The following is a 72089-nucleotide window of genomic DNA, read 5'->3' on the forward strand; positions in this document are numbered from 1 at the left end:
TAATTCAATTAAGCAATATTTTTCACACAAAATCATGTAACATTTTTAATATATTCTTTAAACATTTTATAATGTGTTTTAAAGTGTATTTATGGATAACGGCACATTATTGTTTGTCTTATTGCATGCAGGATGATATTATCCAAATATTTTCTATATGTACGGGCAAAAGAAATTAGCAAAATGTTGAAAGCTTACAGTAGTTACTGCATCTGGAAGTAGCAATGACTTGGATGAAGCTCTGTAGGAACTGATAAAGCAAATTTCAGATGTCAGATAGGCAGATTAATCTGTCCCTCTGTCATGTGTGCCTGATGTAATCATGTCCTCTGACAATGGTCCTCATGCACCAACTCCCTTGTGTGGAAGTACTTAAAACTACCATATGGTGGGACAATGCTTAGACAGTGTTAGGATTGTCATTTGCCTAATTTGCAATGCAGGTGGTCACCAAAATGACTTTACAAGCACCTGACTAACTTTTGTATTCCACATTCTGTTTTTGAGTCTCAGGATTCTTCATTCAATTGAAATTCACATTGTATGACATTAGGCTTTGTCTCCATATAAATTCTTTGTTCTGCTTTTCTTCCTTACCCTCCCTAATTACGTCATTACTGGAAGACTCTCAGGAGTTTCTAATGGTTGGGGATGTTGGGTATGTTAGTATTAAATCAAGCAATTTGTCACATGCCCCTACAAGTTCTTTTGGTTTTGTTGGATATTGCAAAAAAAACATCATTGTGCATCATTATATTATAATTTTGTGAACACTGTTACACAATTCCTAACTTCCTTCAGTGGTCTATTACCATGTCCACATTGCATCAGCTTCTATTACTTCCCCATAACCTTTTGTTTTAAATAGTTTCACCATCCTGCGGCCACATTTGCTGTTTCTTCTGCCTCTGCTATGTGACATTAAAGCCCTTCCTCTATCTATATGCAGCAGCACAATTCTACTTGCCCACGTGACTGCCCACAGATAATTCTTAATAAGTTTCTAAATTCCTTAATGCAACAGGATAGAGCAATATTAACAAAATGTCAGCTGATGGGACTATGTGGGGTATGTCATACTACATCTCTTAAGCTGGGTACACACTGAAGAATTTTTCCGACCAGCGTGTTATCTCATACGATTATACCTACAACTGAAGGTCCGATAAGTCAGGCGATTCATGCATACACACTGACACGATTTACCTTCAGATTTGTGTTCTTCATCTGGTCCTTTATCTGGTCCTCTAGTCTGGAGAATGACAGCACAATATTCATTCATTCATTTAGTACTGTTACATTGTCACACTGATTATAACCGCCTTGTTATAGCTATCCGCATGTCCTAATGAAATCTGTTAGCATATGTGACTCGAAATATTCTGTCTCAGAACGAACAAATGAATTATTCATTCTACAGCACTCTCTACATTTATTCACTCTGACATTCAGTGCTAACATAAGTTCTATGATATCAGCTAATTTAAAATATAAATAAATTGTTGTTCTGCAATATCAAATCAGAAAAGACAGCCGTAGGAAAAGACACAGGCCGGAAATAGGAGCTGTGTGTAAGGATATGCAAACTACCAACTGTATGTTATTAACATAGTTAATGTGTATGTTTTACATTAATACAGTAAGATAATTAAATATATTTTCTAAGTACTATGAAGGGTTTCGGACAAGTGATTTGTGGTATATTCAAATGGTAATACAGACATTTTTTTTAGATAATTTTTAACATTTGATCAAGGTTTACCTAAGGAAACAAAAACACAAAACAGGAGTCAGCATTATTCCTCTCTTACTATTAGAGGCTGTATAATAAGATACATTAACACACAAACAGCATTGTTTTACCCCAGATTACAGTCATTCTAAAAAATAGACATAATTATTAGTGTGAATGATGCCAGACCCTTACCTGCACACAGTTATCAGTTAGATTAAGCATGTGCAAAGTTGGGTACACACTACAGGATTTTGTCCAATAATTGGACAAATCAGCCAACATCCGACCTTTTGGTCAGATATCGTTTGAGTGTGTATAGTGACACGAAGATGTAAATTTGTCCCAAAGTGACGATCATCGTTTCATTTGGTTGGTCATACCGTTTAATTTTTTCTGATCAATCACCTAACGATCATGTAGTGTGTATGCACTAGAGATGGACGGGCTTGGTTCCCCGAGAATCGAACCCACCCGAACTTTGGCTATCCGAGTACCGAGCCGAGCAGGCTCGGTACTCTCCCGCCCGCTCGGAATCCAAATCGAGGCCGAACGTCATTGTGACGTCGTTGCATCTCGGGGCTCGGCTCTTGCGATACTTGAAGATTATAAATACACGCCTCCACAGCAATCCATCACCATTTGACAGAGGGAGAGAGCAGGGAATAGTCACAGGCTGATTAGAGCAGGGACAGAGAATACAATATTTTGATTCCAATTGTGCTAACAAAAATCGCTAGAGAAGAGAGGAGGATAAAGGGTTTTTGTTTTTTTTTCAATATTTGGCACTCAAAGTGCTTTTTGGGTGTGCCCCATTATTTTGCCTAAATATTTCTGGCTGTCAAAATTACTATCTGTCAGCAGTATCTACCAAATAATTTTTAGCACTCCCCAGTGCTTTTGGGGTGTCCCCCATAATTGTGCATAAATATTTCTGGCTGTCAAAATTACTATCTGTCAGCAGTATCTACCAAATAATTTTCAGCACTCCCCAGTGCTTTTGGGGTGTCCCCCATAATTGTGCATAAATATTTCTGGCTGTCAAAATTACTATCTGTCAGCAGTATCTACCAAATACGCAAAATGAGCAACCAGGTTCTGTCACCAGTCCTGATGGTAGTGTTCCCAGTACGTCATCTGGGAAAGGCGATGTCAAACTACACCGTCTTTTGAAATCATCCAAAAAAACACACACCCAAAAAATTTTGACGGTGTTGAAGCGAAAAAAAGTCTAACTGAGGAAAAGTTAAGTGGCGATAAAAAAAAAATTGCCAACATGCCATTCTACACACGCAGTGGCAAAGAGAGAATGAGGCCTTCGCCTTTCTCTATTAGTGGCAGATCCAAAAATGTTACAGAGCCTACAAGTGGTGCACAACTACTGTTACACGTCAAAACCGAGCTGCAAGATAACAGTAAGGCATTGGGGGATAATGTTTGCTCTGAATCAGAAATGACACCAATCCCTGTGGAGAGTCCATCCAACAGTGGTATGTCTAATCGTGAGCATTCTGTTAGTGTACCCATAAAGAAGGGCCCTTTCAGCAGTTCTGCTGATGTGTACCTGAACAGCCCGAGTGTAGCCGGTGATACACAAATTGAGGATGCCACTTTGGAAATAGAAGAGGATGAGGGGGAGATTTGTGGAGGTGACGAGGGCGCTAATGAGGATGTTGATGATTATGATGCAGACAGATACCAAATTGCCTTTCTCAATTTTCTATTTATATTCTAGATTATATAATGGCTGAATAGTTTTCTATTTTACTCCTAGTGGAGAGGGGATCTGATGCAGACAGATACCAAACTGCCTTTGTCCATTTCTTTTTATATTCAAATTTCTAGTTCTACAGTCTATGCAGGCTGCTTTTTTTTCTATTTTACTACAAGTGGATGGGGGGGGGGTTGATGCAGACAGATGCCAAACTGCCTTTGTCCATTTCTTTGTATATTCAAATTTCTTGTTCTACAGTCTATACAGGCTGCTTTTTTTATATTCAACTACAAGTGGAGGGTGTAATATACACCCAAAGACGGTGGCTACATTGCCAATTATCAAAGATGGAGGAGGTAGACAACCAGGTTCGTCTGTATAATTTGCAGACAAGTGTTCTAATTAAGGACGGCCTACCAGGGATTAAACTGTTTGTTTCATAATTTATTAGCTTTAGAATTACCTCACTTATCTAAGAAACTGGTGGAGCACTAAATTAGGTTATTTTAGACCAAAAAAATTGTATTTTTTTCAAAAATACCAAAACAAAACTAAACAAAACCAAAATCAAAACACGCAAGGGCGGTTTTGCAAAACCAAAACACGAAGGTAATCCAGATCCAAAAACAAAAACAAAAACAAAACACGGGGGTCAGTGAGCATCTCTAGTATGCATTCATGCTGACGATCTCCATAGAGTTTACAGAGTCGGGCTCTATTCAGCCGATGTTAGCACTGAATGTCAGAGTGAATAAATGTAGAGAGTGCTGTAGAATGAATAATTCATTTGTTCGTTCTGAGACAGAATATTTCGAGTCACATATGCTAACAGATTTCATTAGTACATGCGGATAGCTATAACAAGGCGGTTATAATCAGTGTGACAATGTAACAGTACTGAATGAATGAATGAATATTGTGCTGTCATTCTCCAGACTAGAGGACCAGATAAAGGACCAGATGAAGAACACAAATCTGAAGGTAAATCGTGTCAGTGTGTATGCATGAATCGCCTGACTTATCGGACCTTCAGTTGTAGGTATAATCGTATGAGATAACACGCTGGTCGGAAAAATTCTTCAGTGTGTACCCAGCTTAAGAGATGTAGTATGACAGACATACCCCACATAGTCCCATCAGCTGACATTTTGTTAATATTTGTTTTTAAAAAAAAGAGATAATTATCTGTTGATATATACTAATTTACATTGTCTACCCATTGTTTAATTAAGATGTCCATCCAGACACCGTAATTTTTAACCTCCTATACAGTTAAAAACATCACCACCCCAGTAGGGGATATCCCGCTGTAAGGCGATACCTTAGCCATGGTGCAAATTTCATGGCAATAACCTCTACTCCATACTGGTAATGTAATAAATACTCTACATTGTGTGCTCACTTGGTGATATTTATGATTAGTTCACACCAGCAGTTATATTGCAAGCATATCTGAAAAATTTGAAAAGATATAAATCTTTATTGGGATTTTTAAAACACAGTCTACAATTCAACATTTATTTTAATAAATGAGGTTGAAAAATTACTTGTATTCTCTGCTTCAAAGAAAAAAACCCTTAGTGACCCTTAGTAAATATTATTACTGTGTTATCCGAATCACAATTCAATGTTTATATTGTAAAAATAATAACTATACAACTAACATAAAGTGTATATATCTGATACTATAATGTTTGTATTTATCTGCTTAGTTGTCCAACGCATCAGCAAATCTTCCCCAATTAATGTTATCAAACACACAAATAATCTTAATTTGCAGAATCACTTACTGTATATTGGTATTAGAGTCATATATAATTGTGGCATTTTTCTCCCATTTCTCTGAGTTTGTTTCTCTTCTGAGATTGCCTGCAGATTTCAAAACAATCTACAGTATTTTAGTTACAGAAATTATGTTTGAATCCTACCTGGTATTGTGTTCTTTACGCACAGACAATTCATATAATTTTTAATAAAATGAAGGTAAATGCCATAGAGGTTTCCTTTTTATGATATTCTGGACCTCTAGGGAGTTTATCCTAAACAACCTAATTCAAGAGCACTTTATCATCTGGGAATTGTTTAGTTATTACTACTTATTATATGATAACATTTGTGTGCAGGAAAATAATAACTGCAATATGTTTATGTATGAATGTATGTGAATTTTAAAAGCATTATTTTTCCATCTCCCAAGAAGAAACATGTAAACAAAAATATTATACAAATAATGTGTCCTGTTATTAACCTGCAAGTTTGCCTCCATTATGGCTCTTTTCACTGATCCCTGCTCATCGCAGCATTTCTCTGAGAGTTTACTTAAGTCACAGCCCTGTTTTTAATTAGAATTTTTTTTAAAAAAACGCATACAGCCTTCGAGTGGGGCCCAAAATGTTTTTTGGGGCTCGTGTCTTTATCAGAGACCATGAAATGGAGTTCTGGGGCTATATTTACAACACTGCGGGTTTGAAAAAGTGGAGATTTTGCCTATAGCAACCAATCAGATTCTAGCTGTCATTTTGTACAATGAACTAAATAAATGATAACTAGAATCTGGTTGCTATAGGCAACATCTCCACTTTTTCAAAGCCGTAGTTTAGTAAATATACCCCCTGGTCTTCACTGCAGGTCACAACCCTCATTAGAGCATTAGAGTCATATTAGAAGGCAGAGTTTCCGAGTAAAAGAACAGGCTAGGACCAGGCAGGCAGATAACAAGCACATAGGAAAGAGCCAGACTGTATATGAGCTGTTATCTGAAGGACATCATGGAAAATGTGCCTGAAGGTGCAACTAGTACAGCAGACTAGAAACATATATGATTTGAACACATGATTGCACCTCCTGAGAGGAGCACAGAACTGAGTGCACAGGTGAGTGTGGGACTGGAAGGGAAACCCATCAACAAGGAGGAGGAACCATGGCTGACATGTAGCATTTTTAATTAAGTTAATGTTACATTGTTGTTTTATATTACATATGAGAAGCTGTTGTACAAATGTTTTGTTTAAACTAGAGAAGAAACCGCACCAGGTATCCCATACAGATCCTCAGGGTGTATGTATTAGTCTAGCTTCATAGCATTCACTATACCACCTGAGGCTAGGTGCACCCGATCATTGATTTACTCAGAACATATTTGGTGAAGGAAAAAAAGGGATGATCTAATGGGGCACTCTAATGGGCAAGAATATATTTTAGTGTTTGTTTATAGTTTGAATATCTGTATTCAAACTATAAACAAACACTAAAATATATTCTTGAGTACAAATGTTTTGTGCCTGACCTCAGGCAGCTTTCAAAATTGTGAAAAGTAGCATAAGTTATTTATTTATTTTTTAAAAACAAAAGCGTTTGCTCCCCACTCTATTTAGTCTTAACCCTAGTGCTGGCAGGCTATTGCTGTGTGTGTTAAAATCTTTGACATTTTTTGCGTAGGGCTCCCCCTATTTTAATTGAACCAGCACTAGGCAAACCAGCCAGGGTGATAGGCACTATAGCAGGGGGGGGGGAACGCAGTTTGGATCCCACTGCCATATTGACTAAACACTCACAGACTGTTCGGCGCTGGCCTGGATTCCCTAGGGAGTGTGGTCCCCTTGACAAATGTAAGCGGGCTACCCCCCTAGGGACACCCAGGCCAGTGGTGATAGCACTAGGGCTCTTCCTACTACTCCTGGGCTGTGGGTAGTAGGGTAATAAATGTGGATTTTGATTGGAAAAAACCCCCCAAAAAAACCATTTTGATTTGTGGAACTACATGTCCCAGCCAGCCATGTTTTCCTAAATAGTGTGGGCATGCTGCTACTTGTATAACTACAAGCACCAGCGTACCCATGGCACCCAAGGCATGTTGGCACTTTGCGAACCACAAGTGCAAACATGCCTTGACACTCACAGCAGGCTGAGACCTGTAGTTCCACAAAGCAAAATGTTAAATAAAATAAAACACCCTATTTCCAACCACAAATCTTTATTAAAAATAATAAAACCACAAGAAATACAGTAAACACCCTCATGTACACCAATGTTTTTTATTAAAAACAAAAAAAAACAAAATACTCAACCTTGGACGAAATCCTCTGTTTTCTGATGCTTTACCTACACACACTCATTTACGCAAAGTCCCACCAAATATTTGTACCTTCCAAATGTCCGGCTTGCCCACTGTCCCCCAAATATTTGTACCTTCCAAATGTCCGGCTTGCCCACTGTCCCACAAATATTTGGACCTTCCAAATGTCCGGCTTGCCCACTGTCCCACAAATATTTGGACCTTCCAAATGTCCGGCTTGCCCACTGTCCCACAAATATTTGGACCTTCCAAATGTCCGGCTTGCCCACTGTCCCACAAATATTTGGACCTTCCAAATGTCCGGCTTGCCCACTGTCCCACAAATATTTGGACTTTCCAAATGTCCGGCTTGCCCACTGTCCCACAGATTTTTGTACCTTCCAAATAATTAATTTTTAATACTGAAATGGCTGCCTTAACCACTCCTACATTTCAAACTCACTAGGACCAATAGTAGAGCGTGAGGGGGAGGATGCAAACTTAACATTTGAATTGAGCGAGTTTTTTTTTCAAAACGAGCGCTCGAACAGGAAAAAACGAGCGTGGGACTTTTTTTTTTCACGCGGTGGGGTCATTACGATCCCGCGAACAATTGAATACCCCCCCTAGTTTGTTTATCACACCAAATTTCATGTAAATAAACTGCTCCCTAAATCCTGCCAAAGAAAGGGGATCTTGATCTGGGGGTAAATGTATCAAAGTCCGTTTTTTTAATCTCTCAGGAGATCAGCGTCTTTGCAGCTAAAATTTAAAGGGGCGATGGCTTGTAAAGGCAAACTTGCCTTTACAAGCCATCGCCCCTTTAAATTTTAGCTGCAAAGACGCCGATCTCCCGCGAGATGAAAAAAACGGACTTTGATACATTTACCCCCTGGTTTCTGTGACAAGGTTTCCCTAAAGAAGGAAATCCTATATTGGATGTAGTATTGCTGCCTCTTTAGGGGGGGTCAGTGGTGTTTTGTTCATACACTTTGAAGATATAACGAAAAAAGCAAAAAATTAAAACTGGTGGTATAATTTCATCGATAAAGATAAAAATAAAAATAAATATTTGGTGAATGAACATAATCTTTTATCGTTGCTGTGTTACTGGATCATATAATCTCAATAAGTACTTTATCACATTGCAGTCTCTCTGGGCCAGTAAGCACTACGTGGCACTTAACCTTATGTATCAAACGGGTTGGGTATGGAATTCCGATGGAAGAAATACCGACGCTTATCCTGCCGACATGAAAATACTGAGCGGCTAAATGTCGGTATTTCAATTTCCCCGCCACAGTTAACATACCGACATTGTGGTTGCTGACAATTAAAATGTCGACTAAACAGCCCTGGACCCGCCGGCAGTAAACAGTGAGAAAAATAAATAAATATGTATATTCAGCAATATATTCAGCATTTTTTTTTGTATTTCTTTCAATGTTATTTCTACCAAGACCAAGGGCTAGATTTACTAAGCTGCGGGTTTGAAAAAGTGGGGATGTTGCCTATAGCAACCAATCAGAATCTAGCTATCATTTTGTAGAAGGTACTAAATAAATGAAAGCTAGAATCTGATTGGTTGCTATAGGCAACATCCCCACTTTTTCAAACCCGCAGCTTAGTAAATCTAGCCCCAAGTCAGCTATAAACAGCTATCAATGAACAGAATACATTTATAAATAATATGCACAGCAAATATAAGTCAGTGACTGCCACTGTGAGCAAGAGTAACATACTTATTAATGGTAGAGATTTTTCTATCAATTCACACAGACTTTCAAATGTCTTATTTCATTCAAAAAGTGCAGTAAAATGGTGCTGCTAAATTAGAGAAACTAGAGATGGAGCAGAAGTAGGAGAAGATAAGATCATGAGAGAGCCCATCACAGTGAGTGGGAAATGAGGTCCACTGGGAAAGACCAAACGAGGAAGTAAGTGAAAGAAGTTTATTGGCAGAAGATACAATCGATTCCATTATCAACAGAATTGACTAGTATGAGAGTAGGCAGGTCAAAAGATAGGAAAGAAGAGAGCAAGGCAGCACATTTGTCAAGGACTTTGGAAGCGGGACCTGGGGGGCAGCAACACAAACATGGAGAGGTTAAAATAGATGGATAGTGTTGCCTTCTAAAGGATAAAATGAGATTGAGGGTTCAGAGGGTATGACTTTGAAGGTGTAGCTTTGAGAAAGTAGAATTCTTACTCCACCACCTTGTCTGTTTCTGGGCCTGGGAGCGTGGCTGAGGGTGAGTCTCCCATAGGAGTGAGCTGCAGGGGATGTAGTGTCAGAGGAGGTGAGTCAGATTTATGTAATAGCAAGAAATCGAGTGATTTAGCAATGAATAGAATGGATGCAAGCAAAACATCTGGCATGCCATAGTGCACAGGAGAAAGGAAGAGAGTGTAATGGAAATATATGGATAAGGTTGATGGGATTGGAAATATGGGGTGGATGGAAAGTTTTGGGGTGGATCGAGGAGTGTGAGCACATAGAGGAGATTGTTTGGGGTCCAGTGTTAGGTGAGATGTCACCAGCAGCCTTGAGAAGGAGCAGTGTGAGAAAGAGGACATGCGAGAATGATATATGGAGGTTTATGTCTGTTTATGTAGGGTGGAGAGTTTGGGAGTTGCAGGAAACAAAAGCGTTTATGTGTGCAGTCTCGGGAGGAGGGATGTAGTGAAGGGGAAATAATAATAGGGGAAGGAGAAATAGGATGATTGAGAGAGAAGAGGAGTTTGGAGAGATGGTTGTGGAGAATTGTGGTTAAAGTGAATAAAGGACCTTATGACCTTATGACACCCCTCTGTGTGACTGTTAGGAATCCCTCAGCCATTACAGCAAAACCCGGAGTCTGCTCTGAACGTCTGGTGTTCACTGTTGCCCCTAGTGGTGGGGACAGACTTGGCTGCAGACAAACAGAGGGTTGTGAGATGTGCACTGGCTGGGGAGAACCCAGGAATAGCGTTACCGAGGCCATAGAGTAGGAAGTGCATGAGGGAGTCCGGTGAGACACCAAGTGGATGGTGTCAAGACTGATATATCACTTGTGGCCACTGGAATAAATAAGGAACAGTTGATAGAGAAGTCCCCTGATACACAGCGACTTCTCTACCGGTGCTTGTCCAGAAAGGAACGGAACTTGCAGTGATAGGTAAAGATGAGAAACTGAACATAGGCAGTAGCCAAGGGTAACTACAACTCACAGTACCGGTGAGAGTCCAGAGATTTTAGGGAAATAGTTCTTAGGCGGTTGCCAGGGGTAACTGCAACTCACAGTACCGGTGAGAGTATGGATATTTGTGAGAGACAGTTCTTAGGTGGTTGCCAGGGGTGACTGCAACCCACAGTACCGGTGAGAGTCCAGAGATTTAGGGATAACAGTTTTTGGGCAATAGTCAGGGGTCACTACAACCCACAATACCAGTGAGAGTCCGGAGATTGTAGGAAAACAGTTCCTAGGCAGTTGCCAGGGGTAACTACAAAAAAGACACACGGTGATCTAAGTAAACAGTCAATAGTACTTGTGGAAAGGTTGAGTCCGGAGCCAAAGGAAGATTGTAGAATCGTCAAGGGAATTGCAGGGTCCGTACATGGGGAATCCAATAGAGAATAGTCAGGAACTGAAACAGGTCTGGCACACGGGTAATCACATAGGAGAGGAGTCAAAGCAAAGCCGAGTCGGTACACAGGGAAATCCAATGAAGAGTTGACAGGAACGGAACTGTCTAGTACACAGGGATACCACAGGCTGGCAGGAAACAACAGGAACAGGTAACAGGGAAAACACAAGGAGGCAGGAACACTAAGGTAAACATATTATCGGCAATCCTGTAGAGGATTAGCCGGATATTTAAGGAGAGCAGAACCAATAGGCTACAGGTGATAATGAGGAAGCCAGGTGGGAGAGCTAGGAGAAACAGGCTGGCCATGTGAGGCATAATAGAGAAATGACAGCATGAATTGAGGGCAGATTCTGACAGAGAACAGACCTAACTGACCCTATCTAATTCATATCTAATCTATCTAGCTAATTTATCTGCCTATCTGATCTACCTAAACTAATCAATCTAATCTAAGAACTAAACTAACTACCTATCAAAACACCCAGTGGCTATCTAACTTACCTAACTACTTATCCCTAACTAACTATTTATCTATCTAGTTACTCTGACAGAGAGCCCAGCGAGTCATAAAAGTGACCCAACCATAACATAGTTAAATCTCCAAGTGACTGTGTTTCCCAGGAGAGACTTGTAACAGGATACTACTCACGTAACAGGATACAACTCACAGTAACATAACAATTGAAAATATTGGTTTATGGATAACATTTCTGTAACTGATCAAATTAAAAATAGCTACCTATTAGAACACATTATTTTGCCCTTTTTAAAATTGAAAACTAGAACAAGCCCAATACTCTTGCACCACAGAGTCATAAAAGGTAAACCCAAAAATGTGTTGTGTTTGTGATTTAAGTATAAATAATATGATACATAAATGATTTACATGATGACAATGATATTTATGTCAAATTTTGACCTGTTCCCACTTATGTTAATATTGCCCTGTATGTATCAGCCAATGCCGCTGTGGAACATGCTGTAACAGGAAAAAATATAAAGGTGCACAGAAAAGTTTAAAATGTTTTATTTAAATAAAGACACTCCAAAATTATTTTTAATACATTATTAGTCAGCATTCTTGAAGTAGTCAAATGAAACCTTCATTCAGGACGTAGTCTAATTGTAAATAAAATAAAACATATTTAGCAATGTGTATTGCTCTGTATGGAGCCCTAGAGTAAAATGACACTGACCTCAATTGACAGGTAGGGAATTGTGATTGGTCCCTGCTTTTAACACCATTACTCTGTCACCTTCCTGTCTCAGGTGTGCCTGCTTGTTTTTTGGCCCCCTAGAAGCTCCTGTCCCATACTGAACAAGCTGGAGTTGGTTCATGTTATGACAAGGAAACCCCACACTTAAGGTTTTCCTATTATACCTATTATAGAGTGAAACAACTCAACCTGTGAAGCCTGATGCTGGTTAACACTTTACCAGGTGAACCAAACTCATTGTCAGCCTTCTTTAATTGAATCCAGCCCCAATCTGTAGATCTACTGATTGGCACCAAGACCTTATGGTGATTCTCCATGTGAACCCAGCTAATGTTCATAAAAGATCCACCATTGCACCACATGTATTATCCATGTGGCTGTCAGCTAGATCAGTACGGATATACTACTGTGAACAGACCCATACAATTCCTGTGTAAGAAAGCAATGATATTTTCCCTATTTGGCAGTGGCCTGAATGTAACTGAAGAATACGATGGTTTGCAATTAAAAAATTATGATCCCAGGTTCAAGGCTTACAGAACTATTGCAATGCTGGTCAAAGGAATACACAATACACAGAGCAGCCAATGAGCAGAAGAGCAGATTTTTTTCCACCTCCCGTCAAGTTTATATCATGTATTTATTTTTTTTCTGAATTTCACATGGTTACATACAAATTTTTTCTTATTCTTCCACATTAGTGCAAGAGCAATACGGAGTTGTGAAACCCATTTGTGAACTATGTAGCGTTCAAGTTCTTGATTGGAACTTAGGCACTAGATTTAAAGTTATGTTCCCAATTTTTCTAAAACTAGTTCTGACACCATTAATCAGCACGGTGCCAGTCATAATTCCCGGTTCTGGAAATGTCGGCACTTAATCTGTCGACATGAACATGTCGGCAGGCTAAATGCCGACAGTTCCATTGTGCCAAAAGGTTCACAATGTCAATAGTGCGATTGGAAACATTGACAATGTGGCTAACCATAATGCCAACATTTAAAGAGTAATAGAGGCGGGTCAGGTGGCTATACTCCGAAAAACTGCTACCGAAAATGAGATCTGTACCAATATCCCTTCTCTGTGTTTTGCAAGGAACACCCTCACTCTGCTCAAGTGGTGGTTGGTGGAAACTTCTGCTCACCCGCAGGTGCCACCATATTGCTCTGCAAACTCATGCGCAAGACATGTCAATTTGTGCTGCGTTTCAGACCTTTTACACCTTGTAAAATCCACTTGTTTTAAGAATGAACTACAGTATTATGGGAACCTTAGCATCACAGCCTAAAAAGGCTTCAATCACACTTACAAATGCAGGGATTGGTAAACACACCATATAAATTGTATCTTTAGGGATCAAGGTAGATTCTCTGAATGTAATTCAGAATAAAACTATGCAACCAAAGAAACCTTGATATTCTTATATTATGTCCTCTGCATCACTCTGCATTAAATGAACAAGGTGCATTTTCATTATGAAGGTATCCCTTCAGACAGTGAGAGCAACCGGTGTAGCTTTGTGCCACTATAGTTTGCACTGTGATAGGACATTCAAAGTTACAGTAAATTCTGCTTAAATTAGGAGGATGGGACAAGGATTATGGTGCAAAACATCTGTAACTGTAAATCTGACACTGCCCTTTCCCATCAACTCAGAATGAAGTTGTTGAGAATTCTTTATGTCATCTGTAACCAATTATTGCAGCCGAGCCTGGTGTCTTATGTAGTGGGGCTCAGTCATTGCACTAATGTGGCTTGTTATGTTCTATACCGCTGAAAAATAGCCATTAATAAATAAAACAATATGAACAAGTAATAAAAGGTTAAATAATGTGTTCTTTATTTTAAAAAATTGTGGCACTCATCACCACAACAAAGGCAGATGGACCGTTTTCTCTATATGTTCCATGAATTTTCTTAAAGAACATTTCACCTCGTCACATGTTCGGGGCGCTGCCTTCTGACCATGACCCGGGTTCATATTAGTCTGCTGAAACTTTTTGAAAAGTGCAAAGATGTTAAGAAGGACACCTCTGGACTGTTTCCTTCTAGTATCCCTGTTAGTACACAGTCTTGTTGTTATCTTTCCATTTGATAAGGAATATACTACCTCCGTGTCCATGAAGGTGGTAAATGTTTTGTCCTTTGGTTGTATATCAGACAATAATACATTTTCATATAATGGGTTGGTATAAATATGCCAGATACCATGGAATGAATTCTGAGACTTTGGATGTTTTGGAAATTGGGACGTTTTTGGTGAGGTTGGAAATCCATTAATTTCACTTTCCTGTGTCCTGCTGATATTTAATGCTTGTGGATGGAAATCTAGCATCTTCCGGGTGTCACTGCTCATAAAAGACAAGTCCCCTTCAGCTGGGTTCATGGTGGTATCTTCCACAGGACAAAGCGCAATGGATGGGGAATCTGGAGCTTCTGGAAATAGATGGAAGTGTTTCTGTTTAATGTGACTCTCCAGGTTTTGTATCACTCTGATATTAAGAAAGTCATTGACGCCCTTGAACTCAATGAGACCATTTCCATTCTTGGTTTTTATGCATCTCTGGAGTGATGTTATTATTTGGGGAGGGGTCTGGCTCTTCTCATTCATCTCCATGGACATCTGGACAGTTCTTGGGATAGACATCATTACCTTTTCTAATGTCTTCTTAGCAAAATGAATCTTTAATTTTGGGATGTTTCTTATCGCCAATTGGTGTGGAGATATAGATGGCACAGAGTAACTGTTATTGAAATTGTGACCATGGTCAAAGGAGAACTCTGCAAAGGAAAAGAGGTTATAATGGTTATATGTACTGAAATTAAGGATATTTACAAATGGGCAATTGCAGTAACAGGTAGACGTGTAGATATTAAATGTTAAGTCTGACTATTATTATTATTGTTATTATTAATATTATTAATAATAATCTCTATTTATAGGGCACCACAAGGTTTTCACAGCGACGTACAGTTTACAGACAGTGGACCAAACAGTGTAAACTACCAAAAATATATGATTACTTACAGTTTTTTGTGTTTGGCAGGGGGAAGCAGAGACTTTACCATACATTAGGGGGTGATCTAAGTTATTTAACCTGATTGTGTTGTGAACATTCTGCCCCAGACTGATAATTAGACATAGTCACATAGTATCAATAATATAGAAACTTTGCCAATCACAAGATCAGCTTCCCTGTATGTAAGATAAGCATAGATTGTGGCAGAATTTAGAGCAAATCACATTTTGCAGAGATGTGATATAATCTTTGTTTTTCGTCGCCATTACGCTGTGTACACATTCCGCACTGTATTTCTACATTTCGTATTTATAGAAATCTACGGTTTATTAATATAGATGGGGCAATGGCAGTGTAAATTTATGATTATATATTATTTTCTCTGCAAGGAGAATTTTATGGCAAAATTCCAACACAAAAAGTCCAATGAACAGTTTTAAAAATGTGTCCATTTGGAACTATTTGTTACAACATGTTTAAGCTTATTTCTTCCAATTCCCTTAAAATGCATAGTGTTGATTACTCCTCCTATGCAACCCCCCCTTCCGGTTAAAATTCCCACACTTATAAACCATAAATAAAGACACGGACACCAACTTAAGTTTGGAAGAAAAGGTCACCTTTTATTTATATTATTACTTTTAATTTATTTTATTTTATTTTATTTTATTTCTATAAAAGTGGACCTTTTAGTAGGTGGCGAAGAGCAGGGCAGCCAGCTAAACCAACATAAACCAATAGGAAATAGGGCTACTGGATCTGGAATTCATGAGGACCCCATCTTTACCAACCCAATAACCAGTGAAGTGGACCCCGGGGATACTGATTACAAGCTGTTTTTCCACCTACATCTGGTAGGGACCCTCATGATCCTATGGTCCAGCTTTTATGTGCTGTCTTTTATTTTGTTATTTATTTTTTATGTACTATTGTAATAAAAACTTTTGTAGTTTAACGGTATCACACTAGATCCGTTTTTTTTTTCCTTTTTTATATTCCAAATATGGAACATGTTTATCTGAGAGAAAGATCCTGACTATCTAAATGGAAGATTTCAAAGAACTTTGAACCCAGGCCTATTACTTCTTTCCATCTTGTAAGTGTAATCACATAAGAAATTGGGTGAAGACACCATATGATATCTACTTCTAAATAATTAAGGCACACTTATATCTTGTATCTGGTGAGTGGAATCACATAAGAAGAAAGGATTGAAGTTCACCACACATTCACTATATAACGTCATTTATTGTTACTGTATTACACTATGTTGTGTTTTTGTTTTTTTCATGCTATGTCATCACATACTGGAGGAAAGATCTGAATGAAAGGACTCCTACACCTCAAAATGTAAGTATTTTTTCAATCTTATGACTTGTATATGTTGTTTAAGGAGATAGGATTGTTATTTTTGCCTATGTGATCACAGCCACAGCGCTAAAACATTCCTATACATACCTATTTTCACTTTATATTGGGAATGTTGTGTGATTCCTACAGGTGTGTTTAGCAGCAGTGGGGTATTAGCGCTATCTATCTCTTCTTAACTTATATTTCATAATAAACCAATAAGGTGGAAGATCGTCTCATTTCCACCTACCCAGGTTAAAACCTTATCTATTGGCCGGGACTATAACAACACCATAAATTAACTCAATACCCTCTGGACTCAACCAGTTATGCCCTTTCTAGGCAAAACCTGATACTCCTTACTAGAGCATTAACGAGTCTGATGACGTCGAGGGAACCAAAGCTCATTGCCAACACTTAAGTACCGTATGCTTACCAAAAAGCTGACTGCAATGCTCTCCTACCACAGCCGTGTGCCTTATGGACCTCACGGCCCGCCACCTAAAGAAAGCACTATCCCCCTCAGTTCCGAAAAAATCCTCTCTATAAACAAAACCGTCCCCTCTGCCGACAAATGGACCCCATCTGCTCTGAAAAGATGTATTTTTTCTATCATTAACCAGGGATGACTTATCACTACCCCTGCATGCTTTTAATATTCTGTCTCGCGTACCCGTTTATTTTCTTAACCACCCTTATCAATGTGGCCGGGGGAATAGCTGAGCTCCAGGACAACCGAGGTATAATATTTGACCAACAAACCTTAATTGTAGGCCATCGAACATGTATTTGTTCAAGATCATCCCAAATGCTAATGATTAAATCCAGGGATTTTCCTCTACCCACTTCATTACCTCCCAAATGAATCACAACTATATCGGGGGCTCCGTGATCATCTATCTCTATTTTTAACATGGGAATAAGTGCCCCTTTGTCCCAACCACCGGATGTCTACTGGGTGTGCGAAACCGGACCACTTATCCACTAATCTATGTTTCGCTGCCCAAAAGATAAATGACCCATGACCCATATTCACCTCCTCTTCGCCGCAGCACTTGGAACAAAATATATATAGTTCCGTCAAAATATAACCCAATGTGAGCAAACAACATTATAGCTTCAAATAGACAACAGGATTCTAAGCTGCTGCAAAAACTCCTAAACAAGCCTCTCCATACCAGAGGGCACCAACAATGACAGTAGTCTAGTGCCAGCCCTCCATGCCAAAACATCAACCTCTTCAGTCTGAGAGGAAAATCTCACAATTCAGAAACCACTCCACCGATTATTTTTTTTAAATTTCCCTACTTATATGAGGCACCCAGGCCTTATAATTAACAGCGATTTTATTTTATTTTATTTTAAAGCAGAGAAATAAGAAAAAATTGGTAACCAAAATGAAAGTAAACACCCCTTACAACCCTGGAGGCACACCACTAATCAGGCCTTGCCAAGGAAAAAATCCCTCCACGCCCCCGTTCAACACAGCGAGCAGCATAGCCCTGAGTCACCAATCGATAGAGAAGAAAAGCTCAGATGAACGAGAGAGAAGAGTAAAGAGTGGGAAGGGGAAAGGAAAGGGAATATAGAGGAGGGAACCTATAAAGCCTCATTCGTCCGGCCGAATGTATTTCTTGTAATTCTGCGACCTCCATCTCCCTAGTGTTTGAATTTCAGTAACAGATGTACCCCTAACCACAGCAGCGGTGGCAGCCCCGATCCTAAAAGAATGCGTACCATAGTATGCTGGGTTTAGGCCTATCTCTGCAAGGGCACATTTTAGCAAGGCATTAAACTGAAATTTCGTCAATGGGATATGATCTTGATGTATTAGCCACAAACCCTCCCCCGAGGGCTGAAGTCTTGCAAATTTATTAGCAAGCATGGCCGGGCATATAGATGTTTCATGTTGCTCCGTTAACACTATACATTGGCCTCTGCCTAACCGATCAGTTTTTGACTTAGCTATCTTACAGCGTATAATCTCAGGTTGGAAAACTACATTTCTGAATAGCAAAGCTGTGCTCTCGTTATTTTTTGACCGCGCCACCAGCTCACTAACCCTAAAAGCACCATGATATGCTAGTGAGAAAGCCAAACTAAATAGCAAGGCCTCGTAACTATCCGTAGATATGCCATGTAAAACCTTAATCAGCCTATCAAGTATTCGTGCATCAATAGGACGGCGTGTGTCATTAATCGCTGGCTGAGTTCTAGCCCACCCTTTCAATGCCTTAGATATAATAAATGATTTAGTGGGATCTTGTGTACCATTTAATCTTGCCATAAATGAAATGCCCGCTAGCATGGAACCCATCCTTGCCTTAGAAACACCTTCCTTGTAATGGACCCACATAAAACCCGCCATAGAGGGGATCTAACCTGATGTGTTGTTGTTGAATGTCGCTTGATAACTCAACCAACGCTCCCATGCCCCTTGATAGCACTTTCTAGTAACAGGAGCCAAGGACACCTCCACAAGCCACCTAATCCCTACAGGATCATCTGCCAAACACAAGGGGGACACTTTAAGCCGGTCAAACGGGTATGTGAAGCCAGGGACCAGTCAAAGCGAGAAACAGCGTCTCCTATCTGGTTATCCACGCCAGGAACATGGCGTGCGCGAAAACTAATGTCAAACGCCAGACATCTCAAAACCAGGACTCGCAACAAGTTGATGCCGTGCGTGATGAGGCGCTCTGCTTGTTAAAAGCCTGAACCACACCGAGGTTGTCGCACCAAAACACCACGCTCCTGCCGCGCAAACAGTAGGACCACAACTCAAGGGCCACGACCATGGGGAACAGTTCTAACGTTAACAAGTTCCTAACTAAACCCCCAGACTTCCATGACTGTGGCCAAGGGGCGGCACACCACTCCCCTTGAAATAATGCACCGAAACCATTCGACCCTGACGCGTCTGTATGTAAATCTAACGTACTGCTACATACTGAGGGTGCGGGCCATACTCGTATACCGTTGAAAACTGTTAGAAACCGTCTCCATATAGCCAAATCTTCCCCTAACTCCTCAGACAGCCATACTCGGGAATGGGAACTACGGAAACGGATGTCGCCAGTTGTAGCTTTCTGCAAAATACTAGACCCATAGGTATCACTTGGCAAGCAAAATGAAATGAGCCAAATAATGATTGAACCTTCCGCAACGCACAACATGGTGCAGACAGAACTTCGACTATTAGGTACTGCATCTTTTAATTTTATCCGAGGGTAAACGACAACGACCTTCTATTGTGTCAATTTCAAAACCTAAAAAGGCCAAGCATGTGGCCAGGCCCTCTGTTTTATCTGCAGCCACTGGTACACCCATTACCTTAAATAACGCTTGCGCTGCATACAAAGTGTCCTTACAGCAGGGGGAATCGGCTGGGCCATTGAAAAGGAAGTCATCCAGATAATGCGCTATGCCGCGGTGTCCCGTCCCTGCCCCAACACACCAGTGGAGGAAGGAACTGAAAGCCTCAAAATATGAGCACGACACTGAACAACCCATCGGAAAGCATCGATCTACATAGTATTCATTCTCTATTTTAAACCCCATAAATTTAAAGTATTCAGGGTGTAAGGGGAGGAGGCGGAATGCTGACTCTATATCTAATTTTGCCATCAACGCTCCCTTGCCAAATTCTCTCACTATGCTCAATGGTCAATCAAAGGACTGGTACATCACTGAGCTAATCTTAGTGTCGATCGCATCATTAACTGACTTGCCTGCAGGGTGAGATAAATGCTGAATCAATTTGAATTTTCCTGGGGTCTTTTTAGGGACTATTCCAACTGGGGAAATGACTAAATCTTGAATGGGGGGGAAGAAAATGGACCCACCATGTGGCCCAGGCCTATCTCCTTTCCAAATTTTTCTGCCAGAATGTAGGGGTGTATGTACGCGAAACTAAGGTTCCTTGAGGCCGTCATCGTCACCCCACTGTCAATGGGGAGGTGAAAACCGAGGCGAAAACCCTCCCTAAGGAAAGAGGCCTGGACCGCATCAGGGTAAAGCACCAGCTATCTACAGTGGATTGGGAATTTAATGGGAGAATCTGCCTTAGACAGCACCTCCCGCCACGCCCCGTCCCCTCCCGAAGCCCCCGACACCCCTAGGGCAATCTTTGAGGGGGTGGCTTCCTCTACAATTTGAGCATGTGTGTCTGTACTGACATGCTTTCCCCCTACCACATGAGGAATTATTAAAGACAAAGCACCTGTTTTTTGATAACTGGGGAGTGCTTCGTCTCCCCCCGTACGGAAACCTTGTTAACTGGGGAGGGCCGTACCCCATATGCATTTGGGCTCTATTCAGCTTCATCCAAATTTCAACATCCTTAAAGGCCAGGGGCATATAACGCTGACCGTGCACTTTTTCCCGAAACAGTTTATCATATAACCGCCAGGTCCCTGGACGATCGCAACTATGCATTTCATTAATCATATGGAGATATCTCCAGACATCTACAATTGCGTCTGGTCTCGTTTCTAAGTAACAAGCTGAAAAAACGCATTACTCCGTTAGCCAATTAGAAAAATTTCTGTACGCATCCTCACCAACTCCCCCTCTTGCGCACTTAGCTGCCAACTCTTTTCTCTTGTCTGCTGTTAGATCGAAGATATCAACATAGTAACCCCGCTTTATCTTATCTCTTACGCTGGGCCTAATTCCTATCAGCAATGCTGTGTTCTCACATCTAACCAGCGGGCCTCCTGACGGTGTGGGAGAAGCGGTTTCCAACCGATCCTTATGTTTCCTCTTACTTCCTCCAAAATGAGTGTTAAGTATTTTAAGTAGCTTGCGCTGACCCTGCCTAGGAGAAGATGAAGCTGACTCATCGCTGGTAGTTGAAATGCTTGGACTAGACATGTGTGTATTGCATACAGTAGAACTCTCATACTCACCGACTGCTTCCTGTGTCTCCTGGCGATCTGCTCCTGCTCTGCCCGCCTCCTCCAAACCGACCTGCTGAGACAAATGCTGTGTTGCCACCTGTTCTGACTCTTCTCCATGTTGCTGTAGAAGTGTCGGCCTGCCCTCGTCCGTCTGCGTTGCTGCCGAAGACAGCTGCGTCTGTGGAACTGGATGAGAAGATATGTTAGCAACCGGGGGAGACAGATTGCGAGAGGCCTGAGGTGGGACCCCTGCCGGGGTAACCAAGGGGGTTGCACCCATGAGATGACCCAAGAAACCAGCGGGAGGAGGAATTCTATGACTCCTATCATACTGTTGTTCCCGCAGGGGGGTCTGCTGATCCATACCAGAAAAAAGAGACGGATTATCAAAGGAAGGTCTAGGATAAGAGTGAAAGTATTGGCCAGACAAAGAAGGGAAGAGGCCAACCAATTATTTCCTACCTCTAGTAAGGGTCTATAACCCCTTGGGGGGTACGGCAGCGACACAGGAGGGGCTGCATTGTCTGCCATGGACTGATTGAGCAGCACCCGTGGGAAAGGCCAGTTGTCTCCTGAGTCCGAACCGCCCTGTGCCCGGCTAACAGATGGATATGCTGTGTGGGCCTACTGTTGAAATGTTCCCCTATTAGCAGGCGAACAACTAACCGGGGCTGGCCCCAACAGCCCAGACGACTGATTCGATGAGATACCCGCCCCGGCCTGCATGGGAGCCTCTAATGAAAACAGCAGCGGGGAGGACAAAGGGGGTGGGGCATTCCTGGCCCGTAGCACAGGCAGGGAGGGAAGGGAGTTAACCGCCATTACTCTGTGAAGAGATGGTAAGAGGGGTAACATACCCTGCTGTCTCGTGTTTTGTGACTGATAAGTTGAGTGCTCCAAAACCTGTTGCCTGGAGAGGGAGTGTGTGGACCTACTGTTCAGTTCCCCCACATAAAATTGCTGTGCCAGGGGAGGAAGTGGGTCTAATATCACCGGCCCTAGTCCCCTGTATGCAGACCCCTGCACCTGCACCCTGGACGTGTCTGATATTTCCCCAGCTACCACATCCCTGCTGACCGAAGTATCCTCCATGCACTGCCTAGCCACCGCGGAGACTGAATCGGGTATACCCGCCCGCCGGATGTGTCTACCAGCCGCAGGAGCAGGGGAAGGAGATCCCCTGCCCGAGCTCTGCCTGCCTCCCTAATTTGCCTAACAACTCCGCCCGCTCCGGAGCCCGTGCCCTCCTAGTGCGACTCGGGCCTGACCTGCGAGGCCCTCTCGCGACTCCCGAGTCACGCGGTCTCCGGCCGTCGCTAGGCCCCGCCCCCTGGTTATACCCGCAGGACGGACCCGGCAAACCTATCTGGCCCTGGGTCGGGGAAGAAGACATGGCAGGGGGAACAGCCTGTGAGGCAGAAGCGGCAACTGCCGTGCGAGGGGGGGGGGGGAAGCGGCCAGCCTGGCAGGGGTAGATCTGGCGCGTCTGGGGCAAGTGTTAGCCATCTAGCAGATTAGGACAGACCACAAATGAGTGTTAAGTATTTTAAGTAGCTTGCGCTGACCCTGCCTAGGAGAAGATGAAGCTGACTCATCGCTGGTAGTTGAAATGCTTGGACTAGACATGTGTGTATTGCATACAGTAGAACTCTCATACTCACCGACTGCTCCCTGTGTCTCCTGAACTGCTCCTGCTCCGCCCGCCTCCTCCAAACCGACCTGCTGGGACACATGCTGTGTTGCCACCTGTTCTGACTCTTCTCCATGTTGCTGTAGAAGTGTCGGCCTGCCCTCGTCCGTCTGCGTTGCTGCCGAAGACAGCTGCGTCTGTGGAACTGGATGAGAAGATACGTTAGCAACCGGGGGAGACACTTGCCCCAGACGCGCCAGATCTACCCCTGCCAGGCTGGCCGCTTCCCCCCCCCCCTCGCACGGCAGTTGCCGGGGTAACCAAGGGGGTTGCACCCATGAGATGACCCAAGAAACCAGCGGGAGGAGGAATTCTATGACTCCTATCATACTGTTGTTCCTGCAGGGGGGTCTGCTGATCCATACCAGAAAAAAGAGACGGATTATCAAAGGAAGGTCTAGGATAAGAGTGAAAGTATTGGCCAGACAAAGAAGGGAAGAGGCCAACCAATTATTTCCTACCTCTAGTAAGGGTCTATAACCCCTTGGGGGGTACGGCAGCGACACAGGAGGGGCTGCATTGTCTGCCATGGACTGATTGAGCAGCACCCGTGGGAAAGGCCAGTTGTCTCCTGAGTCCGAACCGCCCTGTGCCCGGCTAACAGATGGATATGCTGTGTGGGCCTACTGTTGAAATGTTCCCCTATTAGCAGGCGAACAACTAACCGGGGCTGGCCCCAACAGCCCAGACGACTGATTCGATGAGATACCCGCCCCGGCCTGCATGGGAGCCTCTAATGAAAACAGCAACGGGGAGGACAAAGGGGGTGGGGCATTCCTGGCCCGTAGCACAGGCAGGGAGGGAAGGGAGTTAACCGCCATTACTCTGTGAAGAGATGGTAATAGGGGTAACATACCCTGCTGTCTCGTGTTTTGTGACTGATAAGTTGAGTGCTCCAAAACCTGTTGCCTGGAGAGGGAGTGTGTGGACCTACTGTTCAGTTCCCCCACATAAAATTGCTGTGCCAGGGGAGGAAGTGGGTCTAATATCACCGGCCCTAGTCCCCTGTATGCAGACCCCTGCACCTGCACCCTGGACGTGTCTGATATTTCCCCAGCTACCACATCCCTGCTGACCGAAGTATCCTCCATGCACTGCCTAGCCACCGCGGAGACTGAATCGGGTATACCCACCCGCCGGATGTGTCTACCAGCCGCAGGAGCAGGGGAAGGAGATCCCCTGCCCGAGCTCTGCCTGCCTCCCTAATTTGCCTAACAACTCCGCCCGCTCCGGAGCCCGTGCCCTCCTAGTGCGACTCGGGCCTGACCTGCGAGGCCCTCTCGCGACTCCCGAGTCACGCGGTCTCCGGCCGTCGCTAGGCCCCGCCCCCTGGTTATACCCGCAGGACGGACCCGGCAAACCTATCTGGCCCTGGGTCGGGGAAGAAGACATGGCAGGGGGAACAGCCTGTGAGGCAGAAGCGGCAACTGCCGTGCGAGGGGGGGGGGAAGCGGCCAGCCTGGCAGGGGTAGATCTGGCGCGTCTGGGGCAAGTGTTAGCCATCTAGCAGATTAGGACAGACCACAGGATATGAGACAGGGATACAGAAAAGCAGAGGAAGCAGCCCAGTAGTAGAAAGGAAAACAAAGGCCAAAAAAACAAAAGATAAATACAATAGGGAAGCCAGAGATACTAAGCTTGATGCTGCCAGGTATCCAGATCCAGAAAACAGGAAGCTCTCTCCTTCTTCCCCTCCTTGATATATATTTTACACAGACACTCGCACCTCATCAACATTGGCTGAATCCTTCTCAGACTTAACCCACAGTGGTAAGTAACATATCAGCTCACAACACATGATTTTAAACTCCTTCGGCTTAATGGCCTCTCTCATACTAGTAGGTTTTTTGCTGGTGTCCCAAGAAAACACAGTGATAAAGGTGAATAAGATTATTATCTAATATTTCATAATAAACCAATAAGGTGGAACATCGTCTCATTTCCACCTACCCAGGTTAAAACCTTATCTATTGGCCGGTACTATAACAACACCATAATTTAACTCAATACCCTCTGGACTCAACCAGTTATGCCCTTTCTAGGCAAAACCTGATACTCCTTACTAGAGCATTAACGAGTCTGATGACGTCGAGGGAACCAAAGCTCATTGCCAACACTTAAGTACCGTATGCTTACCAAAAAGCTGACTGCAATGCTCTCCTACCACAGCCGTGTGCCTTATGGACCTCACGGCCCGCCACCTAAAGAAAGCACTATCCCCCTAAGTTCCGAAAAAATCCTCTCTATAAACAAAACCGTCCCCTCTGCCGACAAATGGACCCCATCTGCTCTGAAAATATGTATTTTTTCTACCATTAACCAGGGATGACTTATCACTACCCCTGCATGCTTTTAATATTCTGTCTCGCGTACCCGTTTATTTTCTTAACCATCCTTATCAATGTGGCCGGGGGAATAGCTGAGCTCCAGGACAACCGAGGTATAATATTTGACCAACAAACCTTAATTGTAGGCCATCGAACATGTATTTGTTCAAGATCATCCCAAATGCTAATGATTAAATCCAGGGATTTTCCTCTACCCACGTCATTACCTCCCAAATGAATCACAACTATATCGGGGGCTCCGTGATCATCTATATCTTTTTTTAACATGGGAATAAGTGCCCCTTTGTCCCAACCACCGGATGTCTACTGGGTGTGCGAAACCGGACCCCTTATCCGCTAATCTATGTTCCGCTGCCCAAAAGATATATGACCCATGACCCATATTCGCCTCCTCTTCTCCGCAGCACTTGAAACAAAATATATATAGTTCCGTCAAAATATAACCCATGTGAGCAAACAACATTATAGCTTCAAATAGACAGGATTCTAAGCTGCTGCAAAAACTCCTAAACAAGCCTCTCCATACCAGAGGGCGCCAACAGTAGTCTAGTGCCAGCCCTCCATGCCAAAACATCAACCTCTTCAGTCTGAGAGGAAAATCTCACAATTCGGAAACCACTCCCCGGATTACTTTTTTCTAAATTTTACTACTTACATGAGGCACCCGGGCCTTATAATTAACAGCGATTTTATTTTATTTTATTTTAAAGCAGAGAAATAGGAAAAAATTGGTAACCCAAATGAAGGTAAACACCCCTTACAACCCTGGAGGCACACCACTAATCAGGCATTGCCAAGGAAAAAAGAGGAGAAAATCCCTTTACGCCCCCGTTCAACACAGCGAGCAGCTTAGCCCTGAGTCACCAATCGATAAAGAAGAAAAGATCAGATGAACGAGAGAGAAGAATAAAGAGTGGGGTGGGGAGAGGAAAGGGAATATAGAGGAGGGAACCTATAAAGCCTCATTCGTCCGGCCGAATGTATTTCTTGTAACTCTGCGTCCTCCATCTCCCTAGTGTTTGAATTTCAGAAACAGATGTACCCCTAACCACAGCGGTGGTGGCAGCCCCGATCCTAAAATAATGCATACCATAGTATGTTGGGTTTAGGCCTATCTCTGCAAGGGCACATTTTAGCAAGGCATTAAACTGAAATTTTGTCAATGGGATATGATCTTGATGTATTAGCCACAAACCCTCCCCCGAGGGCTGAAGTCTCGCAAATTTATTAGCAAGCATGACCGGGCATATAGATGTTTCATGTTGCTCCGTTAACACTATACATTGGCCTCTGCCTAACCGATCAGTTTTTGACTTAGCTATCTTACAGCGTATAATCTTAGGTTGCAAAACTACATTCCTGAATAGCAAAGCTGTGCTCTCATTATTTTTTGACCGCGCCACCAGCTCACTAACCCTAAAAGCACCATGATATGCTAGTGAGAAAGCCAAACTAAATAGCAAGGCCTCGTAACTATCCGTAGATATGCCATGTAAAACCTTAATCAGCCTATCAAGTATTCGTGCATCAATAGGACGGCGTGTGTCATTAATCGCTGGCTGAGTTCTAGCCCACCCTTTCAATGCCTTAGATATAATAAATGATTTAGTGGGATCTTGTGTACCATTTAATCTTGCCATAAATGAAATGCCCGCTAGCATGGAACCCACCCTTGCCTTAGAAACCCCTTCCTTGTAATGGACCCACATAAAACCTGCCATAGAGGGAATCTGACCTGATGTGTTGTTGTTGAATGTCGATTGATAACTCAACCAATGCTCCCATGCCCCTTGATAGCACTTTCTAGTAACAGGAGCCAAGGACGCCTCCACAAGCCACCTTATCCCTACAGGATCATCTGAAAAACACAAGGGGGACACTTTAAGACAGTGAAACGGGCATGTGAAGCCAGGGACCTAAAACGCTGCCAGTCAAAGAGAGAAAGAGCGTCTCCTATCTGGTTATCCACGCCAGGAACGTGGCGTGCGCTAAAACTAATGTCAAACTCCAGACATCTCAAAACCAGGACTCGCAACAAGTTGATGCCGTGCGTGATGAGGCGCTCTGCTTGTTAATAGCCTGAACCACACCTAGGTTGTCGCACCAAAACACCACGCTTCTGCTGCGCAATCAGTAGGACCACAACTCAAGGGCCTTGACCATGGGGAACAATTCTAACGTTAACAAGTTCCTAACCAAACCCTCAGACTTCCATGATTGCGGCCAAGTGGCGGCACACCACTCCCCTTTGAAAAAATGCACCGAAACCATTCGATCCTGACACGTCTGTATGTAAATCTAACGTTCTGCTAGATACTGAGGGTGCGGGCCATACTCGTATACCGTTGAAAACTGTTAGAAACCGTCTCCATATAGCCAAATCTTCCCTTAACTCCTCAGACAGTCATACTCGGTAATGGGGACTACGGAAACGGATGTCGCCAGTTGTAGCTTTCTGCAAAATACCCGACCCATAGGTATCACTTGGCAAGCAAAATTAAATGAGCCTAATAATGACTGAACCTTCCGCAACGCACAACATGGTGCAGACAGAACTTTGACTATTAGGGACTGCATCTTTTTAATTTTATCCGAGGGTAAACGACAACAACCTTCTATTGTGTCAATTTCAATACCTAAAAAGGCCAAGCATGTGGCCGAGCCCTTTGTTTTATCTGCAGCCACTGGTACACCCATTACCTTAAATAACGCTTGCGCTGCATACAAAGTGTCCTTACAGCAGGGGGAATCGGCTGGACCAATGAAAAGGAAGTCATCCAGATAATGCGCTATGCCGCGGTGTCCCGTCCCTGCCCCGACACACCAGTGGAGGAAGGAACTGAAAGCCTCAAAATATGAGCACGACACTGAGCAACCCATCGGAAGGCATCAATCTACATAGTATTCATTCTCTATTTTAAACCCCATAAATTTAGAGGATTCAGGGTGTAAGGGGAGGAGGCGGAATGCTGACTCTATATCTAATTTTGCCATCAACGCTCCCTTGCAAAATTCTCTCACTATGGTCAATGCATCATCAAAGGACTGGTACATTACTGAGCTAATCTTAGGGTCGATCGCATCATTAACTGACTTGCCCGCAGGGTGAGATAAATGCTGAATCAATCTGAATTTTCCTGGGGTCTTTTTAGGGACTATTCCAACAGGGGAAATGACTAAATCTTGAATGGGGGGGAAGAAAATGGACCCACCATGTGGCCCAGGCCTATCTCTTTTCCAACTTTCTCTGCCAAAATGTCAGGGTGTATGTACGCAGAACTAAGGTTCCTTGAGGCTGTCACCGTTACTCCACTGTCAATGGGGAGGCGAAAACCGAGGCGAAAACCCTTCCTAAGGAAAGAGGCCTGGACCGCATCAGGGTAAAGCACCAGCCATCTACAGAGGATTGGGAATTTAATGGGAGAAACTGCCTTAGACAGCACCTTCCACCCCTTTCCCCTCCCGAGGCCCCCGACACCCCTAGGGCAATCTTTGAGGGGGTGGCTTCCTCTACAATTTGAGCATGTGTGTCTGTACGGACATGCTTTCCCCCTACCACATGAGGAATTATTAAAGACAAAGCACCTGTTTTTTGATAACTGGGGAGTGCTTCGTCTCCCCCCTTACGGAAACCTTGTTAACTGGGGAGAGTTGTTCCCCATATGCATTTGGGCTCTATTCAGCTTCATCCAAATTTCAACATCCTTAAAGGCCAGGGGCATATAACGCTGACCGTGCACTTTTTCCCGAAACAGTTTATCATATAACCGCCAGGTCCCTGGACGGTCGCAACTATGCATTTCATTAATCATATGGAGATATCTCTAAATATCTATAATTGCGTCTGGTCTCGTTGTAAGTAACAAGCTGAAAAAACGCAATACCCCGTTAGCCAATTAGAAAAATTTCTGTACGCATCCTCACCAACTCCCCCATCTTGCGCACTTAGCTGCCAACTCTTTTCTCGTGTCTGCTGTTAGATCGAAGATATGAACATAGTAACCCCGCTTTATCTTATCTCTTACGCTGGGCCTAATTCCTATCAGCAATGCTGTGTTCTCACATCTAACCAGCGGGCCTCCTGACGGTGTGGGAGAAGCGGTTTCCAACCGGTCCTTATGTTTCCTCTTACTTCCTCCAAAATGAGTGGTAAGTATTTTAAGTAGCTTGCGCTGACCCTGCCTAGGAGAAGATGAAGCTGACTCATCGCTGGTAGTTGAAATGCTTGGACTAGACATGTGTATATTGCATACAGTAGAACTCTCATACTCACCGACTGCTCCCTGTGTCTCCTGGCGAACTGCTCCTGCTCTGCCCGTCTCCTCCAAACCGACCTGCTGGGACACATGCTGTGTTGCCACCTGTTCTGACTCTTCTCCATGTTGCTGTAGAAGTGTCGGCCTGCCCTCGTCCGTCTGTGTTGCTGCCGAAGACAGCTGCGTCTGTGGAACTGGATGAGAAGATACGTTAGCACCCGGGGGAGACAGATTGCGAGAGGCCTGAGGTGGGACCCCTGCCGGGGTAACCAAGGGGGTTGCACCCATGAGATGACCCAAGAAACCAGCGGGAGGAGGAACTCTATGACTCCTATCATACTGCTGTTCCCACAGGGGGGTCTGCTGATCCTTACCAGAAAAAACAGATGATTATCAAAGGAAGGTCTAGGATAAGAGTGAAAGTATTGGCCAGACAAAGAAGGGAAGAGGCCAACCAATTATTTCCTACCTCTTGTAAGGGTCTATAACCCCTTGGGGGGTACGGCAGCGACCCAGGAGGGGCTGCATTGTCTGCCATGGACTGATTGAGCAGCGCCGATAGGAAAGGCCAGTTGTCTGCTGAGTCCGAACCACCCTGTGCCCGGCTAACAGATGGATATGCCGTGGGGGCCTGCTGTTGAAATGTTCCCCTATTAGCAGGCGAACAACTAACCGGGGCTGGCCCCAACAGCCCAGGTCGACTGATTCGATGAGATATCCGTCCCGGCCTGCATGGGAGCCTCTAATGAAAACAGCAGCGGGGAGGACATAGGGGGTGGGGCATTCCTGGCCCGTGGCAAAGGCAGGGAGGGAAGGGAGTTAACCGCCATTACTCTGTGAAGAGATGGCAAGAGGGGTAACATACCCTGCTGTCTCGTGTTTTGTGACTGATAAGTTGAGTGCTCCAAAACCTGTTGCCTGGAGGGGGGAGTGTGTGGCCCTACAGTTCCCCCACATAAAATTGCTGTGCCAGGGGAGGAAGTGGGTCTAATATCACCGGCCCTAGTCCCCTGTATGCAGACCCTTGCACCTGCGCCCTGGACGTGTCTGATATTTCCCCAGCTACCACATATCTGCTGACCGAAGTATCCTCCATGCCCTGCCTAGCCACCGCGGAGACTGAATCGGGTATACCCGCCCGCCGGAGCCCGCTCCGGAGCCCGTGAGCTCCTAGTGCGACTCGGGCCTTAGCCGCGAGGCCCTCTCGCGACGCCCAAATCACGTGGTCTCCGGCTGTCGCTAGGCCCCGTCCCCTGGTTATACCCGCCGGACGGACCTGGCAAAGCTATCTGGCCCTGGGTCGGGGAAGAAGACATGGCAGGGGGAACAGCCTGTGAGGCAGAAGCAGCAACTGCCATGCGAGGAGGGGGGAAAGCGGCCAGCCTGGCAGAGGTAGATCTGGCGCTTCTGGGGCAAGTGTTAGCCATCTAGCAGAGTAGGACAGACCACAGGATATGAGACAGGGATACAGAAAAGCAGAGGAAGCAGCCCAGTAGTAGAAAGGAAAACAAAGGCCAAAAAAAACAAAAGATAAATACAATAGGGAAGCCAGGGATACTAAGCCTGATGCTGCCAGGTATCCAGATCCAGAAAACAGGAAGCTCTCTCCTTCTTCCCCTCCTTGATATATTTTTTACACAGACACTCCCACCTCATCACCATTGGCTGAATCCTTCTCAGACTTAACCCACAGTGGTAAGTAACATATCAGCTCACAACACATGATTTTAAACTCCTTTGGCTTAATGGCCTCTCTCATACTAGTAGGTTTTTTGCTGGTGTCCCAAGAAAACACAGTGATAAAGGTGAATAAGATTCTGCTTATTTTATCGTCGGATTATCTGTATCAGTGTCATATAGAGGTTTATTTGATTATCTTGTACAGTTGAAGCGCCAATATACATTATTGTTTTTGTAGAAGTGTCTGTGATGTGAATTTGATAAGCAGATGCACATGACATACAGGAAAAAGAACAACAGATGGTAAAGCTGTTCTAGGGCACTAAAAGAGACTTTTTATTAATTTTCACTTTAATGGTCTTATTTTTGTTGGTTCATATTTCTGATCCACTTCAAACCTGATGCACTTAAATTAGTGCATGTTGGAAAAAACAGGAATTATTATTAATGTCATTGATTTGTAAGGCACAACAATTCTCTACAGCGTCAGACACCAGGTAAAACATGGACATTCAGGATAGACAAAATAAATGCAGATGTGAAAGTAAAGTGTGGAGAGATTCCTGCTTGTGAGATATCTTGTAATCTAGTGCAGTACAAACACCAACATGCTTTGCCAGTACATAGCCAGCCAATGGCTGACAGGGCATGCTGGGTCTTTTAGTTTCACAACACCTGGAGAGCCACAGGTTGCCCAGGCCTGATCTAGTGGTTAAAAGGCAGAGCTAAGACAAGAGAAGTGAGTGTGTGTCAGGGTGGAGATTGGGGCAGAAGAGAGTGTGTACCTGTGTGAGTTGTATCAGATGCCGGCAGGGTACACTGAAGTAAGGAGATGGGGTTTTACATTAATGAACATGCACTATATACTGCACATAACTACTCATTTGGGACATATTTAGATGACCAGTAACTTAGTTTGATTAGTAAAAGATATTTAAAAGCAGCCATACCACATAGAAGGTTTATTTTTCTTTAAATAGCAAGTTAAGTAACCTTTAAGTCTACATCTGGTCATTTTTCATAGCTGTCGTTCTGCAAGTCATAATCTCTTATTTAAAATCTGTCTGGAGGTTGCAAAATATGTATGCCAGTTACACAGGCTGACAGCTCTCAGCATTGTATGTGGAAGTTGAGATGGGAAGAGAAACGGAAGGATTTATATTACAGATAGCATACAGAGCTCAGAGGGCGTTCCAAAGCCTCTCTGCTCACTACATCATGTTCCATGGGACTGTGGTTGCCATGGTAGTCCATGACACTGTACAGAATTAATCATTAATAGCAGCATGAAGAAACGAACTAAGAAAAATTTTACCAACACCAACCTTCTTATAGCCTGCCACAGTGATTTATGTTAAAAAAAACACACATCCCTTTTGTTCCTGATTATCCAACATTTGCAAATAAATATCTAAATAGAAGTTTCAGAATTGTTGAGCGAGATATTTTCTTATAGAAAAAAAATTGCTGTAGATAATTATTATAAAAATATACCTTGGATGTCACAGGATGTGGATACATTTTTCTTCTCACACTGGATAAATTCCTATTTCACAAAGAGATATTGTCAATATAAAAAAAAGTTAATATCCCAATCCAATGTGGGTTACAATCAGTCACCTATTCTCCCATAATGGCTTCACAATGGAATATGATAAACAATGAGGGCATGTTTTTTAATAAAATATAAACTATATAACTCATACTTGCCAACATTTAATATTTTTGTTCCGGGAGCTGCCAGTAGGAGGTGGGCGTGTAGGTGGCGGGGACCCGTAAATCACGTAATTTTAGCCCCGCCGCGTAACGTAATGACGCGAATTGCGTCATTTTACAGTGGGGTGAATCGCGGCGTTTGAACCGTATTCTGCCCTAGGCAAGTGGGCAGATCAGGGAGATTGCCCACTCTCTCGGGAGTCCGATAGACTCTCGTGAAATGCGGGAGTCTCCCGGACGTTCCGGGAGAGTTGGCAAGTATGATATAACTATTATAGAAAAAAAACAGAAGTTTAATTGAATTCTCTAAACAGAGCTGGAAAAAATTATTAGAATTGGATTGGTTGTTGATAGTTACAGCATTTTTACACCAGTTTTGATCTAATACAATATATTAATAAAAACAAGAGCGCAGGAAAAAGTGCTATAACTAAAAACAACAAGGTTGTAACTGTATTTAGTGCAGGATAGAATCTTTACAAGCTGGGACTGTGTCTGGATATTAGGACACTTATGCACGATGTAAGTAACTACTAAACCCAAATGTCATATGTTCTCTTGTTTTTCTATACCTCTGATCTGTGGAGCACCAGGAATCAGGAAGGAGGTGTGGCCACACCACCAGGGGAGTGGCTAGTGGTTTTGAAGAGTAAGGCTGCCCCTTACTTCCCTCCCATCCAAGCATCTATTGATTGCAGTGTGCACCAGTGGCAGGTGTGCACGGGCCCCATTCCCCAATGCTCAGCTGCTGTGCAGAGCATCACTGTACAGGAAATAGCTCCCAACTTTCCCACTTGCAGGACACAGCTGTCCCGATTGGGAGGGTGGGACAGAGATCTCAAATTGGGTCTGCTCTGTCTAAAACGGATGGCCTGGATGGGTTGTAAATAGGGAGTCCGAAAGGCCACTCCTATTACAGTCTTTGGCCACTGGTTTGCTGATGTATATGGGTGATGTTTCATTAGCACAAACATTGTGTCAGACCCAAAACACACACATATATATATATATATATATATATATATATATAGAGAGAGAGAGAGAGAGAGAGAGAGAGAGAGAGAGAGAGAGATATCTAGCTTATGGATACATATTTGTAAAAATAATATATAATGGGTTATTGAATATTTAAAGAAAAATGAAAGTGAAAAAAACACTATTTGTATTTATCTATATTTTACCCTTACGTTATAACTCTTACCTTTCTCTTGATGTTCACATACACATATATATGTAATAGTGTGAGGCAGGCAATGAGAACATTGGTCAGTAAGTCCAAGATGTCTTCCAATTCCCATAAATTATTATTTTGAATACAGTCCTTGTTTGGACCAGGAATGAGGCTGAAAAACCAAATTGATTAACAGTTAATTAACTGATAGGTCCTGTTATCGGTATGTACTGCTTGCAAACTGGGATTTGTAGTTCATCAGCAGTATGTGAAAGTTGTATTCCCATGAATGTATTAGAAAACAATCATTTTGTCTAATATTCATGAATATTTTGAGAGCAATGCCTGAAAGAAGCATTATCCTTTCACCAAAATCTATGATACAGCTTTACCAGAGACAGAATTACTATAGTGGCCGGGGGTGCAGCTGCTGTAGGGAACAGAATTTAAAACAATATATTTATTATGTTTTACTTGTTCTATTTAGGTATAGGGTTAGTATATAAATTTCTCTCATGAAACATATTCTGTAAGAAGCACTTAGTGGCTGCTGCAATAATAAATAATAAGAGGGAGCCTTTAGGTAGTAAAGATGGGAAGGAGCCAGGGCCATCTTTTCCATTGGGCACGATGGGCACCTGCCCGGGGGCCCCACGGGTAAGGGGGCCCCATAGGCACGGCTCTTAATGAGAATAAATAATCCTGCAAAAGAAAAAAACCTGCAAAAAAAACTTACAAGGGTCACTGAGCAAGTACATCTATCTATCTCTATATATCTATATCTGTATCTGTATACATCTATATATCTATATCTATATCTAGAGGTACCGGTGCACTGCTTTGCCCGGGGGCCCATAATGTTCTTAAGATGGCCCTGGAAGGAGCGATAGCAACCACTGTTGTATCCAAGGATCTGGGGATCTAGCTGTGATCACTGGGTATTACGAGGCCTCAGAGCAGGCAGGAGGGTGACAGGAAAGGAATACGTAAAGTGAGGTATGAGAAGGGCAGACAATACGGAATGTTGGGTGTCAAGGAGAAAGACTCCTGTAAATTCTATCATTGGAAAGGGGGGATTAAATTAAATTCATACTTTAATCCCCTTTAAATTACAGTAACATTGGGAAAATACAGACAGCTATAAGCAAATGCTTTGGGCAACAAAGTCATGTTATATAAACAGCAGTTTGTATGTTATCTACTAATGCTTTTATAGTCTCTAAATATTAAAATATAGTTACCTGGTCAGAAGCAATCCTAGATTATGTGGTTCCTCCAGTCTCAACCCTAAAATCCTCCTATGTCCACATAGAACAGGTTAATAACAGAAGAATTAAATACTGAATACGTGCTTGTAAAGCTCAGTAATTCTATGTCTTGTCTGTAAGCTTCCAGGACACAGAATGCTGCTGCTGTCAGAACATTCAGACTAAGGAGACATATGATGTCATAATTGCTCTGTGACACAATGAAACAAATGAAAGTTCCGCACATGTAGTAACTGCAGCTTCTGGGTAACTTTAAAGGAAATGTGTATACCTTCTATATGGCCCATTCCCCCAATACTCTACTCAAGTTATTCCTATTGTAGTTCCTACTGTAGCTCATCTGAATCAGGACACTTAAGGTCATCCCCCCACATCTGGAATATAAATACTTTCTACGCAAATATAAAACTTACATTTTATTCCAATAATCACTGGCTTCATTTTACCATCACTTATTGGGATTTATATTTGATTTTTATTTGTTTTGTACTTTGAAGTTGTACTGCTTATTGTATCTGTTTTTAGCACATGCCCCCCCCAACTTTCCATGCCATGCCTCTATACCAACCAGATCACCATCAATCCACCATGTTCACATCCAGCAATTGCTAGAATCAAATTAATCCAGCATAGACCACAGCAAATGGGAAATAAGTAATAGGACCACTGACCAGTTGGAGGAAATGTCTTGTGTTGGAAGACAGATGTATGCAGCACAGTGGCCTAGTGGTTACCACTTCTGCCTCACAGCAATGGGGTCATGAGTTCGATTTCCGACCATGGCCTTATCTGTGTGGAGTTTGTATGTTCTCTCTATGTTTGTGTGGGTTTCCTCCGGGTGCTCCTGTTTCCTCCCACACTCCAAAAACATACTGGTAGGTTAAATTGCTGCTTTTAAAATTGACCCTAGTCTGTGTGTGTGTATGTGTGTGTGTGTGTGTTTGTTTGAGAATTTAGACTGTAAGCTCCAATGGAGCAGGGACTGGTGGGAATACATTCTCTGTACAGTGCTGTGGAATTAGTGGCGCTATATAAATAACTGATAATAATAATAATAATAATAATAATAATGTTTTGTCTACTGAAAGATTCCCCTTTACCACATGCATGAAATAGTCTAAAATAATAACTTTCACATGTGCAACTAATAATAATAATAATAAATATCCATTGGCAAAGTTATCTCATCATGACAAACATGTTACTGCAGTCTGCCACTTCTCCATTGATTACAGCTACATTCACTAGAAGCAGTCACCTTGCACATTAAAATGAAGAGCTCCCTGACTGATCAGTAATGTTACAAGCACAATATAGGGGGCAGAGTCTTTGCCAAGCTAGGATAATGGGAAATACAGTAATAGTATATGGGAATGAAGGTGATATATTAACTTCTATATAGAAAATGAGTTGCTCAACCCCATAGCATAAATGAGTTATGAAGCACGGAACGACAGTGTATATAACAGGTTATAGAGGTGGACCTATCATAGCTGACATTTATTGTTGTTCCTTACCTCTGATTGCTGAAGGCCGCAGGGGTTAAATTGGCTGCTCATTACAGGGCTGTCATTTCTTTACTAAACTAAGCCTGTGATATGTAGTGACTACAGCAAAAATGTATAAAGTGGAGCTAACTCACTGTATAGTTAGAACACAGTTACTTCTGCTACAACTGTATCATGGTTGGTCTCTGTACAGCATATAGATGAAGTACATTATTCGGGGAAGGCCCGGTGATGGCAGTCCACCCTACAGAGGCCGCTGCTCTGTTATTCTGAGAATTTGCAGGGACAGCACATGCCAGTGAGGTACCAAATGGAGCGTCACCGTGTATGCACCAGCCCCTGCACATGCTCAGAAGATCAGTAAGGATGTCCCAGGAGGATGGACTGATATTGCTTAGCCACACTCACGTCTGGGCCCTGTTACATCAGCACCCCCTGTATGGCAGTAGTTCCACCACTGCGTCCCATGCAGCTTGGGTGGGTCGGGATTGTGCCTCTTCCAAGGTATAGTAAATAATTATTCTGACAAGTGTTTTTAGTACCACTGGCTGTAACTGGGAATGGAGCAGGAAACAAGAGTGCAGGCAAATAAGGTAAAAAATGACCCTTACTTGCTGATTGTTTATTTTTCATCCACTGTTAAATATATTAAATATAGATTGTTGATGGACCAACCTCTTTCATTTTGTTTATTGATCTAAACCGGCTAATTGAATAACAAATGCAATATATGAGTGCAAAATTTGTACTGAACCACATCAACTAATTAACAATTATTTTTTTATCATGCAGGCAGGATAACCAGTATTAGTACACAAGTCCTGTTGCTTGTTTGTTACATCATTTTACTATGTCATTATTTTTGTAATTCTATGTCCTTGTGTCCTTTTGCTTATCTGTAAGTTTACATTACTAGTAAAATGTTAACTACTTATTGACCAAAAAGTACTTGCCCCTTAATTACATAAACAATTATTAGATATTGAAAGTGTTTCTTTTCACCAGGAATATTGTTTCTAAATGTTAGGACAGCCTAGCAAATGTGTTTCCGTCAAGACTAGACTTATTGATCTATATTGTAGATGTATCTCCCAACCATCCCGATCAGGAAAGCTTTGTCCCAATCAGTAGGAAGGTTGGGGGAGATTCTATCCACTGCTGCTGTATATGGCAGAACAGGTGTGCACGGGGTTTGCAGTGTGAAGGGGAGAACAGAACAGGGAGAATTCTGGTGCACAAATCTGGCATGGCCACACCCCCAGTGTGCTGTAGCCACGCCCCCTGATCACTGTCACTGGGACAAACGTTGATTTGTGACCACATGCATTCTGTGTGACATTCATGAGTATGCAGCATAAAATGCCTAAATGTCATAGGGGATGAGTGACATTATTTTGGTGGGCTGGAACTGGGAAAAATTTTGTTTCTGTCGGACTGGTTTTTATGTTTTATGTATCTTTCTTTTTTCTAAACCCCCTTTTTTTAATTTTTATATTTTCAGGGTCTAGTTCTGCATTTATGTCCTACTTCATCTGTATAACAATAGATGACTTGTAATGGTAGCTGATATGACAGCTAGTGATAGGTCACTATTATAAGTGATCTATTAAAGCAGAAATGCAGAGAAGGGTTTCATAGACTCCCCCAGCCTAATCATGGCCAACCTAGGGCTGCAGGAAGTCATTGTGATGGTAACATTTACATATCAAGTTTTACTTGCAGCCCCCAGACCATCCTCTGCATTGAGCTACTTGGCAGTCAATGTGAAAGCTATGTATATAGTGTGTGCTGAGAGCTGGATAAAGCAGTTCATGGTCACATCTCTGGTAACAGAGGCTCTCAGTGACAGCTTGGTTCCAGCCATGGAAGTGCTGCTACTCTGCCTCCATTTTTACATACCTTTTATAAATGGCAGCTCAATTTTTATTTTTATTTTTATATTTATTTTTACATTTATCTTTATTTTAATATTATTGTTAAACTATATTCAAATCCTTATCATTGCTAATTGAACATATGTTTTAGTTAATGTGAGATGGTGTATATATATAGATGTTAGGTATATAACAATTGTGTTGTGATAGATCATGGCATCAACTGAGATGTCAGAAGGGTTAAATTGTATTATTTGAGGGTGGCTGCATTGGACCAATAGAAACAGTGTAATGTGTATTTAAGACGTTTAAGACGTTTATACCTGCAATCACTCACTCTTGACAAAGTTCCGGATCGAAACGAATCGCGTTGAGGAGTTTGTGCAGGTGTACTGACCATAACCTAAGTGTAAGTACTGATGTACTTTGTAATGGCACAATAAAGTTTTATGATATTAATTACTTCCTCTGGCCTCCTTTTGGGTTTGCCCCACGGACCATAGCATTTTCATCGGGGAATAAGATCCCGGCTGGCGGCACATATCGAGCGGTATATTCTTCCATTGGGGACACAATCCATACTACACAGCGTCATCCTGAATATATGTTAGTTCCAACGATTCCGAAGAACAGATTTCGATATTGAACTTCTGTCGGAAAATCAGTTTCAAGATGTTTACGGTATATATGAGTGACTCACATTGGCAAGAATATTGAGATCATCAATCCCCATTTTGGAGGAGTATATGTGTATATATATATATATATATATATATATATATATATATATATATATATCTAATATATAAATGTCTAGTGGCGTGTGTTAGTCTGTCTGTCTGTGTGTGGAAAAAATAAAACCGAGCTGCAGCGCCACCTGCTGGGCGGAGTTATACACTGACCTACTAAATTCTTAGTGTGTGTGTAAAAAAAAATTCAGAAAGGGCTGAAATTTGGTATACTAAGATGTTTTCAATTTGTTAATTTAATTTGTTAATTGTTAAAAGTGTTTATAAAGATTTTAAAAATATATATATATATTTCTTGAAGGAGAAGTGACAGTTGGGAGTGGTTGGTGGTTGCGGGGGGTGACAGTGGGGAGTGGTTGGTGGTTGCCGGGGGTGACAGTGGGGAGTGGTTGGTGGTTGAGGCCTGGGCTATGGCCCAAATGCATGACAAGAACCTTTTTAACACCTTAAGTAGCTTGATTTGACTAGAATGCATGAGTATCATGCACGGGTTAACTTGTATATATATATATATATATATATATATATATATATATATATATATGTACATTTACAAAGTTCTTTTAACATTACTGTGAATGCTATTTACAAAGTTTATCCTTTGCATGTGTTGCTGCATGTAAAGCATATTATTACTCATATATATTATTTTGTGTGCACGATTGCATACAACATCATTATTACATTTTTGTTTTATCATTATTACATTTATTTTGTTTTAATTTTAATTTGTTTATTATTTATGATTGTGTATATGTTGTTGTCCATGGCCTGGTACTGAGCGCTGTAGGATTGAATTATTTAGATGCCTGGACAAAAGACCAAAAAATCCACTTCTTATGTGTGAATTTTTTTTTACCCAAATCCTGACAACAGTTGTCTAGCCATTTGTAGTGTATGTAAAGCCACAGTCAGTCAAGGGAGGGACCTTAACCATCTAGGAACCTCATCCATGTTACGCGATTTGAAGCGAGTTCCTGGCAAGCTGTTGGGAAAAATAGAAACTTATGCTAAAAAAATAACAACAAGCAGTCCATCATCAGCTAGGTTCCTTCTCTCACCTACATCCCGATGCCTGCAATCTACACCCCCAACACCGTTCCTCATAAATATCCTCAGTTGCGATCAGAGTTAGTTCTGCATCCAAGATGCTAAGGCTAGATGACTCCTCCACTATCCTGGATTCCTCTGAAGAATTGTTGAGCATTAGTGCCACTGCTGCTGCTGCTGCTGCTGGGGGTGAATATTCCTCACAGAAGCAGACCAAGAAGAAGACTACTAGTAGTTTACAACAATTGACTGTTAAGCAATCCTTTGTAAGAGGAAGCAAGTATGAAAGCTGTCACGCAGTCGCAGAGCGGATCACAGACGCCAGGGCGACTATGCTCATATTAGATCTGCGTCCAATATCCACTATTAATGCAGCTGATTTTAGACAGTTATTTGAGGTCTTGTGCCCATGTTACCAAATTCCATCACGACACCATTTCAGTAGAAAAGCTATTCCTCACCTCTACCAGAAGGTTCGTAAAAATGTAATTATTGGGCTACAAAATGCCATTCTACCCACTGTACACTTAACCACAGATATGTGGACAAGTGAAACTGTTCAAACTAAAGATTATATGGTTGTGACAGCCCACTGGGTTGGTCATTCGCCTTTACCCGCAGGAACAGCAGCAGCATGTACTCAAGTACGTCACATTTGTCAGAGGCAGGCTACTCTGTGTACCACCGGCTACACTAAGAGGCATACAGCTGACAATCTGTTACAAAAACTAAGGGATGTCATTGCAACATGGCTTATCCCGCTTGGACTCTCCTCGGGATATGTCATTTCTGATAACACAACCAATATTGTGAGAGCATTACAGCTGGATGAATTCCATCACATTCCCCGTTTTGCTTACACAATCAACTTTGTGGTGCAGAGCTTTTTAAAAAATGACAGGGACGTGCAGGAGATTCTGTCTGTGGCCCATAAAATTTATGGAAATTTCCGGTATTCGGCAACAGCATGTAGGAGATTGCAGCATCTGCAAGAGCAATCTAATTTGCCCTGCCACCAACTGAAGCAAGAAGTGGTGACAAGGTGGAATTCGACCCTGTATATGCTTCTGCGGATGAAGGAACAGCGAAAAGCCATCCACGCTTACTCCACAAGCCATGACATTGGGAAAGGAGGGGGATGTATTTTAGTTAAGCGCAGTTGAGAATATTTTCTGTGTTGTGCAAGGTGCTGAAACCATTCGAAGTAGTCACCTGTGAAGTGAGTTCAGACACTGCTAGCTTGAGTCAAGTGATTACCTTAATTAGACTTTTGGAAAAGCAGCTTGAGAAACTGAAGAAGGAGATTAAACAAAGCAATTACGCTAAGTATGTTGGACTTGTAGATCAAGTACTTTATTCGCCAGGATCCAAGAGTGACCAAAATCTTGAAATCGGATCACTACATTTTGACGACTATGCTTGATCCTCGGTTTAAGAGCTATATCTTCTCTTTGTTTCCAACTGACCCAGATCTGAAGAGATGCAAGGAGCTCCTGGTGAGCAAGATGACAGTTCAAGTGTTACATGCCAAGACGGCGTCTCCTCCTTCACTTTCTCACTCAACTGTTGCTAGGAAAAACTTAGTTTTCCCAAGAGACCCAGGGATGATGCAGATGACTCTGCACCAAATTTTGACATTTGGTCTGGTCTAAAAGAATTGACCAAAAAACGTAACACCTCTGTCGTAACTCCACCTGATCCTACTATCAGCATCCAAATGATGGTGGAGGATTATTTTCAATGAGCATAGAAACAAACACATCAGACAGTTCCTTTACAAACTGGGTGGAAAAAAAGGAATTTGGAGACGCATGGACCAACTCGCTTTGCACTGCCTAAAATGGCCACCCTCCAATGTGTACTTGGAAAGAGTTTTCAGCACAGGTGGAAACCTTGTCAGTGATTGGCGTAGGAGGCTACTTCCTCAAAATGTGGAAAAGATGATGTTCATAAAAATGAACTTCAAGTTCCATGAGGAAGGCCTTTCCTGCCAATTACATCAAAATACTGAGACTTCTGTAATGGTGGATTCTAGCGGTGATGAATCAATAATGTGTGAGGATGATGTACACACTGATCAGGGTGAGGATGAGGCTGAGGATGATGATGACAACAACATCTTGCCACAGTAGAGTTCATTAACAGCACTGTTACCTTAGGTGCCTTAAGGCCATTGTTACCTTGTTTTGTGGGGGCCCAAACAAACCAAGCACTTCGAGGAGTGGCACTATTGTGGCTGAAGTGCTTGGTTTGTTAAAGTGTGCATGTCCTTTTTAAGATCCAACATAACGGTGGGTGGGAGGGCCCAAGGACAATTCCATCTTGCACCACTTTTCTTTTCTGCCACTGCTGTGTGCCAATGTGTCCTAGATGTGCTAGGAACTGCCGTGTGTTCGGGACCCTGCAGGTTATGTGTTTCATTAAATACTTAACCTGCGGGGTCCCTACATTGCTGCTTTAAATTAACATTTATGTAGGTTGCACTGTTAAGTGAGGTGCAAGTCAGCTGCCAGATAGCTGTGTCTTTGGAATTACTTGCTGTTAGCATGCTCGAGCCATCGGAAATCTGCAGCTTCGCTTTTTAGGTAAGTCTGTTTATATTCAGGTCATTTATTTATTTATTTTCAAATCAAATTTTCTTTGTAGGGATCCTACTTGTCAGGGTTGTGGTACTCAGAAAAACGTACCCTACCTGTCAGAACAATGTAATTTCAAAGTCCACATATAAGTGATCCATATATAAGGAAGTCACCTACTGACAGAAAAGTTAATTGCATCTAACTCCTCAGAATCACTGAAAGAAAGCATATTACAAGGTTGCTGCAAATACGCAAATAATTTGCAGACCACAAGTTGCTTTCTACAAGTTCATCTAGAGTAAATGCGTCATGAGTGTGCAGTAACTAAATGATGCAGTAATGTATAAGTCAAAAATGCTGTAATTGTTTTAGCTGCAGTTATGGCTGGGAGTCTGTTTGGTTAAATCAGATTTGCACATATAGAGACTGCAATTTTCACCCTTTCTGATTTCTAATATTTCTTGAGTTCCATCATGATGTGGGCTGTGGTTTTGCAAGTTTGGAGCAGGTGAAGAGGGTTTCTATATAAAAAAAAATACTGGATGTGGTCTTTTTTAACTAAAATATATCTGTTTTTTAAATGGTCAATTACGGAAAAGTATCTTTAATCTCTTTATGACTTCCACATATTAGATCCACATTCAGCGTCATGCAGAGCACCCTCCTGCTGCTGGTTTTGGGCTATAACTCACAGTCACTGGTCATGGTGGGAAGCATGGGATCTAATGAGGGCAGTTTTTGCCTGTTAATGCCTCATTGTACAGTGATCATTTGATGAAGCAGTGTTTTGCTGGCACTTGTCATGTGTGGCTGATGCCACTCATTGCTTTTTCCTCTCACAGAAAGCATTTTTCTTGTGCCAAGATGCTGCTATCACTATCCTGGGATGTCCATAGTAAATAGAGACCCCCATCGAACGCTATAACCGGTGATAGTATTTACCAGCACAGGAGCTTAGTGATTAGGGAGAACTCCCATTATTAATGAAGAAAGAGATTTTCTCCTTCCCTTAAACAGGCACATCTATTACAGTTTTATTGGGAGTACACCGTCAATTTGTAACCATAGAAATTAATAGTAATGCATTTTAGTATGTAATAAAACAATACAAATATACAGTACACTATGTAGGACAGGTTTATGACAGCATTTCAGATATGATTTTTTTTTTAAAATAAATTCATTATTTAGTATAACTTTACAATTTGATTTAGGGTAAGTTTAGGGCACAGTTTTAGGATAAGCTTACAACACATTTTAAGGATACCTATTTAGAGTGCATTTAGGATACATTTAGCAAAATATCACAGTTTATTCTGCAATATAATTTTGTTAATCATTCTTTCATATACAGAATTTATTCATTACAATGTAATACCAACCAATTATTACACAAAACAATTTATAATTCAGAAGCCAAGACAGTAGAAGTTCACCAATTTACAGTAAAGAAGTGTTGGGATCTGTCATTAAACATCAGCCAATTACTTGTCTAAAAATATATAAATGTATATATTCCACACGATTCTGTTCCACAGTTTTAATGTGCAATGTCCTCCTGCAGGTGATTGTAATTTCGACAGACTATACAACATTAGGCCACTAATAGATCATTTAAAGCTAATGTTTTCTAACATTCCCAAACCAGAAAATATATATGCTCTAGTGAGTCCCTGTGTTTTAGAGTACACTTAAATATTGTCAGTACATTGGCATCAAGAAAGCCAGGTGTGGCATTAAGACATACCAGCTCTGTGAAAGGTATACACATAGATTGAGATTTTATGAGGAGAAAGATAATAAGCTGAACACAAGTTCCAACATTGTATGAACACTTCTATGCCCAATGTACAAAGACCACTTGTACATTAACAATTCTATACCACTCACTTATGAAATGCCTGTACACCTATTTATAATAGTCATATTTATAACACAATCAGGGGTTAAAATATATTAAATATTGATAGTGAGTAATTTCTAATCTCACTGTGGCAGGTGACAGAAGGGTTACTTCAGCTTTTCTGACACATAAACTGACCATTTGCCATGGCCAAGCCTTTTGTTTTTGATTATGTCCTATCTGAAAAGGGATCATTTACATCTTAGAGAGGTCTGCTGTCCAGTCCATGATCTACACAGGTAAGAACAGCTTGTCACCTATGTGTATGGTCCAGCTCCCCCCAGATGCAAGGAGATCTAAGCCCATATACCAAAATATTTCATATACCTAAATATGCAACACAGAAATCTTGTTTGTGATCCATATTTGCAGCTATATCTAGGTATATTTATCATTAGTGTGACATATGTCAAACTTAAAAACTAACTCCTTAGAGAAGTTACTATAACACAATACCATCACCAATACTATTCTTAATATTTTCTTATTTCTAATGTATCTGTGGGTAAAACGGCTAATTGGAGATAAAATCATATTTCTATGATGTATGGGCCAGAGAATATTTTATTTTTGAGAATTCACCACTGAATTGCGTGTGCAGGGCAAGTCATAAAAGGCTGTTGTAAAATCCCTTTAGTATACACACAGTCCTCTACTAATTATCTTACAGGAAAAGAGGGCTGGAGTTGCAGCAGCAAGTTTAAAAAGTTACTGTATGCAATAAAAAATCGTCATATTCCTGGATGCCAACCATGTTGGGGAGTAGATCCATGTTTCTCTGTCCTTCTTGGATCACTGATGTAAGATTAGATTGACACAAAAGGGTGTTCCTTACACAAATTACAATTGTATTTATCCTGGCCCAATATGGATTATGGCATGAAATCAGGTGGCAAAGTGGACATAAGCACCACATTTTATCATTTTGAATAAGTAGCTGCAGTTTTGCAAGGGTTTTCCATATCGCCACTTCTAAATTTTCATATATATGTAAATAGTGGGTTAGTTACTATGGATTGTAAGCTTGCTGGTGCTATTTAAATAAATGTTGATGATGATTGATGATGATAGTGGTGATGGTTTTATTCACATGCTGTTGTTGTCTTGACAAAGGTCCAAGCAAGGACTGAAACACTGACAAGATTATGTGTGACTGAATATAGACTGTGAACCATTATGGGCCTGAGTCATTAAGGAAAGGAAAGCAAAAAAAAAGGAGTAAATGGTCTCCAGGACAAACCATGTTACAATGCAAGGGGTGCAAATTAGTTTATTACTTTGCACATAAGGAAAATACTGGCTGTTTTTTCATGTAGCACACAAATACTTGATAGCTTTATTTTTACACTGTAAAATGCACATTGTGGAAGTTCTTAGTGTTTACCATAATACCTTACATAAAAACCAATAAAGACACGGACACCAGATTAACGTTGGAATAAAATATTATTTATTAAATGACTAATTTTAAACTAAAGGGGCTGAAAGGCGGACGAGAGCAGGGCAGTCAGCAAACACAAAACCAATAACGGTGGAAAGGTCAGACCATTGCACCACCAACCCAGGATAATACCTTATCTATTGGCCAGTGCGAAATATCTGTCCAACGGCAAGACTACACTACCCTTTTAACCACCAGTAAAACCTTAAACATACTGGCCCAGAGTCCCATTCGCTGGACCCAATCCACGTGATGACAACACAATCCGAAGAGGGAGTAGTGACCTATGACAAGATAACCCAAGCACCATATGCAAACCCGGTGGGAAAAAGCCCTTCACGCACCCGCAAATAGCGGCCAGCAGCTAGCCCCTGGGTCTACCACCTGAGAAAAGAAAGCGAAGAAAAAGGAGAAACTGCATAAAAAGGAAGCAAACAAAATGGTTAAACATCAGGTCTAATGTATCTCTTATAACAACTGGATTTCCATCTACCCAATGCCTGTATAGCTGAACTTGAAGCTCCATCTAATGCTGCCGCTGTCGCTGCGCCAATGCGAAAGGAATGTGTACCGAATTCAGAGGAAGGTAAACCCAAACCCTCCAAAGCTTTGCACATAATGGCATGGAATTGAAACTTGGTAACCGGGGAACTGTCCATGTGAACTAACCAAGCTTCCGCTTGCTGCGGGCGTGACTCCGATAACTCGTGGCAAAGCCTGACCGGACAAATAACCCTGTCCACCTGCCTTGCTAACGTTAACCAGTGACCAACTCCCAATTGATCTGTTTTAGACCGGGCAATCCTAATTGGAATAGTATCTGAATTTAAAATGACATTTTTAATTAAATTGGCCGACCCTAACTGATTCTTGGACTGCGCAACCAACTCCCCTACTCTCAAAGCCCCATGAAAAGCCATGGAAAAAGCTGCGCTGAAAAGGGAAGTCTCAAAAACATCCACCGTTATCTCTGGCAAAACTCACAACAACCGGGCCAACAACAATGCATCTATGGGACGCCTGTGATCTCTTGGTACGGGGTGTAACCTAGCCCAACCTTTAAGGGCTTTCTTGACCAGAAAAGATTTTGTGGGATCAGTTAGCCCCTGAACCCTAGCCATAGAGGATATACCTGCTATCGTGGATGACATGGACGCTTTACTAAGCCCATCCTGATAGCATCCAAACATAAACTCCTCTATGTCCAAACCATTGCCTGATAACTTCTTGCCAGAAGATGTCAAATAACTCTCCCAGCGCTTCCACGCCAACCGATAAGCCTTCAATGTAGAGGGAGCTATGGCCGCTTCAGCCAAAAACCTTAAGCCGGACCGACCATCTGCCAAATATAAGATGGACATGCTATACCTACGGGATTAGACCCTGGAGCCAGTAATCTAAACCGTCCCCAATCAAAGCGAGAAAAAGCATCAGCAATACAATTCTCTACCCCCGGGACATATTTGGCACGAAAATTTATGTCATGATCCAAGCAACGAAGCACCAGTACCCGCAATAAGTTCACCGCTGGTCTGGACGATGCACTCTGGCGATTAATTGCCTGAACCACTCCCAAATTGTTGCACCAAAAGGACACATTATGACCCCTAAGCTGAGGAGCCCACAACTCCAAGGCCACAATAATGAGAAACAACTCCAAAATTAGCAAATTTTTTATCAAATCTCCTTCGGCCCATTCCCATGGCCAAGGAGATGCGCACCACTCACCCTGAAAGTATGCTCCAAAACCCTTAGACCCCGCTGCGTCTGTGAACAATTTTAAATCCCTCGTGGAAATAGGGGGGGAAGGCCAAATTCTAATACCGTTAAATCTCCCCAGGAAAGATGTCCTCACCATCAAGTCCTGCCTAATCTCCTTTTGTAGTTTAATGAGAGCATGGGGCCTGTTCCTACCTGCTGTGGCAAGCTGCAGCTTCCTGCAAAAGATCCTACCCATCAGAATAACCCTGCATGCAAAATTAAACAGTCCTAAGAGCGCCTGAACTTGTTTCAATTTAAGGGTGGAAACAGACAAAGCCTCGGAAATCATCACCCCCAGTTTTTTAATTTTATCTGCTGGCAAAACCGACAGCATCCCGCCACCGTGTCTATCTCTATCCCTAGGAAGGACAAACATGTAGTCGGATCTTCCGTCTAGTCTCGCGCTACCGGGACCCCCATGATAGAGAAAAGAGCCTGCGCGGAAAACAAAGTGTCCGAACACGATGAGGACTCAGCCGGGCCCACAAACAAAAAATCATTGAGGTAATGCGCAATGCCGTCGTGTCTTGTCCCTGTTTGAATCGCCCAGTGAAGGAAGGAACTAAATGACTCAAAGTAAGCACATGACAGAGAACAACCCATGGGCAGACATCTATCTTTGAAATATTCTCCTTTTATTTGAAACCCCATGTACTTGAAAGAAACGGGGTGTAGGGAAAGTAATCTAAAAGCGGATTCGATATCTAATTTCGCCATGAGGGCGCCCGCGCCAAAATGCCTAACCAACCCCAGAGCCTCTTCAAAGGACTTATAGACCACCGAGCTGATGTCCTGATCAATCTCGTCATTGACTGAACCTCCCACTGGGTGTGACAAATGTTGAATTAAGCGGAACTTACCGGGGGCCTTTTTTGGAACTATCCCTGCCGGGGAGATAACTAGATCCGACATGGGGGGGAGCTGAAGGGGCCGATCATGCGCCCCAGGCCGATCTCCCCGCGAATCTTCTCGTCAAGAACTTCCAGGTAAATATAAGCTGACTTCAGATTTCTAGCGGCCCTCGCGTTAATCGCTGACCCAATCAGCAGCCGGAAGCCGTGACGAAAACCTTCGCTGTGAAATGCAGCCTGTTCGGCATTCGGGTATAGTCTGAGCCATCGCTCTAGAACTTCATTGCGAATAGGGGAAGGAGCTTTAACCTACATTACCGTCGCTTCCGCGGCCTCTGCCGAGACCAGGGCCACTCCTCGGATACTCTTTGGCAGAATGTGGTCCGCGGCAATACGTGCAATTATGTCAATAGCGACACGCTTCCCCCCTCCCACACGCGGAGTTGTTAAACGCGAAGCATCTGTTTTTATTAAACTGGGGACCCCCACGTCTCCCCCCTTGTAGAAACCGATTCCCTTGCGTCCCTGCGCCGAGAACTAAACTAGCCCGATTCAGTTGCATCCAAATTTCTATGTCTTTAACCCCTAAAGGCATGTTAACCTGACCATCAACTCTCTCCCGGAACAACTCGTCATATTTGAGCCAAGTCCCCGGGCGGTCATTACTAAACATCTCGTATATGAGGTGCAAATATTTCCAAACTTCCTCATACGCCTCTGGTCTAGTGTCAATGTAGCATGCAGCGAAGGAACAATACCCGGCCACCCACTTAGGGAAGGTTTTATATGCATCTTCACCTATGCCGCCTTTAGCGCAGGCTGCATCCAACTCTTTCTTTGCTGTTTTCGTGATTTCAAACATGCTCACAAACCATCCTTTCTTAATCCTATCCCTAATGCAGACCCTTATACCTGCAAGCAGGGCAGTGTTTTCGCACTGAACCATGGGGGCCTTAGATGCTGCCAACTTTGCTGACGCTCCCCTCCTATCACCCTGAGATCTAACTTTACTTAAATGCGTGTTGAGTATTTTGACCCTCCCCCGAAGAAGAGGGAGAATCCTCGTCAGTGGAAGACATTGGCGGACTATGTGTACGATGGTGTGACATACCAACATCCAACAACTCACCGCCAGCGGTCTGCTCTGTCTGCTGCCCTGATCCAGCTGTTCCGGAAGGTCCTGGTGCCGCTGCCGCCTCCGTGATGTCTGACTGCTGCGGTTCTGGTTCCCTGACCACTCCGACAGGAACCACTGCGGGCGACTCCTGACTCTCAGCCGGGACCTCTGTCCGGCCCTCTGCCCCGGGCCCCCTCATGCCCGAAGTCTGTGATGATGACCTGTCCATAAGCCCTTGGGAATCTGAAAACAGAGGCACGTTAGCAACAACACCAGACTGCCTAGCATCCCTAGCAGGGCCTCCATCCGCACCGCCTGGCCCAAAGCCCCCTCGCCTCAGCTCAGACCCAAAGAAACCTGGAGCGGGGGGTACAGCACGGCCGGAACCTCCGGGATTCGTTGTTAGATCTCCTACCTGCCTAAAAGGAACCGGGTAATAGTGAGCATAAATCCCTGACGGGACAGGGTAAGGAGGGGAAACTACCCCTAGTGCATTTAGAATAGAACTCCCCCCTGCAGGAGGATAGGGCAACTCCCATGTATCCCCGACTGCCCTGCTGACCCCAGCCTCGAACCAACCACGCCAGGGAAGGCTGCCCCCTGACCGGCAAAGGAGAGATGAAAACCGCTGGAAACATCCCTCCCCCCTACCTGAAAAGGGGCGCAAGCACTCGTCTCTGACCCTAACCACGGGGGGGGGGGCAAGAAACTGGTGGCATACATACTCATAAATATAAAAATAGTCAGGTTCTGGGCGCTTGTAAAGGAAAGATATATCAATTTAATATGGATAGGTCCACAATACGCTCCGGCCGGAACGAGACAGCTTAGATGTGTTAAACAATTAACATGCATCAATTGACACTGCTGAAAACAATGATAATGGTAAAAAACACTACAAACTCAGTGTGAATGCAAATATGGTTAGAGTGCACTTGCAAGCTACTAAAATATGAAATGACAATTGATATGAACCGCAAAAAGAAAATGTAAGGAAATATAATGTCCAGAGTTGTAAAATAAAAATAAAAATGTTGGTGATGATGAAAAATGCAAGCAAAAATGAAATTGGTAGCCGTTACTCACATGAAGCAGGGATGTCTGGCTGTCTATAATGCAGACAGGCACTTAGTAGCGGTCCCAGAGTCTGTGCTGATGAGGTTAGATATAATGTTGATTTCAATGATAAAAAGCACCCAGCAGAATGCCAATTATTAAAACAAGAATGAGGAAGAAAGTTCTTCTAGTTCCTAAAAGGAAATCCTCTCCTTCTTGTTGAAAGAAAAAATGATCCTGCTCAAATAGCGTGTGCACGCTGCGGGATATCTCCGTGTTGAGATTAAATGTATGGATATCAAAATGCCTCCAATAATGGACAGGTACCCAGCAGAATATAGGTGGCGATGATCCAAATGTAGTCCTCCTAATCCCCATACATACTCACCCCAGCTCTTGCTGGAGGAACCATGGGGAAGGGCTGACCCCCATCCCCAAACCCCACTAAACCACCCCCCGCCCCGCTGCCCCCGGACCCCAATGTAACACCTAGCTCCCTCCCATGAAGACCTACCACCCTCTCCCCACTGATAAGGGAACCACGCTGCTGCCCCATGCTCACCTCTGGCACCACCGGATCCCACAGCACAGGCCCCAAACCCCTATAAGGCGACACTGCCCCCTGCCTGCTAACTGAAAAGGGACCCCCTTGACCAACTGCCTCCCAGGCCCTAAAAATACACCCCCTGACGGGGACTGAATGGGAGGAAGAGCTGCCGCTGGTGGAATGGAAACCTGTTGGCCACCCCCGGAAGCTACACCCACTCGCCCCCCCGCGACGGATACTAGGGCCACTGCCCCCGACTCAGCTACCGCCCCCACCGCCCTCCTAGCGGGGATATCCACCCGGTGACCCCTATCAGAAGCTAATTGCGGCCTGGGGGAGAGAGATGCGCTGCGGGCACTCCTAGAGGTCACGCCGCTAATATGGAGGGACCGCGCAGGCGCAGAAGATGCGGGGGATGCCGACGGGACGGATCTGCTGCCAGAGCCCGACTCTCTGAATCTAGCCGCTGCGCTCCGCACTCGGCTGGGACGGGACATAGCTGACAGGCGGTAAGACTACACTAAAAGGTATACAATGCACGGGAGAGGGGGAGAGAGAGAGGGCTGGAGGGGAGGGGAGGGGGGGGACAGAGAGGAGACGAGAAAGGGCAGAAAGGGAAGGAAAATGGAAAAGGAGCAGAAAGCTGAAGAATAAAAGGTGAGAAAACCACAGGAAGGCTGAAAAGAAAATAAGATACCAAAAACAGGACAATAAAAACTCTCACTAGAATCTAGAAATATACTCAGCCGGACTCCACGAAATCCGGAAGCAGAGAGGGGGAAATGGTGGAGAACTTTCACCTATATAAAACCAGACCACCCCCCTCCTCTGCCCTATTGATTGACATATAGAGAAAGCCCATAGGCTAAACACCTAATCACTCACCCACGTGATTTTAACTGCGTTTAGGCTGATGGCCACACTTCCCAAATGTAAAGTTTATCTAGGACATGCCCTATCCCAACTATAAATCTGTCCCCATATTTTAAATTTACCTCCTCCTCAAATGCAACATGGTGCAAAGGTGCAAAGCTACTCCTTGTTTATGCTTTACTCTCCTTAATGACTCAGGCCCTTTAAGTCTAATGAGAGTCCTTTTTGTATTTTGTATATGTAAATGAATAGCTGGGGCTGCCTGGCTAAAGCTTTAGGGATTTTAATAGGTTTATGTTTCTTTTAGTCCTAATTTTAGATGCTTTTAACACTATTTAATGAAATTCAAAGATATATTAAGTGACAGCACTCATTGTGACTTTGTATTTTACTATTAAAAAGCATCTCATACACACACATAGAACACAGACTGAGAATAGCATCCAGAATGCAGAAATCTAACTCTGTTACTAAAATATCTGCCTGTGTCCAGAGACAAATGTCGAGAAAGATGTTGAGTAATGAAGAAATCAATAGTACAACTGCTGGTTTGTGCATTCTGCGGAAGTAAAGTTTCTGAATAAAGTTTTGTCACAACATCAGTTTAAGGTTATTTTTTTTTTACAGAGTGTCTCTATAACTGACTGTTATACAAGTGGCAGACATTTTTCTGGAGACCAAAATGCACCAAGTCCTATGTAAATAGCTCAGCCACTGTGGCTTCTGCACTGGAGACAAATATCTTTCTGACAATTGATTGCAAAGTGGTGAGCTAGACTGAGCAGTTGGCAGCAGTGTCATTATGACATACCAATTTATATCAGCACACTATGACCACTGTAAAAATATGGTAGTCTAATTGGCTGATGACTAAAAAAATGGATCCTACCATGTATGTGTATTTCGGAATACTGATGTGACTGACAAATATTCTCTGTACTGTGCAGCCGAATGTGGTGCTGTTATATAAATAAATGATAATAATTATATTTATATATATATATATATATATATATATATAAAATTATAATTATTATTGTTTATTTATATAGCAGCACCACATTCCAGTCATGCAGTATGTATGCACTCACGATCAAGATCTTTATAGACTTTACAGAGTCATGATCTTTTCAGGCAATGGTTATGACAGTTGAAGAGCACAGATCTGAGTGTAAATAAACATGTATAGTGTGTACACATAAGTCGGCATGCTGATTGGGACTTTTTTTTTCAGTTGTTGGTAGAATCATTGTAGTTAACATATTGGTCACATAATTCTTTAGTGTGTACTGAGCCTTACATTACCTACTGAGTGCAATACAAACTCCTCAAGGACATGGCAATTAGTAGAATGAATTTATTCCAAATGGAGTAAACGCTATGGGCCTGAGTCATTAAGGAAAGAAAAGCATAAAAAATGAGTAACTTTGCACCTGGGCAAAACCATGTTGCATTGCAGGAGAAGGTAGATGTGGGGACTGATTTATAGTTGAGGTAGAGCATGTCCTAGATCAACTTTAAATTTAAGTGTAAAAATAAAGCTGTCAAGTATTTGTGTGCTACATGAAAAAATAGCCAGTATTCTCCTTCTGTGCAAAATAATAAACTAATTTGTACCCCTTGCATTGTAACATGGTTTGTCCTGGAGAACATTTACTCCTTTTTTTGCCTTACTTTCCTTAATGACACAGGCACTATATCGCTAATTAATGTGTGTTCCATATATTTTTCTCCACATTTTGCAAACTAAAATTGTAGGTTGCTTTTTAACACATACCAGTCTATTTATTTAAGTGCAGAAATAGGTGTTTTTCTAAATTATAGGACTTTGCCCTGTACATCAATGGGTTAACAATAGCAGTCTAGGTGACCTAGGATAGACTATACTAGCAATCTGATCAATGACTGTGATAACAAAGTAAAGGGTGGTATGGGAGAGACCTAACTCACTTTTTCAAATAGATTAGATGTCTTACTAGATGCTCCACAAATTCCTAATAACACAGTAAGTTAAATTAAAGTAACATTAATTAAGGTCTGTGGCTGCCGTCAGCATTAAATTAAATAAGAATGTCTCATTCAAAGACATTCTTAATTTTAGTAAATAAATAAATAAACATACACATGTGCGTATTGTACCAAAGTCAGATGAACGGACTGTGGTATAACAATAAAAAGTTTAATATAAAATACAATACCTATAAAAACATAGCAATATTAAATATCATAGCATGCTAATATTGATGAACTCAGAAGAAAAACTCAAATGTTGCTGCCCTAATGTGGCATGTAAACCGTGAATGCTAATAACAATATCATTGAAATGAATAATGAGCAATTAAATGTCAATTGACTAGTAACAAACTTCTAAATGGGACCAGCCTGTGTAAAAGTCATCTTAACTGTGAGTGAGCTGATAGCGCTTTGTCTGACAGGATGAATAATGAATCCGATACTCTCATCCAGAGGAGGGCCGGATTGCAGATTAGCACAGATCCGTGTGCATGATGGAAAAAATCATTCAGAACAATGAAAAGATAGCAGTGTATGAACTGAACCTCATCCGTGCGCAGAGAAGTCAGATGACAATTAGGCACAGCTCTGTGTGCACCACCTTACAGACCACCCAGGATGCAATGAAAAATATATAGGGTAATCGGGCTCCTCCTTTCCCAAAGGAAGGGTAAACTTGTAGGTCGACACAAACTACAGTTAGACAGTGAGTTGCACCACAACAGGCTTAAGTCCCGAAAACAGATGTTGCAATAATAGACAATGGTTGCAAAATTGAGGAACTGCATACTCCTAAAAGGAGATCCACATAACCTCAATAGCAGGGCTGATGCGTTTCATCGCATCTAGTGCGATTTCATCAGAGACATGCAGAGTTCATACAACAGCTTCCTTTTATATTCAACACATAATTAATATTAACTTCACCTGAGGGCATTAACCCTCATGATACCACGGACCACATATCTGATTAGACATAGAGAGGGAAGATGGCAATAGTAAATTGCTTCTCTACCATCTAAATTGATCCAGCAGCTCCTCAAACATTTAATTTGTGTATTGTCTTAATCACCTTCTGAATATAAAGAAATAAACATAGAAACCAAACAGAAAATATAAAATGCCTATGAATGCATAAATACAATTAATGAAAAAAATTATATCAATTAATGAATATACACACACACACCCTGGAAAACACCAAGGATATGGAATCATATAAGTAAAACAATTGAACTGTATACATGGTATAAAGAAATAGATATATCTATATCAATACTAAAAATAAATAAAAAATCATACGATTGAATGCATACGTGAGATGGAGGTGCTAAATATAAATACAATAGATAAATCAAGCACTATAATGTAAAACGATTATAATATAGTAGTTGATATAAACCTTATCTAGCTAACACACCAACAGGACAATTTAATTGCTCCATTGCTAATTGTAATTTCTGAAATAGAAATAATAGGGCTGGCAGTCTTGTTCTAAACCTGCAGTCACATTGTACTGTGTTATCTAGCTAACACACCAACAGGACAGCTCCATTGCTAATTGTCATTACTGAAATAGAAATAATAGGGTTGGCAGTGTTCTTCAAATCTGCAGTTACATTGCACTGTGCCATAGCTCCCTCAAAAATAGGAGAGGTTGCAGGGTTCAGTGCAGAAACAGAAATTGTAATAATAGGGCTGCCAGTGTTCATAAAAGTCTCCAGTGACATTCTACTGTGCCATAGCTCATATAGAAACAGAAGGGGTGGCAGTGTCCTTGTCACTCTTCAGTCTTCAGTCACATTGTTCTTGTCACTGTCAAGTCTCAGTCATGATGATACTAATCGCTCTACAAAATGTGATAAAGCCTATGTTCAAGTGCATATTGGTTTTAAGACAGGGAAACAAAAATGTAAATAAAAAGCTTGTACCCTTTTAAAGAAAAAAACACCTCTCTAATAAAGGTGAAAGAAAAACATAAAATTGCCAACATGCCATTCTACTCAAAATATTGCCAAGCATACCAGCTTCAGCTAGCTTCCTTCTCTCAGCTAGATTTAAGCACCTGTAATCTACACTGTCATCATATTCACCCTTATCAGTGTGTACATCATCCTCAGACAATACTAATTCATCCCCGCTGGAATGCACCATCACAGAAGTCTGCGTACTTTGGTGCAATTGCCGGTAATGGCCTTCCTCATGGAATTTGTAGTTCATTTTATGGAAGAGCTGTCATGATTTTTTGGCAATTCTTTTAGACCAGACAAAATGTCAAAATGTTGTGCAGACTCATCTGCATCAGAAATGGGTGTCTTGGGAAAGCTAAGTTTTTTTCCAGCAGCAATTTCCAGAGAAACTGAAGGAGATGTCATTATGTCATGTACTATTTATTATTATCATTTATTTGTTAGGCGCCACAAGGTATCCGCAGCGCCGCACACAGTACTAACAGTAGACTACACAGGGTGAAACCATACAGAACAATGAACAAAAAGTACCAATACTTCAGAAACTCCGGCCAGTCATATGCAGTAAAGACGGAGCGGAAGAACAGATATGGAGACCGGAGGGGAGGGGGCCCTGCTCATATGAGCTTACATCCTAAGGTAGAGTAAACAGACCAGGCACAAGAGGAGCCAGTTGAGGCAAGAAGAGAGAAGGGAGGATGAGCTAAAGGGAGGAGATGAAGGTTATGGATGGTTGGTAGGCTATAAGGAAGAGGTGAGTTTTGAGTGCACGTTTGAAGGAGCACAGAGTAGGAGAGAGACGGATGGAACGAGGGAGGTCGTTCCAGAGAAGGGGGGCTGCACGGGAAAAGTCTTGGATTCTGGAGTGGGAAAAGGTGATAAGAGTGGAGGAGAGGCAGTGGTCGTTTGAGCTGTCAGCTTGCTGACCAGGAGATCATTGCCTCTCTTGAGATCTGGGTCAGTTGGAAAGAAAAAGAAGACATAGCTCTTAAACCTAGGATCAAGCACAGTTGCCAAAATGTAATGATCCAATTTCAACATGTTGATAACTTTTGGATCCTGGCGAAGCGAATAAAGTACTTTATCTACAATCCCAACATAATTAGCGGAATTGCTTTGTTTCATTTCATCCTTCAATTTCTCTTGCTGCTTTTCAAAAAGTCTAATTGGGGAATCATTTGACTCAAGCTAACAGTGTCTGCACTCTCTTCACAGGTGACTACTTTGAGTATTTTCAGCACCTTGCATAACACGGAAAGTATTCTCCACTGCGCTGGACTAAAGTACATTCCCCCAAAATTCTATTCTTCTTGCAGCTGCTGCATTCTCCTACATGCTGTTGCAGAATCCCGAAAATGACCCTAAATATTTTGGGACACAGACAGCATCTCCTGCATGTCATTGTCATTTTTTAAAAAGTTCTGTACCACCAAGTTGATTGTGTGAGCAAAGCAGGAAATGTGATGGAATTCCACCCTGTAATGCTTTAACATTCTTGGTGGCATTATCAGAAATCACATATCCTCAGGAGAGTCCAAGCAGGATAAGCCATGTTGCAATGATATCCCTTAGTTTTTCAAACAGGTTGTCAGCGGTATTACCTCTGACCTGCGCCTTGTCTCGTCTCTGATAACCACCTCTCACTCCCGCCTTCAAGACTTCTCCCGTGCTGCTCCCCACTTATGCAATTCCTACCACGCTCAATCAGACTTTCCCACAGCCTTCAAATCTTTAGATGCTCTTTGAAAACCCATCTCTTTTTTAGAGGTGACCTTATCCTCGATAACTTTATTCACACTAATGCACCCTCACAACTATCCCAATCTGCACTCTGAGCCACACTCGCTCCTCTTGTTTCAACTGTGCCCTCTTTTCTTTAGAATGTAAGCTCTCTAATGAGCAGGGTCCTCCATACCCTTTGTTTTCATGTCTCCATTAATTTTGTCTGCCTTTTCTGTTCTTGTTTTATGTATGTTCCATTTTATGTATGTCCTTGTCTTCCCTACTGTACGGCGCTGCGGAGCACTGTGGTGCCTTACAAATCTACGATGATAATAATAATAATAATAATAATAATAACAATAATAATAATAATTTAATAATCTATGTCATAAAATATAATTTGTCTAGTGCAAGTAAGACTAATGAAGATAAATGCATGTTTATTTGCCATTTTCTGCATACTACAGTGTATTTGTGCTATTTGTACCATGTCGTAATTAACTCTATCCCGGAACAGCATAGTGAAAGATAACCCTTTTTTTTAATGTATACACAGTCATTACTAATTAAATGATAATGCTTTCCCTCATTTAAAGATCAATGTATATAAGTTAAGGATTTCATAGCTTTTAAAACATCTTTGTTTCTCAAACTGTACACTAATGGGTTTAACATTGGAACAAGAACAATGTAGAGCATAGAAACCCATTCATATTGCTTATGAGACTGTTCAGACTCTGTTTTCATATAGGAACCAAGACTTGTCCCACAAAAAAGCATCACAGTAGTGAGATGTGAGGAGCAGCTGGAGAAGGTCTTGAGTCTTCCTGTTGAGGTCCGAATCTTCATGATAGTGGATATAATGAATACATATGAGATGATAATGAGTAACATTGGAAAGATCCCTATAAAAACACCTTCAGCAAAAATTACTCTGAAAATATGTGTGGTCTCGGTGCATGATAGAGTCAGCATTGTTTCCATCTCACAAAAGAAATGGTTTATGTTATGAGATTTACAGAATGGCAAGTTGGAAATTAACAAAGAATACATCAATCCATTTGATGCTGCAACCATCTAACTTAAACAAGTCAGGAGGCTACATGTCCTCTTGTTCATTATCATGGAATAATGCAAAGGTTTACAGATGGCCACAAAGCGGTCATATGCCATAGAAGTAAGCAGGAAAAATTCTGTTTCAATACAAAGTACAAATAAAAATATCTGCATGATACATCCTGAGAATGATATTCTGGTGTCACCGGTGATTGTGATGGACAATAGTTTTGGCTGAATGTTAGAGACATACACAATATCCTGGATTGCCAGGTTGCACAAGAAGAAGTACATAGGAGTATGTAGCTGGTCCACCAAGCACACCAGTAGAGCAATCATCACATTTCCAACCATGGAAAACAGATATGTAATTGAAATAGCAATTAAAACTAAAAACTTTAATTTTTCATTGCTGGAAAAAAGCAGTATGTAGAAATCCCTGTGTTGAGTGCGATTTTTGTCATTTTCTTCCATCTTCAGTTTGTGGAGAAGCAGAAAAAAAGAACAACTTCTGTTTAATCTAATACTGCTGCGTGTAGTGCTATACTGTTTACAGTTATAACAGAGTATGCATACAGTACATTCATTTAAATTATAACATCATTTGCTCTTAAGTTATGAATTTAAATGATTTTGCAGTTACAATAGAGTTTATTCTGAACATACAAATATCTTCAAAAGTTATGTAGATATTTTGAAGCAAAACATATAGAATGAGATATACCAATATTCCATATAGTAAAATAGGAAACAATAAAGGATATAGTAGAAATGTTATGATATTTTACAATGTTAGTATTAAATTAGAGTAATATATGCAGGTTTTTGTAATTTCCAAGTTAAAAGTCAAGAAAAGGACTGATGGACTAAAATATTACAGATGGAACAGAATGTGGCTTGTGGCAGTAGCATTAAGGATCGTCCTTCAACCAAAAACAAGCTGTTTTAACATCTGCTGACCTCCATTCAGCTGCTGGAGCCATTGAGGTCAACTCTCATTGCTGTTACAATCTCTGTTTGGCTGCTATGCCCACTGAGCCGAACTTTAAGCTACTTGGAATTATTAACTCCTGCCAGGGGATGGTAAAATAGCTTCCACCTCCTCCATTGCCCTCACTGTTGTTCCTCCTCACTCTCATTACCTACCCCAGCTAATCCATATTCATCCACATCTCTCAATCTATGTATCTATTCAATTTACCTTCTCTCTATCTCTGTCTCCTCAATTTATGCACACTACTCTCTAAATTCCTCCTCTCTCCGGCATCCTATTTCTTCCTTCCCTATTATTATTTTCCCTTCACTACTTCCCTTCTCACAAGTCTGTACCTATGAATGTTTTATTTTCTACACCCATTGCACTCACTCGTCTACATAAGCAGAAACAAACTTCAAACCCACAAATCATTCTCCCATGTCCTCTTTCTTGTCCTGTTTCTTCACACAGCTGCTGGTGACATCTCCCCAATCCTGTGCTCTGTGAAATGAACACTATCTGTTCACATAAAAAACCCAAAACTTTCCATCCACTTCATTCTTTCAGTCTGTCCATGTCCAAATATCTACACTATCCTATCTACCCTTTCCATGTGTTCTTTGGGGTGTGAAATCTGTTTGTATCAAACTTGCATTCATCCATGATCTATTGTTTTCTAAATCCCTCAACCCCCTTGCTATTACAGAACCCTAGCTCACCTCCTCTGACACTACATCCCCTGCAGTTCTCTCATATGGGGACTCTCCCTCAACCATACTCCCAGACATGGTAACAGACAAGGAAGGGGAGTAGGCATTATATTTTCTCCAAGCTGCACCTCCTGAGTTATACTCCCAGATCTCTCCCTATCTTTCTCTTCCACATGCACACTATCCATTTGGTTTCTCCTCTCCACATGTGTTCTGCTGTTATTTATCATCCACCAGGTCCAGTTCCCCAATTTCTTGACAGCTTTGCTGCCTGGCTCATTTACTTTTCATCATTTGACCTACCTATGCTCATGCTAGGTGATTTCAACATTCCCATTGACAACCCCACAGTCTCTACTGGCCCTAAATTTCTTTCACTTACTACCTCCTTTGGTCTCTAGAATTAAACTCCCCATCCCAGTCACTGTAATGGACACGTCCGTGACCTTTTATGTTCCTACTTTTGCTCTATCTCTAAACTTTGGGTAAAAATAAATCTACAGATAAAGGGTGGATTTTTTTGGTCTTATGTCCAGGCATGACCATGGTCTTCTTCTTTTCACTGGCAAGAACTGCTTCCACTGGTGCATGACGTACACAAATAACTTCCTCATCATCAACATCCTCATTAGTGCCATCAGCTGCACAAATAACCCCCTCATCCTTTTGCAAATCCAAAATGGCAACCTCAAATTCTATGTCACCAGCTATACTTGTGCTGCTAATCCACACATTTGCAGAAAGGGTGAAAGGAGAGTTCTTTATGAGTCCAGTTTCAGAAAGGCTTTCACTTAGCACTCGTGGATAGACTCTCCTCACGGATCTGTGTCGTTTACAAACACAGTTTGTTTTACTGCCTTAGGGGTTTTTGCGGCACTGATTTTACCAATGTAATTTATTTGGCTCCTCTTCTAGACTCTGAATGACAAGATCTTACATCATCATGACAGACAGAAGAAGATGCCTCACTAACAGTTGCAGAACTATCTCTCATAAATAAAGGCAAAGGCCTGAATCTTTCCTTACCACTGCGTGTGTAGAATGGCATGTTGGAAATTTTATATTTTTCTACAGTAAACTTTCCCCTTATTAAAGGTGTTTTTTTCTTTACCAATGTAAAAGCTTGTTTTTTGGATCTCAGTTTCCCTGACTTAAACCCACTATGTCCTTGAGCGTAGGTTTTAGTAGATGACATAGAAGGACTAGTATCATCATGACTGGTGCCAGCAGCTGGTTGGTGCTCCTGCTGTTCTGTCCTCTGAACATGATCCATATTGATTGAATACACACAATTTGCCCAAAAATTTTAAAAATGTTTAAACTTTTTCAGCAAATGACAAATTAGTAGAGCACACACTGTCAGCCACAGATTTTTGTGAACAACTCTGTCAGATAGTATACACACACTACAGTGGTTTTGTATCCCAGTTTAGATTAAAATGCTACATGTACAACAGCTTCCCTCTTAAACATGCTATCACTGCTAGATGAATGATTATTTTTTGGTTCCAAAAATCTATAGATTGATATTAAAGAAAATGGTTCTAGTTTTCTACCATTTATGCTGTGATTCAAAATGTACATATAATAGCAGCAACTAAGAACTATGTTTACAAATTTGCAACAACTTATGTGGGAATTGTTGTAAATTATTGTAGGTTTCCTTGTGTGATTCTACTAGATTGTTTGATATAATAACACTCATAGGACCATATCTTTATATCTGTAGTACAGTAATTGATCTACATCAAGCACAGTCCACAGTTTGAATATTTGATTTTCATAGATGTTCCTTATTTTGGCATCTCATGTTATGTATACAGCAGAATTAAATGAGTTCAGTTTAGAAAAGTCAATATATATTTTTCATATTTAATTCCAATCTGAATCTTTACAGAAATTAAGTGAAGATTTTCAGAAAAGGCCAAATAATTTTGTGATACTCCACTAAATTCTTTATATACAGAATGTTTCAGTTACAAAATAAAAGAAATGTAATGGGGCTATAAAGTCTGTAGTTGAAGGTGTTGCAGCTACTTTACATTACCTACTGAATGCAATAACATCTGAAGGACATGGTGACCAGTAGAATGAAATGTATTCCAAACAAATTGATGGATTAAACACTATTTTACAAATTTTGATGTGCTCCACATCTTCTTACCCAGAGGTCAAATTGGAAATTTAGATGTAGTGGTATGGGAAATGTAAGTGAGTGGAATGTGATAGTGTTACATTGAAGACAGTAGGAGAAGTGACTGTAGGGAAAATGTAAGTGAGTGGAATGTGATAGTGATACAATGAAGGCAGTGGGAGAAGTGGACGTATGGGAAATGTAAGTGAGTGGAATGTGATAGTGTTACAATGAAGGCAGTAGGAGAAGTGGTGGTATGGGAAATGTAAGTGAGTGGAATGTGATAGTGATACAATGAAGGCAGTAGGAGAAGTGGACATATGGGAAATGTAAGTGAGTGGAATGTGATAGTGTTACAATGAAGGCAGTAGGAGAAGTGGTGGTATGGGAAATGTAAGTGAGTGGAATGTGATAGTGTTACATTGAAGACAGTAGGAGAAGTGGTGGTATGGGAAATGTAAGTGAGTGGAATGTGATAGTGTTACATTGAAGACAGTAGGAGAAGTGACTGTAGGGAAAATGTAAGTGAGTGGAATGTGATAGTGATACAATGAAGGCAGTAGGAGAAGTGGTGGTATGGGAAATGTAAGTGAGTGGAATGTGATAGTGTTACATTGAAGACAGTAGGAGAAGTGGTGGTATGGGAAATGTAAGTGAGTGGAATGTGATAGTGTTACATTGAAGACAGTAGGAGAAGTGACTGTAGGGAAAATGTAAGTGAGTGGAATGTGATAGTGATACAATGAAGGCAGTAGGAGAAGTGGACGTATGGGAAATGTAAGTGAGTGGAATGTGATAGTGTTAAAATGAAGGCATAGGTGAAGTAGCGGTATGAGAAATGTAAGTAAATGGAATGTGATAGTGTTACAATAAAGGCATAGGTGAAGTAGCGGTATGAGAAATGTAAGTGAGTGGAATGTGATAGTGTTACAATGAAGGCAGTAGGAGAAGTGGCGGTATGGGAAATGTAAGTGAGTGGAATGTGATAGTGTTACAATGAAGGCAGTAGGAGAAGTGGCGGTATGGAAAATGTACGTGAATGAAATGTGATAGTGTTACAATAAAGGCAGTAGGAGAAGTGGGGTTATGGAGTACCACCATATACCAGCCCTCTTCCACCGCTATTTTTACTAACAAAAAAGATAGCTTGCACTTTTTTACAAAGCGTCAGCCAAGGGTAATGTTACATTAAGTATAATTAGCATTAAATATATTAAATACTTCATGAATTATATCCTGTATACTTGCATGTTCTTCACTTAAAAAACAAGTGTAAAACTTTGTTGCAAAAACTATATAGAAAACTGTTAAACAACAATTTAGTTAATATACTATTATGATGCTAAAATGAAATGTGCAGAAATCCATAAGAACCATATATATCATACAAGTGCATTCATTGTGTTACCTACAGTGGGCATGGCCAATTGATGATTACTTGGTAGAGATAAGTCGCCCATGTGGAAAGCAGATTTACATTATATTTGCTGGAATTTGTTATGTTGTATTTTATATAAAAGGGATGTATATTGCCCAGGAGAATTTGTACTACAAATAAAACTAAATAAAATAGGTTCTGAAGCTAAATTATTCCCAATAAAGAAACGGTCAAACAGAAATAGAATAGGGCTTCATTACCAAATGACGCAAAATCTTGTATTTCCCCACCACACACCACCATCAGTGACCACCTGAAATATTACTACTGTCTATAATCATGGAAGTTCTAAGACCCTTTTTTGGTAATATAAACTGTAAATGTAAGAATAAATAACAAAATTGGTAATTTAGTATATCACTAGGTTCAAATACACTGTAATAAGTATAATTAATAAGAGTCAAACACCTAAATGTCATGATCATATCTTTCAAATATAAAATAAAATGTGAGGCTAGAAATACAAAACAGATAGTCCTGGAAACTTGTGTACAGCACAAGTAACATAAAGTGCTTAAATCCACTTGTGGAGAATCAACTTAAGATCTCTTTATCCAAATTCTAATTTCAACTCCATAATTGACAGGTTTGGAAATTAGGGACCCTCCTTGTTGAAGATAGAATGTCAGCAAGACTAACAGTTGAGTATACCAGCTGAAGGTTTGCCCAGTGTATCCAAACGATGCATTGCAAATACAGAATATGGACTAAAATGTTTGTCCACTATGAAATCATCATCATCCTATATTTATTTAAATAGCACTATTAATTCCGCAGCGCTGTACAGAGAACTCACTTATATCAGTCCCTGCACCATTGGAGCTTACAGTCTAAATTCCCTAAAATGCACACACAGACAGAGAGAGGCTAGGGTCAATTTGATAGCAGCCAATTAATCTACTAGTTGTTTTTGGATTGTGAGAGGAAACCAGAGTACCCAGAGAAAACACACGCAAACACGGGGAGAACATACAAACTCCACACAGATAAGGTCATGTCCTAGCTTAATACCTGCAAATATTATTCCCATGTATTGCTTGATATTACTGACTTATACTTTACATATAAGACAAACCTCTTCTTAAATTCAAAATAATAATAATAATAATAATAATGTAATAAAAATTTAATTTTAAATTAAGATTTATATGGCTAAAGTAAGTTTGTTCTCTTGACATACCTGAGAATCATTTAGTGAGGTAACCCGTACAAGGAGGATCTATACATATATATACTGTATAAGAGAATATGTGACAACTGGGTATTGATCCTAAATTCCCAAATGGGAGTTCTACCCTTCAAGTGATTTCAAAATAATTAGCCATTTGTGATATAAATAAAGTTAAATGGTGACACCAATGCTATTAAAATATTTCCTTATCTACTGTATGTAAATATATCAATGATTTTTATGTATTTTTAACCATTCTGGAGGAAGAACTGAGTCCAATGTAGACTAGATTAGATTTAAGTATCATGAACTAAATTATGATATAAATCTCTCTGATTTTCAAATAATTTATTTAGTTTTCAGTTTAATTCTCTTTTGTTCTTCTGTACATTAAGTCAATGAAATTAATTATGTGCTCATGGTTGGTGAACATTTTAAAAACATTAGATATTTCTGTATTCAAATATATACCTGGGTGTGAGAATACTTTCCCACGCCTATGTTATTGGGGTGGAAAAAGGTTGTAAAGGTGTCCTGGTAAGCGTTGACTTGGTGTGGGAGCTGTTGTCAGTAACGTACTCTCTACTGGTTGGTGTGTGGAAATTGTCTATAAGTGCCCTGGCATCATGACAACGATAATACAGCATGATTTAGAGATATAAACTATTAATTTTTTACTAAGAAACAAAGGACAAAAATAATGTCCTCCTTCCCCATGGGCATCAAGACATCAAGGCCATACTACAAGTGGTAAAGTCTCTGCCAACGAAAGTGGAAGAAGGCTCTTTTTTTGGATATTGGTGTGGTTAGGGAAGGGGGGCATCTCTAGTGTAAATCCTGCCAACCCCCTGTATCAACTGATTATCAATACAGGACAATGCTGTGGTCTCATGGGACTGAGGTCCAACACAGCTGTGGGTCCACCTCCTGTTTCCCTAGATTGCTTGCAGTGGTCATGCAGTTTGGCTTTGAGACAATGCTTAAAGTCCTGCCACAAGTGTGAAATGTTCAAATATAATAATGTTGCAATATTTACTATCCAAAATACTTTACAAAGACTTGTGAAGACAAACATAAAGGTAGAAATGTATTGGCCCTAAAGGTCACATAATAATTACTGAAAGATACCCAGCGCTAAAACTTAATTTGTAGACATTGAAAACAGGTGACAAAGTAGGAATGATATTGTTCAAGCTTTTAACGTTATTAAAGATGTAAGTCTGCCATACCTTGGACAATGATTTTAAGGTTTGTCAAATTTGCAAAGACATGTACTAGGCATGGCTGCCACCACTTTCATCTCTCTTAGATGGAAATATGGCTGGCACTGGTTGCTGTGGCTCAAACATTAATGTAAGCAGGGGAAAAAGTCAGTCATTAGTAAAAATCATTTAAGGGTCTAAAAAAACCGACATATATGTCTGTGTACTCACCAATATAACATAATGGAGGCAAACTGTACACCAATAGATGTCTGATAAATCATAAGCAGTTGTTTATAAGCTCTCAACTAAGAAGTTCTAAATAACAAAATGGTGGGGCTGAATGATTGCCTCTCCAGCTGTTATACAGGGTATGCAAGTATGTTTTCCTGCGATTGCCTGTGTGAGAACAACTAAGCATTTTCACATCTCTGATTGCCTGGATACAGATGATTATTGAGACAAATTGACAGATGAAAGTCACCCATTTTAGATATGGTATAAGAGGGAACCAATCAGTGGTGAGCTTTTTAAATAGTCTCATTCAAACATGAGAGCAGCAACATTCTCTCATGCAGAGCTGGCAGTGTGTACTGCAACTATGTACTGGTATATAAGCAAGAGCAGAAGACCAATGCCTATAGGACCACAGGACTGTGTCTGCGGCTCAAGTTTGGCTACAGACGCAGCATTTTCCAACTTCAAAAATACAGGAGCAATTTGAGGAGAAGGCAGCCAAAGCTCCTCTCCGATGTGAGGGGTGAAGTTGCGAGGTGTAATTTGACAATGAATCTAATATATTTTTTCTCAAGTTTAGATTACTGTTATATTTGTCACATTGCAAAGCAATAAGGCTTGTAATAACCTTCAATGGATAAAGTGCAAGGGCAGCTATGTAATAGTGATGTTTCTGATTCAGTATGAGTTTAATATAAACCTCCCTCATCAAGTCCATATGAAAGTGGTTTAGAGGTGTTTATTTGGTGGCCCATGTGTGGTATTGGATATTTCACATTGCAACCTAACATTATCTGGATGTCTCTATGTATGTGTGAGACAGAGATAACCTTTATAAATAAACAAATGTGTCATATTTATTCCAACAGAATGCCTACACTATCACTATCGCCTATAATGGGAACATCTACAGGCGGAGAAAAGGCCCAGGAGGATGAAATGGTGGTAGCCAAGGAGAGGTTTTTTATTCCCCACTCATTGAAAAAGCCATTTCCCCAGTCCCAGAGGAAGACTACAATTCCTAGGAGGAATCCCAGGACATAGTGGAGGAGAGCCAGTAGGAAGGGCCATGGAGTAGGTCTTTGGGGAGGATGCCCAGGAGGTCCAAGTGGAGGAGGCAGGGAGCCAATCCCAGGAGACTGCAGAAGAATGTAAGTATCTTGATGTTGTAATGTAGTCTAATATTAAATATTTTGTTTTGCCGGATAAAAGTGTAGTCAAAAATGTAACTTTCCCCAGGCCAAGGCAAAGTTTGCCATCTCACAGGTGTCTGACATCATTGGCCTAATTAGTATATGTTGTAAAAATCAATCGCCCCCCCCCCAATAGATCTGTATGTGCCTCCAAAAAGTAGAAAAAGTAGTAGTCTTCTGGCTACTACTGTGTTCAGCAGAACTTGAATTTTTGCAGAGAGCTGCACCACTTCTGAATTCTGTTGAGCTTGGGAAATGTGTGAACAAAGTACACTCACAGAGACATATTTTAAAGACTTATTAAGAATGTAAAAAAAATATTTTTTTTTAGCTTAGCTGGTGAAGAAATTCCCACCACAAATATGTCCATCCCTAATGCCCAAGTGTTCAAATCCACCCAGTCCAAGTCCAAATCACCAAATCCCCCACGCCCAAGTTACATTGAAAAAAAAATGTAAAAGAAATCTTACAATGTTGGAGACCTATTTGTATAATAGTTACATTTTATTAATGTTTTTGTTTAAAATTATTGACCACATTATTTTATAAAAAGTTATTTATTTAAAAAGAAATGTGTGTTTTATTTTTGTTAAGAAAATGTGAACTAATAATGAAGGGACATTTGAAACATAACTGAATATGGCAGCACAGCCATTATAAACACACAGTATATGGCAGCACTACCATTATAATAACACAATATATGGCAGCACAGCTATTCTCCCACTATCATCCTTTATGCGTTTTTCATATCAGGCAATATCATACAAGCAGCATACAGCTTCATAGAAAGGGTTAATAAGTAGGGTTAGAATGAAATTATGATAATAACTATGATAATAAAATATGAGTGAAAGGAAGGAATTGCAAGCACTGTCAGCCGGCAAGACAAATGCAAATCGTACTTAAACGTACGTCTGACGGTGAATTAGCTAGGAAGCAAAGAGAAATGCGCTGCTACATTTTTACATCATATAAGTGATTTAGTACCGCATTCATCAAGGAATGTTTCATTATATCTACTCCTTGATGAATTTGGACGTGTGTATACCCGACTGACGTGCATTTAAAAAAACGCTCTTGATGTTACCCATGTGTCTCAAGTTCCCATGTACTGTGGGTTCTTCATACTTGTTGTATGTCTTGTACATTCCTTTATTTTAATAAAGCATTTTATAAAATAAAATGATGTAAATTGATTTTAGATTAAATTACATTGCAAAATAGCCTACAATATTCACCTTTGATATTCAATTTAGATTACAAGACTCATTTACTATAATATATATATATATATATATATATATATATATATATATATATAATATATAATCCAAAACATATTACTGTCTTGTGCACGTTATATTAATGATGAAGAACACATGTTTTTTTCCTCATATTCTACACAGTACAGATCATTTGCACTTTTTGGACCATAGTGTGATAAACTCTATCACGGAACATAATGGAAGTGACCTGTCTCTTTTATTCACAGAATTAGGCATGCTATTATTTCATTTAAATAATTTCATAGCTTTTAAAACATCTTTGTTTTTTTTCTTAAGCTATACACTAATGGGTTTAACATTGGAACGAGGACCATATAGAGCATAGACACCCATTCATTTTGCTCATGAGATTGTTCAGACTCTGTTTTCATATAGGAACCAAGACTGGTCCCACAAAGCAGCATCACAGTAGTGAGATGTGAGGAGCAGCTGGAGAAGGTCTTGAGTCTTCCTGTTGAGGTCTGAATCTTCATGATGGTGGATATAATGAAAACATATGAGATGATAATAAGTAACATTGGAAACATCCCTAAAAGCAAACTTTCAACAAATATTACTCCAAAAACATGTGTGGTGTCCGTGCATGATAGAGTCAGTATTGTTTCCATCTCACAGAAAAAATGCTTTATCTCATGAGATTTACAGAATGACAATTTGGAGACAAACAAAGAGAACATCAATGCATTTGAAGCTGCAACGATCCAACACAAAGAAGTCAGGAGACTGCATGTCCTCTTGTTCATTATTATGGAATAATGCAAAGGCTTACAGATGGCCACAAAGCGATCATATGCCATAGAGGTAAGAAGGTAAAATTCTGTATCAATGCAGAGTACAAATAAAAATATCTGTGTGATACATCCTGAGAATGATATTCTGGTGTCACCGGTGATTGTGATGGACAAGAGTTTTGGCTGAATGTTTGAAACACACACAATATCCTGGACTGACAGGTTGCACAAGAAGAAGTACATAGGAGTATGCAGATGGTCCACCAAGCAAACTAGCAGAGTAATAATCATATTTCCAATCATGGAAAACAGATATGTAATTGCAATGCCAGTCAAAACTAAAAATGTAAGTTTTTCATTGCTGGAAAAACCCAGTATGTAGAATTCCCCGTGCAGAGTGCTGTTTTTGTCATTTTCATGCATCTTATAATTGTAGAGAAAAATAAAACATCTTCTGTTAAGTCTATAACTGCTAAATATAGTGCTATACTATATAAAGTAGCAAGTCAGTGCTCATACTTATTTTAAAATATGCCATAATTTACTCTTAATTTATGAAATGTTACCAGCTCAGCGGACACAATAGAGTTTATTCTGGACATACAAATATCTTCAAAAGTTTTCGATATATTTAGAAGCAATAAATGCAGAGAATGAGATTTAACATGCAGGAAAACATTACTATAGTGCAACAGAAGGGAAACAGTAAATGACAGACACGAAAATTCGACATGATCTTATTCAAATATTTGTGTCTCTAAAGTCAGAGAAATATAAGCAGGTTTTTGTAATGACCAAAACATTACTGAAGGAACTGCAGCATTCGGCTCAGCATTTAAATAGATCAATACCACGGTTGTAGCAATGGCCTGCTAGGTGACATTTATGAAAACCTGTGTACAGATAGCTTTAGCTGGAGTCGCGAGCAACTAATCAGTTGTTTACTTTCATTTTCTATAACACCGTAGGAAAAGCTAAAGAAAAGCTAGTCCTGTGCTCTAAAACAAACAATATATAAATCACTATGTGTCAGCATATAAATAAATAGGATATTTTTGTGCAAAATATAGCTATATTCAGTTATGGTCACCTGCCAACATCAAGGCATCTCCTGTAGGTGAGTCCTTAGAATGTGAAACAATTATATATTCAGGGTGTCACAATTGAAACCTTCTTGAGCCTCCATTAAAG

At 41.2% G+C, this 72089-nt stretch overlaps 2 protein-coding genes and 1 pseudogene across 2 annotated transcripts; all 3 read right to left on the minus strand.

Moving 5' to 3' along the window:
- Positions 1-14163: 14163 nt before the first annotated feature.
- Positions 14164-50779, minus strand: LOC142149560 (uncharacterized). The gene is made up of 8 exons (XM_075204888.1): positions 50593-50779; positions 47836-48190; positions 34510-34651; positions 33087-33138; positions 29930-30106; positions 23280-23453; positions 21628-21804; positions 14164-15128 (listed from the first exon to the last, which is right to left on the minus strand). Exons 1-8 carry the CDS (start codon positions 50777-50779, stop codon positions 14212-14214), a joined length of 2181 nt encoding a protein of 726 aa, XP_075060989.1. The 3' UTR covers positions 14164-14211.
- Positions 50780-59358: 8579 nt separating this feature from the next.
- Positions 59359-60291, minus strand: LOC142149561 (olfactory receptor 5V1-like; annotated as a pseudogene).
- A 10124-nt stretch (positions 60292-70415) lies between these two features.
- LOC142149562 (olfactory receptor 1G1-like) lies at positions 70416-71321 on the minus strand. Its single transcript, XM_075204890.1, has one exon. It carries the CDS (start codon positions 71319-71321, stop codon positions 70416-70418), a length of 906 nt encoding a protein of 301 aa, XP_075060991.1.
- Between the last annotated feature and the right edge of the window lie 768 nt (positions 71322-72089).

This window comes from Mixophyes fleayi, chromosome 4 (assembly GCF_038048845.1).
Source record: "Mixophyes fleayi isolate aMixFle1 chromosome 4, aMixFle1.hap1, whole genome shotgun sequence".
Lineage (NCBI taxonomy): Eukaryota > Metazoa > Chordata > Amphibia > Anura > Limnodynastidae > Mixophyes > Mixophyes fleayi.

Coding starts and splice junctions, on each gene's coding strand:
- LOC142149560 (XM_075204888.1), bottom strand. CDS start 50,779: ATGAGGGGGCCCGGGGCAGAGGGCCGGACAGAGGTCCCGGCTGAGAGT. Junction 23,454..29,929: donor GGAGACACAGGGAGCAGTCG/GTGAGTATGAGA, acceptor CTTCTCATCCAG/TTCCACAGACGCAGCTGTCT. Junction 21,805..23,279: donor GGAGACACAGGGAGCAGTCG/GTGAGTATGAGA, acceptor CTTCTCATCCAG/TTCCACAGACGCAGCTGTCT.
- LOC142149562 (XM_075204890.1), bottom strand. CDS start 71,321: ATGCATGAAAATGACAAAAACAGCACTCTGCACGGGGAATTCTACATA.